Here is a 72089-nt window from a genome sequence, read left to right on the forward strand (position 1 = left end):
TTAATGCAACAGCTTTCTTGTGGGGTTGGAAAAACTCTTGAGGAGCAGTCGCAGATCACCTGGCACATGACATCAGGAGCTCTGGGTTTTCCCTCCTCCCAACTCCATGGAGGACGAATCCCTGGTCTCAGTCTTTGGTGGGAGGAGAGAGCTGAAGGGTTGGTAGTCATAGGCTTAGGAATTCCATTGCTTTTCATGCTGTAAAGTGGGTCACAATCCCTTTATTTGCTCATTTCTCTGGACATGACTTTAAATTTTTAAAATATATTTTCGGGGCGCCTGGGTGGCTCAGTCGGTTGGGCGACTGCCTTCGGCTCAGGTCATGATCCTGGAGTCCCTGGATCAAGTCCCGCATCGGGCTCCCTGCTCGGCAGGGAGTCTGCTTCGCCCTCTGACCCTCCCCCCTCTCATGTGCTTGCTCTCTCTCATTCTCGCTCTCTCAAATAAATAAATAAAATCTTAAAAAAATAAATAAATAAAAATAAAAAAATAAAATATATTTTCATTGTGGTAAAATATAGATAAGATTTGCAATCTTAATCATTTTTAAGCTTACAGTTCAGTGGCATGAAGCACATTCACGCTGTTGTGCAACCATCACACCATCCATCTCTAGAAATTTTTCGTCTTCTGAAATGGAAGCACTGTATCCATTAAAAACCAACTCCCCAGTCCCCCCTCCCCTGGAAATCACCATTCTACTTTCTGTCTCTATAAATTTGACTACTCCAGGTACCTCATATAAGTGGAATCACATAGTATTTGTCCTTTTGTGCTTGGCTTATTTCACTTGGCATGATGTCATCAGGTTTAAACTGGTTTTTTGATCTCCGCCGGAATTGTTATACCAGAGTGGTGCAGACAGAAAAAACTGGATTCAGAGAGACCCAGCTTTGAGTCCTATCTCTGCCTTTTCTGGTTGTGTGATTTTAGATGATTTACTTAATATGCTTGGGCCTCGGTTTCCCCAAGACTAAAGCAAGACTAATAATATTTATCTCGTAAAGTAGCTGGGAGGACTGTGGGACAGCAAATATAAGACCCCTGGGCCAATGCTTGACATATATTGGTAGTGAGAGCTAATTAGGTTCCTTCTCTTTCCCAGCCCAGGGAAACAGAGGCTCCACAGGATGAGATGGCCTAGGCAGGGGAGTGGCTTTAGATCAGCAGGGTCACATCCTGAGTCATGCTTCTTCCTGGGCTTGTGTTTTCTGTTTCCTGCAAGGCCGAAGTCTTGTTTCTACAAAGTGAGCTTGGACAACATTCATGTCTGCAATGCTGGCATGTGTGAAGAACTGCTTTTGCCTTTTAGAGTATTTTAAAATGAGCTATCTGCTCTGTTCTTCCCCCCGCCCCTCTCGTGTTTAAAATGCAGTGCTAACAAAATATTTTTGGCATAGTAAGCATAATATATTGAAAGATTTTTATAAAGGATTAACGTAACTTGGAATCCTATTAAGACTAAGAAAGCAGTTCTCATTAAGATTCCAAATTATGCCATGCAGTACAATTTTTATGATGATTAGGATAGGCAAAATAGCAAGATAGCAGAATTTTCTTAGCATAGTGCAAACTTGATATTATGATCATTTAAAGCCATCTGTGGTTGTTGCTCTGTTCATAAGGCCTTGGTTAATGGGAAAAGAGTGTCCTGGGTGCCCTGGGGTCATGGTTCCCAATATTGGCTACACATGAGAATCACCTAAGGGGATTTTGAAAATCTCAAATGCCCAAATAGTGCAATTACATCAGAATTCCAGGGCGGAGAGGTTGGATCCAGGAATCTGTATTGTTTTTAAGTCCCCAGATCATTCCAGTGTGCAGCCACTGTTGAGAACCCTGCTCAAGCCCCGATAGTAATGCACTTGCCTTTCCTCCAAATGTCCTTTAATAATCCTCCTCACACAGATCTTGTACATATTTTGTTAGATTTATACCTAAGTATTTAATTTGGAGGGAGGGTTAATGTAAATGGTATTGTGCTTTTAATTTCAAGTTCCACTTGTTCGTTGCTGATATATAGGAAAGTGATTAACTTTAGCGTATTAACCCTGTATCCTGCAACCTTGCTATAATTGTTTATTAGTTCCAGTAGTTTTTTGACAGTTCTTTCAGATATTCTACATGGACAATCATGTCGTCTGTGAATAAGGACAATTTTATTTCTTCCTTCCCAATCTTTATGCTCTGCCTCCCTTTTCTTGTCCTACTGCATTATTTAGGACAGCCTGTACAGTGTTGAAAAGCAGTGGTCAGTGGAGACATCCTTGCCTTGTTCCTGACCTTAGCATGAGATCATGGGTTTCTCACTAGTAAGTATGATGTTAGCTGTAGGGTTTTTGTAGATGTTCTGTATCAAGATGAGGAAGTTCACTTTTATCCCTAGTTTGCTGAGGCCAGATGTACTTTTGCAGCCACTCACGTACTGTCTCCCATAGACTGAACCAAAGCCATCACCCACTCAGTTTGCATGCATGTGTGTGTGTGTGCATGTGTGTGTGTGTGTATGTGTGACTTAGTTTGTAGATAGGCTTCATCCATTAGTAATCATACTTTCTTTCATGCTACACTCATTCATTGAGTGTCTATGTAGATACAACATTAAACAGGATAGAACACACAGAGCCTACACTGTTTTGTTTCTTTTCATTTGTATGAAATTTATTATTATTATTTTTTATTATAAAGATGCTACCAGCAATACAGAAGACAGTAAAGAATAAAAATAAAACTATCTTCTATATACCACCCAGAGGCAGTCAGTCAACAATTTTTTATTTATTTATTTTTTAAAGACTTTATTTATTTATTTGACAGAGAGAGAGCAGGAGAGCACAAGCAGGGGGAGTGGCCGAGGGAGAGGGAGAAGCAGGCCCCCCGCCGAGCAGGGAGCCCGATGCGGGGCTCGATCCCAGGACCCCGGGATCACGACCTGAGCCGAAGGCTGCTGCTTAACTGACTGAGCCACCCAGGCACCTCTAAGAGTTTTTAATAGCAAAAAGAAAAATTAAATAAAATTGGGAATAATAAAGTGGTCCAATTAAATTTTTCAATTGATTTTTTGTGGTGATAAAATATGGATAACATAAAATTTATTATTTTAAAGTGTACTATTTAATGGCATTAAGTACATTCACAATGTTGTGCAGCCATCACTACTATTCATGCCCAGAACCATTTTGTCATCCCAAATAAAACCCCGTACTCCTTAGTCACCAGCTCCTCACTGTTCCCATCTTCCCAGGTCTTGTAACTTCTATTCTACTTCTGTCTCTATGAATTCACCTATTCTAGGTACCTCATATAAGTGGGATATACAATATTTGTCTCTTAAAGTTCTTTCTTTTTAAGATTTTAATTATTTATTTGACAGCGAGAGACACAGCGAGAGAGGGAACACAAGCAGGGGGAGTGGGAGAGGGAGAAGCAGGCTTCCCGTGGAGCAGGGAGCCTGATGCGGGGCTCGATCCCAGGACCCTGGGACCATGACCCGAGCCGAAGGCAGCCGCTTAACGACTGAGCCACCCTAGGCGCCCCTGTCTGTTAACATTCTGACAAATAGCCACACAGGTATCTCTTTTATATATGTTTGCACATGCACACACACAATTTTGTATTTATTAAATTTTTCAATTCATAGGATAATGTACCTTATCACACAATAATTTTCTAGAATCTTCATGTAAACAGACATAGATCTTTAAAGTAGTTGCATAGCATTCCACCAATGTCCTCTTGACATACATTTAAGACTCCTTCACCTCATTTTATTAAACAATGCTTACAATTATTATCCTTGGATTTATATCACTTTGCACTTGACTGATTATCATTTTGGGAAAATTCGTAGAAGTGGAATTATTGGTGCAAGGCCATGAACTAAATTTTCTTACACATTGTCTTAAAAGCAGCACATTTTCCCTGGGGCCAGTGACTCTAGAATGGTAGGAAGCATTTATATTTGTTGGCTTATCTTTAAATTTTTGCATAACGGCCAATTCAGGCAAAAAGTGTCTACATGTAGCCAGGACCCAAGGGCACAAGAGTGCCTGGCTTTGGGGGTCCCCAATGGACCAGGTTGAGCCACTCACTGCTGACAAAATCCAGAGGCAGAGAATCTAGTGGTGGTGACACAAGAAAGGAATTTATCTCAATGAGGCCAACACAGGGAAGCAGTGAACTAGTGTGTCAAAGACTGTCTCCAAAGTGCTGACAATGCTTCCAGGTTTATCCAGGCAAAGGTCAGTGGGTACGTGCAGGTGGGCAGTGAATGTCAAATCATCACTGTCTTGGGGTCAATCATGGGCAGGATCTTGCTGGCTCAGGGCTGTCCTTATTGCTTGAGGGAGTCGTTTCTGTCCCCACCATGGGATGCTTTACCCGCTGGGTCTTCTGCCTGAGTTAAGAGATAAACTGGAAAGAAGAACCTAATCAATTAGAAAGTACAGACAGAGGTCAAAATGGAGATACTTGAAGTCCTCTTTCCTACAGGCACATTTTTCTTGATTCAAAGTCAAAATACTATAGTTTTGTTCGTGGAAAGAGTATACATTCTTACAAGCAGAATATATGTTTATTGAATAGAAGGATGTTGATAAAAATGGATTAGCATTTTTTTTTAGCAATAAATGTATTAATATCTAACAACATGAGGAAAGTTGGGGAATCTTCTCTATGAAATCGAAGTAAGGGCCACAGAAAGGTCATAGTGTCTGGATTTGATTACGTTTATAATAACAGTGTGAGGGCCTTGATGTTACAGTGGAAGGAGCACCAGGAAAAGTCAGACCAGCAAATTCAAGAGCCATCAGGTGTCCCTCTAAGGAGTTACATCCTACTCCCTCACTCTGAACCTCAGTGTCTTCATCTGTCAAATAAGGGATTGAGCTAGAAGGGACTGTATTAGTCCCCATAACAAAATACCCCAGATTACATGGCTTAAACAATAGGAATTTATTTTTTCACTGTTTTGGAGCCTGGAAGTCCAAGATCAAAGTGCCAGCAGGGTAGTGCCTGGTAAGAGCTCTCCCATCACGTTGCAGATGGCCATGTCCTTGCTGTGTCCTCATGTGGCCTTGCGGGTGTGTGCATGCAGAGACAGAGAGTGAGAGGAGAGAGAACAAGTTCTCTGGTGTCTCTTAGAAGAATACTACTCTAAAATCTAGGCCCCACTCTTAGGATCTCATTTAACCTTGATTACTTCCTCAGAAGCCCCATCTCCAAACACAATCACACTGGGGGTTAGGGATTCAACATAGGAATTTTGAGGGGACACAAACATTTGGTCCATAATATTTCCCCCATGCCCCTCACAAATTCATGTTTTTTCTTGCATGCAAAATATATTCATTCCACTCCAACAGCCCCTCAAATCTTAACCCATTCCAACATCAACTCTAGAATCTAAAGTCCAAATCAAGTATGGATGAGACTTGAGGTAAGATTCTCTCTAGCTGTGAACCTGTGAAACCAGACAGTTGTGTACTATGTGCTTCCGAAATACAATATGGAGCAGGCATAGGATAGGTACTCCCACTCCAAAAAAATCAGAGGGACAAAAGGGGTGACAGGTCCCAACCAAGTCCCAGATCTAACAAGACAAATCTCATTAGATCTTAAAGCTCAAGAGTTGTTCTCTTTTGGCCTGATGCCCTGTGTCCTGGATCCACTGGGGCAGGGGTCCTGCTTCGTGGCTCTAGGGGGTGGTCCTGTCCCCAGGATTCCGGCAGAGACGGAGCGGGCAGCTCAAATGACCTCTGAATTGCCTTTGGGTTATTCCTCTCCTCTCTCTATGGACAGCACACATTCACATCTGCACAGCTCAGATCCCACCACATAGAATCCCAAGAGCCCAAACTACAGCCTCCCTTCATCAGTCCCATCTCCTTCCACATCAGCTCAAACCAGCAGTGTTTCTTCTCGAATAATCTCATCATCCCTTCATCCAGGCAAAATCCAGCCACACCCTTCTCTTCAGAACAAGCTTCCTTATTTTTTGCAAGATGCGCAGGGTGAGGATTTTCCAAATTTTGAAATTCTGGTTCCTTTTTGCTTAACATTTCCTTCTTCAATTCATCATTCTCCTCCTGCGTTTTATGGTGAGCAGTCAAGAGGACCCAGGCAACCCCCTCCACATTTTGCTTAAAAAATCTCCTCAACTAAATTTCCAATTTCATCACTTACAAGCTCTATCTTCCACAAAACACTAGAACACAGCTCAGCCAAATTTTTGCCACTTTATAACAGGGACTGCCTCTCCTCCAGTGCTCAGAAACCTGTTGTCAGTAACCTATTCCTCACTTCCAGCTGAGGCCTCCCAGAATGTTTTTAAACATCCACGTTCCCAGCAATGTTCTGTTCATGGCTATTCGTTCTCTGAGAAGATGGGAACTTTCTCTCCAGCTCTCTTTTTTTTTTCTTTCTGAGCCCTCAACAAAATTGCCTTTACCATCCATATGTACCAATAGTCCCAACATGTCAATCTAGGCTTTTTCTAGCATGTGCCTCAAAACTCCTTCAGCCGGGACATGTTACCCAGTCCTAAAGCCACTTCCACACTTTTAGGTGTTTTTTTTTTATAGCAGTGCCCTACTTCTTGGTACCAAAATCTGTACTAGTCAGGATTCTCCAAAGAAATACATCCAATATTTATTTATTAACTTATTATTTATTAGTTTTTAAATGCATTTATTGTAAGGAATTGGCTCATGTGATTATAGAGGCTGACAAGTCTCAAGTTCTTTGGGGCAAATCAGCAAGCTGGAAACCCAGGAGAGAGGGCAATGTAGTTCCAGCCTGATGGCCAGCAAGCTTGAGCCCCGGGAGGAGCCAGCCTTTCAGTTTGAGTCCAAAGGCAGGAAAAAAACAGATGCGTCAGCTGAGAGGCCATCAGGTAGGAGGAGCTCCTTACTCTGCCTTTTTGTTCCATTAAGCTCTTCAACTGATTAGATAAGACCCACCCACATTGGGAGATCAATCTGATTTATACAGTCTGCCAATTCAAATGTTAATATCATCCATAATTATTCTCACAGACACAACCAGAATAATATTTGACCAAATATCTGGGCACCCCATGGCCTAGTCAAGTTGACACTTAAAGTTTATCATAACAGGTACCAAAGTGGGTCCCCTTGGGGGGGAGTTGGGAGTGGTGGTGTTGAAAGGTGATCCCATCACTTGCACTTAGAACTGAGTAATCCTCTTATTTTGGAAGTCCTTGGCCCTTCTGTCTGCCCTAAATCCTTGTGTTCTTTTAATCACTTGTTTGACCCACAGCTTTCTTGTCTCTCCTCATTACAAAGAGTAATTATATTGAGATCTTTTTCTCCTAAAAGCTGATTTTTTGTCCTTTTACAAAACACTGTAGATGTGTGTGTGCCAATTAAATGCAATTTTACAAAGAAAAGAATGTAATCTCAGTAGAAGAGAATCTATCATTGTTTTGCAATGACAGGCTTCGTGGGCTCTCTGGGCTTCATTAACTCCATGGCAAGAGAGGGCAGTGTTTTTTTTTTTTTTTTTTAGAAGTAGAACTTTTCTTGCTGACGAAATTGTAATAAATATTGATCATGCACAATGAACTAAGCTCTTGAAGGAATGATAAAAAAAATATTAGATGTTAGATCTCTGGCTCTCTGGCTTAAACTATAAATGTTTCCATTATTAATATGTGTTGAAATGAGGGATTTGCCCACATCTTAGAAGTATTGGTATATAGTCATAGGAATGGTATACGGCTGGCATATATATACCAAAATAAGCTAAGAGACATATTCAGTAATGCTGCCGGTAATAATGCTGCTAAGGGACACAGGGCAATTCTTAGGGGCTGCACCCATAAGACGACATAATAAAAATAAAGAAGAAAGATCAAGGAGATGGGTACAGACTCCTCCCCAGATGCACAGGATTATGTGGATCAGCACTGGGTCATGTGAACACACCCTCTGAAACATGTCTGGACTTCATCGCCTTCTGTCCGTCTTCACGGCTACCCCCCTATCCACGTCAGTGTTCTCTCTCCCTCCCTCTCTCTCTCTCTCTGGTGAGGCATTTCCTTCCCACTGGTCGCACTCCTTCCACTGTGCTCCCTGCAATCTGCATTTTGCAGAGAGGCTGAGTGATCATATAACCTCCCTGACTGAACCATTACAAGTAACAGTGCTGTTCAGGGGAATTACAATGCAAACCACAAATGTGAGTCACTTGTGTAACTTTATATTTTCTAGTAGCCACACTGAAAGTTACCAAGAAGTGAAATTAATTTTAGTGACATGTTTTATTTAACCCAACACAGTATATCCAAAATAAAATCATTTTCATATATAATCAATATAAAAATACTTGCTGAGATGCTTGACATTATTTTTTCCCTACCAAGTCTTTATAAGCCTGTGTGTATGGACACACGTAACACATCTCCGTGAAGAGGGGCCACATGGCAAGTGCTCTGCAGTCACCTGTGACAGCAGGTCCCTTACTAGATAAGGAGGCTCCGGAGCCTCTGGCTGTCACCCACCTGCCAGGCTCACAGCACTGAGATCTACTGGCCTCTGGTCTTCATCCTTGAACTCATCAAGTTCTTTCCCACCCTATGGCCTTCATACACAGGGATCCTTTTTCCTGGGGAGTTGCTGTCATTCACCACACCATCTAAATAGTTCCCTTCTGCTCTTTGCCCTCAGAGCACTGAATACAATTCATAATTACAAATATATATATTTTTTTAATGCCCATCTTCATGCTAAAATATGTACTTCATGAGGCCGGGGATTATTTCCATTTAGTCCAGTACTACATATTATGTGTCTCATCTGCAAGGCACATCAGAGGTACTCAACATTATTTGTTGAAAGAATGGATGGATTCCTAAGGTATAGATTCTCTAGTATTTTTCATGATGTGAGTTGCAACCTATTGGAAAGCGTGAAATCAATTTGGTGGGTTATAAGTACCATTAGGTAAAAGAAATAGAATAACCTAATATATGTGTGTCTAGGGTTATGATGTGTCATATATTTCTTACTGTGAATTGTGTTCAGAAATATCTGGATGTGCTTGCCTTAATCTGTGCTGAAATGTAAGAGGAGAGTTTCACTTCATCTGGGGACAAGCAAACCCCCAGTTCTTGGACCTGTGGGATCAGAGCTGGGTTTTTTTCTGAGCTATTCCCTTAAGCCATGGCCAACCTGTAGGAGAGAAGCTGCCAGACAGGATGGTGGTCAGCTTCCTCAGGAGGCCATTCAGCAAGGGAAGGTGTTGGCCTCCTTACTCTGAATGTGCTGGAGACCCCTGAGCAGAGCAGTGGAGTCATAAGCAGGCCTGAGTGCCTGCCCATCAGACATCTTTAGGGACCAGGATAGGTACCCCCTCATGTCTGTCCAAGGGATGGCTGCCTTGTGGAGCACAAGAGTGACCTGGTTGCTCAAATTCTCAAAGGATTAAAATCATACAGAGGCTATCTTTTTTCAATTTGATGCAATTAGGCTAAAAATCTACAACAAAAAGATAATTGTTACTTGTTTGGAAATTAAGCAATACGTTTTCTGAAAAACCCATGGGACAAAGAAGACATCAGGATTTCCAAATCCTAAAACACCTTAAATTATGATTAAATACTATATATCAAAACTTTTAGGATGCAGCCAAAGCCATGCCTGAAGGAAGATTTATAGCTTTAAAGGCTGATATTCGACAAGAATAAATGCTGAAAATCAATGAGCTAAGAGTCTATCTCAAGAAGTTTGAAAAAGAACAGGAAAATAAAGCCACGGAAAGTAGAAGTAAGGATATAATAAGGATAAAAGCCAAAAATAATGACTCAGAAAAATAAATGTACAAAAGAGGATCAAGAAAGACAAAGATTGGTTCTTTGAGAGGACTAATGAAACTCAAAGCCCCTGGCAAGTCTGTTAACGAAAAAAAGAAGGTAAAAACATTGATGTCAGGGATTATAAAGGGGATTTTTTTTCCCTGAAGATCCCACCATCCTTAAAAAGATAATAAGGACTATGACAATACATTTGAAAATGTAGGTGAAAATGTAGGTGTGTTCTGGAATCACAGCTTGGGTTCAGCAATTTTTTATGAAGACTGAGAACATAACTCGGTATCCACAAGTGTTGCTCACTTCCTGCTATGCTCTGGAACCTGGCCTTGGCAATGCTAGACTGATGTGCTTTAGAGAGATTCAATCTCGGTACAAAATTCACCCCGCAGGAAGGATGTGGTCACCTCTGACAGAATCCTCCAGAGCCCGAGATGCAGCAGGAGGACCCGCTTTGCCCCATGAGGCCCCCACAGGGACATGCACCACTCGGTGGATGGAAAGGGGGCCTCCCCGAGGGCCATAATCCCTCTTTATACCGCGCTCACATCAATAACAAAATCAGTTTAGTAAACCAGGCAAACGAGGTAGAATGAGCCAGCTCCAACCTCAGAGGCCTTTCCATGACGCACATATGCCCAGGACAAGGGCTGTAGGTGCCTTCACGCTATTTAAGGGCACATGCCCTGTTTGCCTCAGATTGCGTTAGGACACCACGAAACCAGTGCACCGCCCCCTCACGGTGGCTTCAGGCATTTCCAGGAATTGGCTCTTAAGGGCGGGGCCCCACCCAAAGCCCGCTTGCAAAGAGTGCGAACTGAATGCCATTGGGTCAAGTATCCTGCCGGGCTAGGGACCGCTCCCTATTTTACAAAACAAACAAACAAACAAAAAACCCTAACATTCCAAGCAATCTCGGCCGGCCCCCCGTGACAACAGTATGTGTCACTTTGTGCCAGGGCCGCTTCCATCGATTCCTTCTTGCGGAGGAAGCCCAGGGCGCAGAGGTGGAGGTCGGAGGCGGCCCTTTGCAGAGCCGCGGGCCCCAGCGCCCACGTCTAGCTTCAAATTGCCCTCTCCAGATTCCATGTGTTCAGAAACACAGCAGACCGTGTTCTTGCAGTGGTAATGAGCCTTTTAGTCGTGTGTGCCCAGGGAACAGCTCGATAGGAGAGATCAGTGTTCAACAATGGGACCTCACCCTGGGGGCTATTGTGGGCTGGCAGTCAGGGAGGGGACAGCAAGCTGGCAGTCAGGGAGGGGACAGCAAGCTGGCAGGGAGGGGACAGCAAGCCAGCGACTTGCTGATGGAGGGGACTATTTTCGACTATGCTTTCTTTCCCCCTAAACACAGTATTTAGATCACCTTGGCGGCCGTTAGTCTGCCTTCACAGCCCTGTACTTTTATTTTCATTTCTATAAGAGGCAAAGATATGGACGCTCCAAATGCTTTATTCTAGGGAAATCTCCTTTTTCCCCAATTGATGTAAAACAGTAATATATGGAGCACCTACTGTGTGTGAGTCCTATCAGAGTATCTGGCTGGTCATGAGGACTTCTCCCATCTGTGGAGGCAGGTGAGTTCAGAGAGTGGTGCATGGTAGAAAGATCTTTATGGTAAGAAGAGCTGGATTCAAGTCTTGACTCTGCCACCTACCATCAGTGGGGCCCTAGGCAAGTTAGGAAAGGCTCCAAGCTCAGCGTTCCTCACTCGCAAGGGCTGGATGTCACTGCTCTCGGGAGGACATACCTTGGTTCCCTTGTTTGAACCTACCGTCCCACTTGTCCCGAAATGACAATTTGGCCAGATTCCATATCTTTCCACCTACTTTTTTTTTTTTAATTTAATAACCTTCTTCTTTAGAGCATTTTTAGGTTTACAGAAAAAGTGCACAGGAAGTACAGAGAATTCCCATATACCCCACTCTCCACCCACAGTTTCCCCCTTGCATTAGAGTAGTTACATTTGTAACAGTTGATGAACCAATACTGATACATTCTTATTAGCTAACATTCCCGGTTTACATTAGGGTTCGCTCTTGGTATCGTACATTCTATGAGTTTTGATAAATATATAAACACATATATCCACCATGATAGGATCATACAGCATGGTTTCCCTGCCCTCAAGATCTGTGCTCTACCTGTTCATCCCTCCCTCCACCCTAACCCCTAGCAACCCACTCGTCTTTTCATTGTCTCTGTAGTTTTGCCTTTTTGCGAAAGTCAATTAGTTGGAATCACATAGTATGTAGCCTTTTAAATTAAATAATTAATTATTTAGCTAATTAATCAATTAATTCGAGAAAGAATGTTTGTGTGAGTGGCGGTGAGGAGGGGCAGTGGGAGAGGGGGAGAGAAAATCCCAAGCAGTCTCCATGCCCAGCACAGGGCTCGATCTCACAACCCTGAGATCATGACCTGAGCAGAAATCAAGTGTAGGATGCTCAACAGACCGAGCCACCCAGGCGCCCCAGTATGTAGCCTTTCTAGATTGACTTCTTTCACTTAGCAATATGCATTTAAATTTCCTCATTTTTTTTGTGGCTCGAGACCATCACATTCCATTGTACAGATGTATCATAGTTTTGTTCATCATTCACCTATTAAGGGACATCTCAATTGCTTTCAATTTGGGATAATTAATATAGTTGCTATTATATTCATGTGCAGGTTTTCGTGTAAACATAATTTTTCAACTTCACTGGGGAAACACCTTGAAGCATGATTGTCAGATCATACAGTAAGACTGTGTTTGGCTTTGGAAGAAATTGCTGAACTGTCTTCCAAAGTGGCTGTACCATTTTGCATTCCCACCAGCAATGAATGAGAGTTCCTGTTGCTCTACATTCTGACTAGCATTTGGTGTTGTCAGCATTCTGGATTTTGGTTATCCTAGTAGGTGTGTAGTGGTATGTTGTTGTTTTCACTTGCATTTCCCTCATGACATATGATGTTAAACATCTTTTCATATGGTTATTTGCCACCTGCATGACTTCTTTGGTGAGATGTCTATTCATGTCTCTTGCCAATTTTTAAATTGAGTTGTTTGTTTTCTTATTAAGTTTTAATAGTTCTTTGTATATTTGAGATACAGGTGGTTTGTCATATCATTCTCCAACAGTATCTTTTGCAGAGCAAAAGTTTTTCATTTTAATGAAGTCCAACTTACCAATTTTTTTTCTTTCATGGATTGTGCTTTTGGTGTTGCATCAAAAAGGTCATCCATCACCCAACCAAACATTGCCTAGATTTTCTCCTGTGATATCCTACAAAAATTTTATAGTTTTGCATTTTGCATTTAGGTCTGTGATCCACTTTGAGTTGATTTTTGTGAAGGGTGTAATTTCTGTGTCTAGAATAAGTTTTTTGTACGTGGATATCATCTACTACATCTCTCTTCCCCTCCTCTCTCACTCACTTGATGCTATGGAATCCAGTTACTTCTTTGTCCTGAATTCTAACCTCCCTGTCTGGAGCTGTATTTTAGTGTTGGACCTCACCTAAGTTTGAGAATACAAGTCCAAGTTCAAGTTTGACTGAGATCCTGATTCAAACAAACTAGAATCAAAATTGGGGTAGGTTTGGCTTGACTCAGCAGGACTGAGACGTTTCTTGCGCCTGAAGATCACCCAGCCTGGGTGGACAGGCAGAGAGGCCTGACTCTCAGAGGGTTAGCCCCTGATTTCTCACTTGCTTTGCTCTGCCCATCGTTAGCAACTTAACAGCACTTCATGGCTGTCTACTCTGTAAGATGTTGTTGCATGTGCCTCCTGCTCAAGGAGTACTGGATTTGTTGGATTTGTTCCTCCTGGCCACATCCCAGATTTCTAGAGAAAAAAAAAGAAAGGCACAGAGATCAGACATAGAGAGAATAAGTTCAGCAGAGGCAAGAAATCAGAACAATGATGACTTGGAGAAACATAATTCCTATGAGCGTCTCTAGAGCCATGGAGGGTGGGTTGAAGGAAGAGCATAGATTTTCTCTCAGACATTGCATGGGGCTAGTCTTGACTAAAATAAGGTGATACATGAGGGATAGGTAACAAAATAACAATGGTTTAAATAAATAGAGGGCAAAACCCCTTCCATTAATTTAAAGACCACTCAGAATCAAGTCATTTAAGGGCAGTGCCTACATGGCTGGTAGGACTGTAATTTGGGATCTGAAGGACAATTTGTCCTTCTGAAGGACAATCAGAGGAATCAACTCAATTGGTATAATCAGTACAGACTGGTATAATATACCACATTATCAGAGACCCAGATCTTTCTACCACAATTCTCAGCATGTGGATTTCAAGTCATGGCTAAGATAACCGCTGTAGCTCCAACCACCAAATATGTATTTCAGCCAGCTGGAAAAAAGAAGGTGGAAAAGCGTGTGTTTCTTCCTTTTAAGGAAATTTCTAGATAGTTGTAGACACCAATCCCACTTATATTTCACTGGCTACTTTAAGGTGCAGGGAAGTTTTATTTTGGGTAATCATGTCCCTAGCTAAAATTTGGGTATAATGCTAACAGAAGGAGGGGAGAAGTCCTGTGAGACAATAACACCTTGTCATAGTGTCCTAAACCATTTTTATTTTAATACTAAAACAAAAGTATAGAGAATGTCAGTTCATCTATTCTCAAAGAAAGGCTGACCCGAAGTACCAGTAATGCCAAACGAAGTCACATCTTAATAACCGCCCCCCCCCCGCCACCATGGATAGTGACCTTTTTGGTTTATTCATCAGTTTTGGTATCTTGTGCTACTGCTCACTCTAAAAGCCTTAAGTTTAAGTACTCTTTGGAAGAAATGATCACTGAGTCATGGAACAGTGACCATTCAGTTATCCTGAATGGAGGCAAGGTGGCCAGGCCTCTGTGCCCACTCTCCTCCAGAGCAGAGTTCGGTTCTCTTTAGTGGGGACCCAATGTGGAATGTCACGGACAACCTTGTCACTTACATGTGCACAAGGTTTCACAGTGCTGTGAGCCCCAAGCATTCATTTCCACCTTCTTGGATGTGGGGTTTGAGACAGCGCATGGGTAGATCTTGACCAAGAAGAGCCCACACCTTTCCTAAAATGCCATTCAGCTTTTCCTGCCTCTGGGGGTCGATCCTATGAGTGCCCACTCCTCTCTCAGCAGCCACAGACCCTTTTGCCTCAGCATATTGCTCTGCCTGCTGAATTTTTGTCCTGTGGAAATGGGCTTGTTTTCACCAAAGTGTGAATTCTGTTCCTCCAGATCAATGAGAGCCCCATCTTCTGTTTCAGAAGTTCTCGATAACAGTGAGACATCCCAGCTGGGTGTCTTGAGCAAATTGTTACTGACAAGAAAGTGCTAGAGCTTGAAATATTTACTCTTTCAAACCCATTAAAACAGATTCCAGGTTATCTCCAGAGTGACTGTCATCCCAGTATGTTTTCTTGGGTGAAATTGAAATGGGAGAAGTGACAAGCCCTGTGTGAGTGACAGGGGCTCTGGGGCGGGTCTCACCCAGGAATGTCAGCCTCCGTGGTTGCTGAGGGGGTGCTTGATTTCTTTCTGACCACAAGACCCAATCTTATCTGGTGTTCTCTACATAGAAAATAGTACTCCTTCAACAACCACCATAAGCAGCCGTGGTTCTCTGGCAAAACCAAGACATTAAAAATAGCCATGAGTGTGGACTACAGACGACCTGAGACCCTATGTGCCCTGTTTCTTATGTGATACGGTGGCAGAGTCTACCTGGAATGCATGCTCTCGAAAGGGCAATCTCAACCAGTGGCATGCACTGAAAATTGTAGGAGGGCCACACTACCTGCAAAGTTACACATGTGCACTTTGGCCTGCGTTAATTCAAACCCCACAGTTTTAGTTGAGTTTAGTCAAAGAGGACGCTTTAGAAAATATACCTGCTTAACCTCTCTGATGAAGAAACTAATTAGGATAGGCCATTCTGCCCTTCCACCAATCCTTCTTTTCCTCCTGAAGCGGTATGCTCTTCATTGGCCATTTCTAACCAAGGAGGGGGTCCTGAGCTTTGCTTCCAAGTTCAAGCAAACAGCCTCCTATTCTTCTTAGCTGAACTCACTGACCTTCAGCATCTTGGAGACTGGAGGCCCAGGGGACCCACCCAGTGGCAGTTCCAGAGGCCTACTGGACTAGTGCTGGGGCTGGTGGCTCCAGGTGGATGAACCAGGGAGCAGGGCTTCTGGGCAGCTCTAGCATATGGGAGCTTTGCCACGAGGTCTGTGTGGGCTCATGCCAAGGGCAATGTCTTATGCCTTCATGCCAGGTAATATGTGTTATTGAATAAGATTATTGGATGGGACACCTGGGTGGCTCATTCGGTTAAGCATCTGCCTTCGGTTCAGGTCATCATCCCAGGGCCCTGAGATCGAATCCTGAATCAGTCTCCCTGCTCAGTGGGGAGCCTGCTTCTCCCTCTCCCTCTGCCTGCCTCTCCCCCTGCTTGTGTTCACGTGCACACTTTCTCTCTCAAATAAATAAATAAAATCTTAAAAAAAAAAAGATTATTGGGAGTAGATGCCATTCTCAGCAGCTGCTATGAGAGCCTCCCCCCTGATGAGACCTGCTTTGGGAGGAGAAAGTTGCCATAAAATCCACAGAACTCAAGGTGGGGGCTGGGCTCCAGGCTGTTGGCACCAGCTGCTGCCTGCGACAGGGACAAGCTGGCAGAGCTGGGATGAGCAAAGAATAGAGTTCACTTCTGAAGGAGGTGCAGGAGGGGCCCATCTCGGTTGACTGCCACCCGGGGAAGGGGACGTGGGGTCCGGGAAGCCTCCTTTGTTGGGACAGGGGAGGACAGAGATTAGGTTTGGAGAAGAGGCATACCCAAGGGGCATTTGGGGAAGAGACAACACACCATCCCATGGACGCTTCCCTTGACCCTACAAATGCTGGGTGAACCAAAGTGTATCACAACATGCTTGGAGTGAGGGCTGATGATGGGACCAAGATTTATGTCACATCTGCAAAGGAACATCTTATATCTGGGTTACACTGATGCTTTAACATGCATCAAGCATTGACTGTACACTGGGGACAGTGTACCCCAGGGTTAAGAATCTGGGCTTTAGAGTCCAGCAGATTTTGGGTTCAAGTCCTAGTTCTACCACCTGTTGTCAACAGTCAATAAATACATGTTAAGTGACAGATTCTTCTCCAGGTGCAGTGTTAGGGGTCTGGGCAAACCACTGTAATTGCAATATTAACTGTGGGGTCTTTAGCAAGTTGTCATTCCCTTAGAGCTCTGTCTACAAACTGGAGATGAGCCCTACAGACATGATATCTTCATCGAAATGTTGTCATCAGGGTTAAATGAGAGAATGCATTTAAAGCATTTGTATTATATCCAACTGGAAAAGCCCTGTTTTAATTTAAGATCTAGCCTTCTTGGCCAATACTCCATTAATACTGAGAAAAAAATACTCTCAAGTTCTTTATACTTTTAAGATAGTAATTAGGTCACCAACTGGCCTCCTTTTCTCAGGCTAAATAACCCCAGTTCCTTCTATCCTTCTTCATTAACTCCATTTCCTGACCCTTTAATCACCTTCTAAACAGGATTTATTTCAATTTGTCTGCAACTATTTTCAAATACAGGGTCCCTGAGTGGGCACAATGGATGAATAGAAACATTGCCTGTATGGAGGTGAGTGAAAGGGGGGTTTCCCCCCTCCTTCCAATTTCACTTGAAGCCTTTCTCCCCATTAGACCCTCCTCTTCCTATGTTCTAGCTTGAGACCCCAGTAGCTTCCACTGGGTTGTGACCTGCAAGGTGAGCCACTCACTCAACAGAAGCATCAAATCTTAACTGTGTAATGCATCTAAAATAGAATCAAAAGTCTATGGAGAACATTTGCATGCATTTCTGGGAGGGTTATAAGTTGTTATCTGGAAGGCAGTTTGGAAATATGATATAATAATTCTTCTTCTAGAATTTTTAAAGAAAAATCAAGTGTGGGCAAGCGTGTATGTGGGGATATTCTTTGAAGTGTGTTGCAAATCATAAAAATGGAAATGGTCTGGATAGTCAATAAAAAGAAGATTGGCTAAATAAACAGCAGTATTTCCATCTGATATAATTCCATAGAGTCAGTAGAGTATGTAGTTAAAGACTATGCTACGCCTAAATATGTTCCCTGCACACCACGGGACAAAACAGCATGTTTAAAAAATTATGTTATAAAACGGAATGCAGGTAAAGCACTTAGTGCTTTGCATGGCTCTGTAAGTGTGAGCTATCATCATTTGTAACAATGTGATCGGAGGTTTTAGAGAAGCATTCATAAATAATGGAAGAAAATACATTACAACTTCAACTGGTTATCAATGGGTAGAAGAATTACAGATCTATGTGTCTTCCTTTGTGCCTTTCTGAATTTTCTGAAGTGTCTATAATGAACTAGTACTTTTGCTTTCCTGTTACAAAAAAGTCTTGCTGAAATCTGCAAAATGGTCCATCTCTATCACTTTAGAATGGTCTCCGACAAAGAGCCCTGCGCGGGGAAGTGGGAAGAGGGCCAACCCTACTCCGCGTCCTCCAGCTACGATGTGAGGTACTTCCCTTTGCGTCCCTGGGCTTTGTTGACCTGTGGAATAATGTCTGACTTTTTGGGTCGGGGAATCCATGCTTGTGCTGCCACTAGGGAGAAGTTTCATTCATAATAATAATAATAGCTCCACTTCTTGAGCCCATCCAGAGACGCTGGGTATGCCCATGCTCTCACCTGTGGCATCTTACACACAAGGACATTTAGGCTTAGAGTAACAAAATGACTTACCTGAGGCCGCACAGTCGGAAAGTGAGAGCTCCAGGCTTTGGACGGGTCTCTCCAACTGCAGGCACAACCAGCTATCTTAGTGCTAAACCAGCAAAAATCTGTAAAAGCAAAACCAGAATTCATTTTTGGGGACACATGTATCTTTTATTTATTTGCCACTTAATTCTGTGGCTCAAGCTGCACAGCGTTTGTTTCACATCTTGTACCTTCTAAAAATACTTAGTGTGCAAAAGTCCATCTACTCAGGATTCTGTAGAAATGTAATGAAATGAAATTTTGTCACCTTTTCAAGGTTTGGCTTTTCTGAAGTCTAAATTTCTATAGGCAACCTCTGCTTTCTAGAGATAGGTGATCTCCTGTCTCTGAAGGGCCCTTGTAGGTAAATCGCAAACAAACAGCGCACGCATCTATCTATTCAACATGAAGAAATACACAACTTTTCATGAAGCCAAATTTATGTATCATTCATACCTCATAGACAACTGTTCTGTTTTTAACTAAGCTGTTACAACATGAGCCAGAAAACAGCACGTTTTCAATTCAGCATGGTGCAATTGTGATACTTGACAAAGAATTACTTGTGCCATTTAAAGAATTAAAATAAGGCACATTCATTATCATGTGAGTCCCATGAAACTGGTTTTAAGACACCGTTGAAACCTTGAGGACATTGAAGGAAGAATTTCATGTATTTTCAGTATTCAACATTTCAAAGATTAGGTTTCAGAGTGTCACCATAATTTTTAAGAGGCAGTATGAAAGTTAATTACAGCATCTCCACATAATCAGCCCGTCGTTAGCATGACTGTGAAAAAGAATCCCATCGGAGCTCAGGCACAGTAACACTTCAGAAGTTAGGCTGTTTGCTTTCATTAGAAGGGGCGGCTGGTACTGTGAAGCTCCTGCTGACATCATCTGCTGGGAATAAAGTGAATTAAATGCCCTAGCAAAAGCAATATCTGAAGAATCATACCGAAAGAAGACTACTGTAAATTATCTTGCATTTTCCTCCTTCTATTACTCAAACATCAATGGTTGGGGGGAGGGAAATGCACAACTTCAAAGATAAAAGTATTCCATTAGAATTGAGAAAATGTATTCTTCATTGCCAGTGATCTGGTGAGTGAACCTGAAGGTGACTGTATTCGTGATGACGGTCACTCTTTCACCTGCTGAATGTCCAGTGCCCCCGCCCCCCGCCAGGGCAAGCAGGAACCTGACTACCCTGCTCTTATGTAGGGCTTCGATGACCGGTCCCAGCTCCCCCACCAGTCCTCGAACACAGGGATTTCATGACTGATGGCACTATTTCTTTTTTTTTTTTTTTTTTAAAGATTTTATTTATTTACTTATTAGAGAGCAAGCGAGAGAGAAACAGCATGAGAGAGAAGAGGGTCAGAGGGAGAAGCAGGCTCCCCGCTGAGCCAGGAGCCCGATGTGGGACTCGATCCCAGGACCCTGGGATCATGACCTGAGCCGAAGGCAGTCGCTCAACTGACTGAGCCACCCAGGCTGATGGCACTATTTCTAATTTTAAACTAGTCACCTGAAAACTGACCAGTTTGTTCTTTCTGAAGCCACAGTTAACAACACTAAAATGTATCCTCCCTCTCTCCCATTCCTCCTGCCCTGCCCATCTTGCAGGGCAGGGCAGGGAGGGAGAAATAATTCATATATAATGAATTATATATGTTTCTTATATTCTTGAAACTTTACTAGAATAATAAATCTTATTCATTCGTTCATTTTAAAACTACTTTTTTGAGGTATGGTTGACATACAAAAAGCTGTACATACTTAATGCATACTCAATGTGTTTGGAGATAAATATACACCTGTGAAACCATCATCACAATCTGTGCCATAAATCTATCCATTACCTCCCAAGGTCTTCCTCCCACATTCTGGCAAGACAGAAACAGGTTCCGGACCTCTGCATGTCCCTTTATAAAACTTGCCAGCCTTCGTGTGAGGAAGAATCACCATGATTAGCGTAGTTGTCGAATCGTGTGCCAATAGTTGGGGTATGCAAATATCGTACAATCTGTATTGAAAATGCAGTGACTTCTGAAATGCAACACTGCTTATTAAGCCAATAAATTGGAGAATTTTGGCCCAGAAGTGGGTGAAGCTCCAGGATGTGTAGAGCACAGGATTAGGGGACCCAGAAGAAGGGTCACAAGACTTGTTTCCAATTGGCATTTGTGAACAACCCTCTCTTTAAGGCTGGAATTTATGCTTTCAAATATTACCTTGAGGATGTGAAGAACAAGTAAGTCAATCTATGTAAAGCCCTTAAAATGGTGCCCGGAACAAAGTGCTCGGAAAGTGTTAGCCTTTATAGCAATAATTATTCTTCAAGTTATCGTGATAATTTCTAATAGTAGTAACAGCAAATTATCCAGTCATGGGAGGGAACACTAGACAAGACTTTTCACATTTCAAGCTTTTCCTTGTCAATGAACACCTGCCCCAGAATGAAGTTCTGGGTGAGGAATCACAATGCTGGTTTCTTGTTCTGGACCTGCTGCTTCCAAGCCAATGACCTTGGGATGTCATCCTAGCCTGAGCGGGAATTCCCCGTCAGTGAAGTGAGGTGCTTGCAAAGTCTTCTCCAGCTTGAGAACAAGGACTCTATGACTCCTAAGACATCTAAACACTTCAAACAAAACAAAACAAAACAAAAAACCTGTGCTATGTTTTATGTTTGAAAAGTCTGCATGTAAATTAGCTGATTTTTTAAAAAATAAATGTTTCTAAAGAACTTTTTGTTCATGCAAATGAATGTTTACAAATGCAAACTTCTGGTTGCTCAGCTCTTTTCCTGCACACTTTATGGATGTCAATAAACATAAATTTTTTTAAATCTTACATTTACAAGGTTTGCAAAGCACCTAAATGTGAGCTTTGAGTGATGATGCTGAAGTTCTTTTCAGTGCAGTTCTCAGAAATTTTTTTTTAAAGATTTTATTTATTTATTTGAGACAGAGAGAATGAGAGAGAGAGCACATGAGAGGGGGGAGGGTCAGAGGGAGAAGCAGGCTCCCTGCCGAGCAGGGAGCCCGATGCGGGACTCGATCCTGGGACTCCAGGATCATGACCTGAGCTGAAGGCAGTCACTTAACCAACTGAGCCACCCAGGCGCCCTCTCAGAAATTTTTTAAAGAATTAGTCCCTAAATGAAATGTCATTAAAAGAAATCCCGTGTAGTTAGCTCCAAATTATTTCCACTTTGCTCCTTTGAATCCATCATGTTACTCCTCTTAGAGAACTCTTTTTCTTCTTTACACTTAACGAGGTACAGCCTGCCCTTTGGGACCCATTGGCATCCAACTCTCTCCATGAAGCCTGTCTATACTCCAGAGCACGCCTTTCAGGCCTCTGCATGCCACCTCTCTCGCACTGAGCCCAGCCTACCTTCAGAGTCATCTGACCTGCTCATGCACAGGCCACTCTTGGCTCATTTGACTGGGCATTTCTTAGCAGTCACTGCCTATTTCTAAGTACCCTTGTTCCTAGCACAGTGACCCACACAAAAGCACTGTGGGTCCCTATGTGGGGGCCCACAGTGACCCACAGTGGTTTTAGGCATGTCCCTTAGCCTCTCTGTGCATCAGTTTCTTTACTTATCATGGAGGATATCAATACTAAAAATACTAAAGAAAAGTAACATCCAAGCAGGTTTGTGCCAAGCCCCATATTGAACCCTTCATATGTTGTTTCTCACCCCAGCACTGTGAGGTAGGTTCTTGTATCACGCTCACTTTATTTTTTTTTTAAGATTTTATTTATTTATTTGTCAGAGATAGAGAGAGAGAGCACAAGCAGAGGGAGTGGGAGGCAGAGGGAGAAGCAGACTCCCCGCTGAGCAAGCAGCCCGATGTGAGGACTGGATTCCAGGACCCTGAGATCATGACCCGAGCCGAAGGCAGATGCTTAACAGACTGAGCCCCCCAGGCGTCCCTATCATGCTCATTTTATAGAACCGGGACACGGAGGTTCAGAGAGGTTAAGTAACATGCCCAAAACCCTGCAATAGGAAGTGACAGAGAGGGGACATGAATCCAGGCGTCTATGTCCAGAGCCTATGCTCCTAGTCACCTTATTGACGAAGGCTATGTAACTAGTGGTTTACATTCTCTCTGCGTACAGCTAACAGTTACATCTATTTCACTCAAGGAGATAAGACGTCTATTGTCAACATCGCCTATTCAAGCCGTGGCACTCTGTCAGGTCTGCAGGTGGGCGTGGGTACTCCAACGTCGGTAAGTTTTCTTTTCCAAACCTCTTCAGCCCAGTGGGGCCTCCTGAAATAAGTCCATGAGAACCAGCTACTAATCGGATGGAAAAGTCTGGAAAGTGGAAACTATCTTCACATTAAGAGCAAGGCTGGGTAGGGTGAATTAAGCTTTGAAATACTCTATTGTAGAAAGAACTCTCAGGATGTGTCAGCTATTCCAGGACTCCAACAATGACCTTCTGCAGGGTGAAGACTTTTGAATGAGAGCAGCCTGCCTCAGGCTGCCCCACAGTCCCCCAGCGGCTCCCCTTTCCACTGTGTGGTGTCTTGTTTGCATTAAGTTCCCTGGGGCTGGGAGCGCAGCCCTTGTCCCTGGGACACCCTCGCTGTGGAATGACAACATTCAGAGGGTACAGGGGCCGCTGGGGACGTCTTGCTGCTTTTAGCAGCGGCTCCTGGGTCAGCGCTCAGAGCAGCAAGACCAGTCTTCCCTGTTACTTTAGTCATAACCTCTGGATTCATATGTTTCAGAAATATCCAGACTTTCACTCGAAGACACCCCAAATTCTCAGCGAAAATGCATCCGTCTCTGATGCATTAGTGCAACACCACACAGCACACTCTGGAATCATCTGTCAGAGGATCGCGTGCGAATGCCTGACACGGACAGAAAAGGCTGAGAGGTCCCAGTTATGCTGACACATCCATGCCATTCATATGTCACGTTGATGACGAATAAGCAAACAAAAAGCAGAATCAGACTCATAAATACAGAGAACGGATGGTTGCCGGAGGAGAGGGGGTTGAGGGGATGCACAAAATGGGTGAGGGAGGGTGGGAGACACAGGCTTCCAGCTGTGGAATGAGTAAGTCACGGGGATGAAAGGCCCGCACAAGGAATACAGTCAGGGGTGTCGTAATAATGCCGTATGGTGACAGATGGGAGCTCCGCTTGGAGACTTGTCCAGTCACTAGGTTGTGCACCTGAAACTAATGCGACATTGTGTGTCAACTATACTCAAAGAAATCTTTTTAAAAATGTTATGTTAGTATGTCAGGATTCAGTCAGCTACACCGCGTGCTTCTCAAACTCAAGAGCGCATCAGAATTATCTGGATTCCTTGTTAAAAGATCGCGGGACCTTGCACCCCGAGTTTCTGAGTCAGTGGGCTTGGGGTGAAGCCTGACACTCTGCACTTTTAACACCTTTCTGGGAGATGCTGGCTGGAGCCCACATTGGCAGGCCCACTGCCGCGCAGCAGACTCAATCCTTGCACTCTAGGAAGCTCTGTGCCTCCCGGCTTGGATTCCTAGACTTAAAGAGGTGTGTAGAGAAATGGTAGATGATATGGAAAAAAGGATCAGTGAAATAATCTAAAGGGTCTAAAATAAAATAAATCCGAAAAAAATTATTGACGTAATTGGGATAATTGTATTTGAAAAGAAGAGAACTGTATTGTTTAATCAGTATTTGCAGTAGATAAATGTTGACAGGAACTGGGGTGCTCTCTGGATCTCCAGGACCTGGGCCAAAATAACTAGGATTTGCATGCAATAAGAAAGACAGATTTGGAATGTTCAGACACTGCCAAGCGCTGAGGGAAAGTGAAGAATTTTAGTTTCCAAAGAGACTTGTACTTAGATGGTTTGGATTCAGTATACGAAATTGCACTCCATACATTTTCTTCCAATAAGGTTAAATTCTACAGTATCCAAGCAGAAATTCGCTCATAGTTTCAAAGCATCCTGGAAGGAGTAAGGATATGTAGTTGTACCAGAACCAGGTTCCCTTAGCTTGTAGCCCAGTGAACACGACGTCTATAAAAGACAAGCCATTATCCTTCCTCATGTGAATGGCTTATGGTAGCTTCACCAAGCAAAGCAAGAATCCCCTAGATTCAAAGCATGGTGTCTGGTGAGAAACACAAATCCAAGCCTTTCAGAGAATGCCCTTAAGATGTTCTTTTACCTTTTAAAGTCCTCTGCCTCTACTTGTCCATTCAAATGGTCAGCTGCAGGGAAGTCTGTGACATAGTAAATGTTTTCATTTCTCCTCCACACTTATTTCCAATTGAAAGTTTGTTCGCTTGAGGCTACCATTTGAATTTCAGTGATTAAAACATTCCCAGATTTCTTCTGTAAATATTTTATACTATAGACATATTTAAGTTATATATTAAAATCCACTTCAGGGGCGCCTGGGTGGCTCAGTTGTTAAGCGTCTGCCTTTGGCTCAGGTCCTGGGATGGAGCCCCGCGTTGGGCTCCCTGCTTCTCAGGAAGCCTACTTCTCCCTCTCCCACCCCCCCTGCTTGTATTCCCTCTTGCTGTGTCTCTCTCTGTCAAATAAATAAATAAAATCTTTAAAAAAATAAAATAAAATCCACTTCAACTGTGGACTTTGATGGGGCGCCTGGGTGGCTCAGTTGGTTAAGCATCTGCCTTCGGCTCAGGTCATGATCCTGGGGTCCTGGGATCGAGCCCCGCATCAGGCTCCCTGCTCAGTGGGGAGTCTGCTTCTCCCTCTCCCTCTGCCCCTCTCCTCCCCTCCCTCATGCTCTCTCTCTCTCTCCCTCTCAAATAAATAAATACAATCTTAAAAAAAATAACTATGGACTTTGACATGCTTCTGTTGGATAAAAAAATTTCCCACCTTCTTGGGCAGAAAGGAAGCACAGTGGATATAATTACCACTGGTAATGATAAACATTAATAGTATTTTTGATGTCGAAAATTAACAAAAGATTACAGATAAATATCAAAATGAAAATGAGATATTTTAAAAATTCTCTGATGTACTTGGCCAGGAAAAGGTTGCTTTGGGATGAGTTCAGCTGAATTGTACAACACAGAGAACAAAAGTTTCCATCTCAATTATCTCAAGATGAATTTGTGTATGTACACAAGTCACATATGTCATAGAGAAAAATGTCCTTGAAAAAATGGTGGCAAAAACAAATCTTTGTTGCTACTGTTGGGTGTGTGAGTACGCAAATCTTTGTGTGTACTCACACACACATACAGAAACACATTGCACAGATCTATAATGCTCTGAAAGAATTACCTTAAGATAATGGTAATTGGGATTTTAAAAAGTGAGAACACTAACATGGAAAAATATATTTATAGATCTTTACTAGATACTAGAGAAATTCTAGGGAAAATTCACAGTTCATGTCCATTGAACACGGACTAGTTATCTCTTAATTTCTGACAAGAATAAACACTTTTAATTTATATATGTAAAAAATATATAATATACATATATATAATACATATGCATTTAAAAGTGTTTATTCTTATCAGAGGTTAATATATATTATCTATCACAATTATTATATATGTATGCTACATATATAAATATTCATATATTATTATAAATATAGATTTTATTTTTAAGAATGGGGAGGGTGTGACAGTTATCCTTGCGACTCCAAGTATTGTCTTTAGACCATCAGCACCAGCATCAGCATCACCTGGGAGTTCGTTAGAAGTTCAGCAATGTCTCAGACCCACTGAAGCAGAATCTGCATTTTAACAAGACTCTCAGGTGGTTTTTATGCTATTTTTAAAATAAGATTTTATTTATTTATTTGAGAGAGAGAGAGAGAGAGAACACGAGGAGGGGGAGTGGCAGGCAGAAATCTGAAATCAGATTTTTTAAAAACAGGGTCAAAAGCAACCCTTTAGTATTTATAAGACCGCTGAGCAGGGAGCCCAATGCGGGGCTTGATCCCAGGACTCTGGGATCATGACCTGAGCCGAAGGCAGATGCTTAATGGACTGAGCCACCCAGGTGCCCTGATTTGTATGCTTTTTAAATAATGAAAGTTCAAGGATTCCTAGTCAAAATTACCAATATTTTTTCTGTATTGTTTGCCAGAGGACAGTAGACCTGTCTGTTGATTCAAACCATGTTTTTACTTTCTTGATGTATACAAACTACTTCTGATTGTTCTAAAATTTCTAATCACATTTCAAGGTTCCAGTCGGATATCAAAACTATTCAATAATCACTAAAATTTTTAAGGGGACAAGAAGGCAGTTTGTCCCTTTATTACACCAGGCATATAATCAAGAGAAAAACATAAACCTTGTTCAATGTAAGACCATAGTAGTCACTTATTTTTATATATTTTAAATCTGAAATGGTAAGTCACCCTAATTTCGTATGATATATATATGAAAATTATATATATATGTATATATATAAAACTGTGAAAGTCAATTATTATTTTAATAATGGATTAAACATTTCTTTTAAAAAAAGTTTGAAAAATCTCCCAGATACTTTATTGGCAATAACATCTTCATTTCTCATCTGCTCTTTTAAACTTCTTGTTTAAATCCTGCTTTAAATTCCAGAGGGATCCAAGACTGTTCCTCCTTGCCAAGTCAAGGGAGTGATTCCCCCTTCCTGAACTTAGCTCTTCAATTTAGGCTTCCAGAGAAAGTGGTGCTCTGCCTCCCTACTCCAACTCATTCCTCCCCCAGGTGGCAGGAGGGAAGATAGCCCTTTTTACCAGCAAGAAACAAAGTTATTGCTATAAAGAAGTAAAAAGTTAAAGGGACAAAGGAAACAAAATCCTGGTTAATCACAACCTGGATAATTAGCCTCGACTAAGGATTCTGCTAAGGTAACTGAACTGTCTTAGTTACAAGGGTAACTTACCATAAACTCTTTGGTAGCTAAACATTTTCATCATACAGAGTAAAAGCTTATCTGGTAAAGGACTGTTGGAGATATGAATGTTTTCCATAATGCATTTAGTGTTGTTGCAAAGTTAATGTTATTGAACATATATATGCGTTCATATATGTATACATTCATACACAGACTTAAGCATACACACACACATATATATATTTTTTAAAGATTTTATTTATTTATTTGACAGAGAGAGGCACAGCGAGAGAGGGAACACAAGCAGGGGGAGTGAGAGAGGGAGAAGCAGGCCTCCCGCCGAGCAGGGAGCCCGATGCGGGGCTTGATCCCAGGACCCTGGGATCATGACCTGAGCTGAAGGCAGACGCTTAACGACTGAGCCACCCAGGCGCCCCAAGCATACACATATATATTGAGTGAGGCACACATTTCCTAATAATTAACTTAACAGAAACAAAGAAGCTTTGTAGGAAACCACCTAAACGTCCGCAAATCTTCACCATTTAAAGTAAACAGTAAGGACATGTTATAGTTGAATTGAAAAATATCTTAGCTGAAATCAGATTTTTTAAAAATAGGGTCAAAAGCAACCCTTTAGTATTTATAAGACCATTACAAACTGGGCGCCTGGGTGGCTCAGTCGTTAAGCATCTGCCTTCGGCTCAGGTCATGATCCCAGGGTCCTGGGATCGAGTCCCACGTCGGGCTCCCTGCTCTGCGGGAAGCCTGCTTCTCCCTCTCCCACTCCCCCTGCTTGTGTTCCTGCTCTCGCTATGTCTCTCTCTGTCAAATAAATAAATAAAATCTTAAAAAAAAAAAAGACCATTACAAACTGATAATAAGTATGTAATGTGAAGTTTAAAATAATAAATGAAGGAAAAATCTGTATAACGAGTGCTCTCATCTCATTACACTAAGATATTGCAGTATGCCCCCTGGGGACCGGCCTTGGCGCCAAAACAGGGAAATGTTCAGGGAAGAAGAACATGTTAAAAACAAACTTCTTTTACCTAGAACCAGGCTGATAATCCCGCCACATGTCATTTTAAACAGGAAGCTTTGTCTTAATTGTAGAACGAAAACTTGATGACAGTGACATGTTCTAAATCATTTCCCTCAGTCCCCCTCTCCGGGGAAGGGGGCAATCACAGGCAGCCTGGAGCACGGAAGGGGACAGCATAGGCTTGGGGAAACCCAGGTTCGGATCCTGGCTCTATCCTGGAGCTCTGTGGTCTCAGACAAATTCCTTAGCCTCTCTTCGTCTTAATTTTCTTACCTGTAAAAGTGTATTCTTGTGAATCCAGCAACAAAGCAGATAAAGGGGCCTGGCACACGACATATGGTGAACAAACAGTACACGTCATTATGACTGTAGTTCCTACTATTACAGATATGCAAATGGACCACCATTTCTACAAAGATAGTATTTATTGCTTTACAAGCTCCGTATGGCCATTTCCCAGCTCATGTCAAAACCAACTTACCTTAGTCATTGCTCACAAGGAGATGCTATTAAGTTTTATGTCATTAAAAACAAACAGACCCATCATTTCCAATCTACCAACTCCATCAAATGTCCAAAAGACATTTTTTAAAGGCATCAAGTTGATTAGATTGGTCGTATGGTGATATGTATTAAAAATCCTTTCCCACTTCTGGAATATTTCAGTCCCTCTCCTGCTTCCATAAGTAACCTAGGGGAGGAGAACCAGATTCAAGTATAGGATTTATTCACACTTGTGCTACATATGAAGGGGCTTTGGGGAGATGGCATCACATGCAGGCTGCCAGGATGGTCCTGAGAGCACCACGGGCATAACATCTGGGACAAACTGATCAGGGTAATTTACTACAGATGATTCCCCCATGGACCCTGAAGTACTGGTTTCGCCACCAGCTGAATGGGCTTAGTTGATGTCCCGTCCAGAAATTCTTCCACTGGTTATATAGACACCACTATAAATCCACGGCGAATGGAGGGAAGGTATCTGAGTCCAAAACATCTGTCTGTACTAAGAGGAATGATGCTCAGACACAATGACTTTGCAATATATTTAAAATTCATTCTTCAGTGTCATTTCTTGACTAAATCTTTGCTCTCTGAAAACAGGCAATACAATTTTTATTGCATTTAAGTTGTTTTTTGGTGAAAAGAAGGAAAAGGAATTCAAAGTTAGCTTTTCATGAACAGCCACATGGTCATTCTGCTTGTGAACTTACATAATATAGCTAACATATATTACAGTCAGATACACATGTTATGTACTCACAAACTTAATCATTAAAAGAGGAGACCACCTGTTTCAAATGTACTTTGCACCACAGATGATATGAACCAGAAATATTTGGTCTACAATATTTAATTCCTATTTGTCTCAATCAAGAAAAACTATTAATACATTCTTAGATGTAGAGAGATAGGAAAGGTGATGTTTTTCATGTTTTGTGATAGCTTTACATCAATTTATTTTTCAGAATACACTAAAATAAATGTAACCTACTTTTAATAGCTGTTATTAAATTTTTTCTCTTGCTTCGTGAAAACAATCACTGTGGAGTGGAGACTGCAGTGGGGGATCTAAACAATCCTACTTCATATGCAAATCAAACAAATTTCATAATTCATTTTAGAGACACATTGAAAACCTATATTGAAAACTGACTCATTTGATTCTGGATTTACATGGCAACATTTGAAACTAGTGGTCTAGTTAACACAGGCAACCATGCAGAAAGTTACAACATTCATAGAAATACCCAAGTAATTCTTGTGAACAGTAATTGCTCAAAGTAAAGAAAGAACAAATAAGAATGGGTACATGGTTTCTGTGTTGGTAACTTATTACTGAGTTCATGTCAATAAAACCAGGTCTCTTCCAAACAGAATCATGTAAACTATTGGTGTAGGCTCAAAAGAGATTGTATTCAGTTAGGTACATGCAGCGTTGAAAATCTACCTTGACGTTAAAAAAAAAAAAAAAGTCTGGAAAAAGTCATTTCTCCTCCATTTTTCTCAATAGCTCAATTTTATTTTAAAGTCCAAGTAAAAACTCTGGGACCAGTTCACTTTTTCTAACATCATGGCCATATCACATACTTTCTTTCCCACCCACTACCAATCTTCCAAGTAAAATATAACACAAAAACCCTGCCTCCAAACAAAACAGAAAACAAAACCCCTAGCCCCCAAACAAAACAAAATAATCTTGAGCAAAGAACTCAATCATTTTTTCTAAGGTTGAAAACACTGGCAACATTATTTTCACTTCAGTCACTTTACTCATGTAAATGAATGCTTCACGAATGCTAAGTGCTCCTGTGGCTCAAGAGAGAATCCAATATAAAGAATTAAGGGACAGCATCTCAGCCATTTGGCCGGGCAGTGGAAGGGCTTGGTAAATGCAGAACTGAGTGTGCAGGATGTCCTCCTAAGGGGAACGCTGCTACACATCGCTGGGTGACCGTGCTCTCTGGGACAGACTGGAGGGGATGCAGCCGCAGCAAATGAGACAGAGGGCTTTCTGGATCTCTTGGTTTCTGAAAGCATAGATGACAGGGTTGATGATGGAGTTGTAGGTGGCGGGCAGGAGGGTGGCGTAGGTGTAGATGGAAGGGTAGGTGTAATCAGCTATCAAGGAATAGAGTGTGAAAGGCATCCAGCAAGCGGCAAAGGTCCCCAGAATGATGGCCAGGGTGGAGACCCCCTTCCGGGTGGTCACATAGTGGGAGGTGGCCAGGAAGTGATGCTGCAGGGCTATCTGATGGGCGTGCCTCATCACAATCTTGCAGATCTGGATGTAGAGCTGAAGCATGAGCGCAAACATGAAGAGGAAGGAGACCGAGAGGATGGCCGCGTTGTTCTTGGTGAGAGGTCTGACCACGCTGCAGGTGGACTCGTCTCTGAGGCAGTTCCAGCCCATGATGGGCAGCAGTCCCAGGCAGATGGAGGTCCCCCAGAGCATGATGAGCATGACATAGGTGAACGTGACTGTCCTCTCCGAGTGGTATGTCAGAGCGTAATACAGGGAGAGGTAGCGGTCAACAGTGATAGCCAGCAAGCTGCAGACAGAGGCAGAGAAAGAGGCGACAATGAGTCCGATTGTGACCAGCTTGGTGGCTTCTGACTGAAGCATGTAGGCAAAAACAAAATTGATGATGAGTCCGATGCCGGCCAGCAAGTCTGCAAGAGCCAGGCTGCCTATTAGCAGGAACATGGGTGCTCGAAGGCTGGGGTTATGGAAGATGATAAGGACCACAATGGCATTTTCACAGGAGATGAGAGTTCCTGAGGTACACAAGACAATGTCCCAAGGGTTGACAACGAGCTCAGGCTCCGGCTCTACAACAGGAACCTGGGAGGAGACGGCCGCCGAGACGTTCTCTGCAGCGCCAGCATCTAAATAATCCCGAGGCAGCCCGCTTAAATTGACCTTCAGGTCTTCATTCATTTTAACCCCCGTCCTCTTCAACGAAAAGACAGGCTTTTTAACGTTTAGACACAGCAGGGTGACAATCCAAAATCATGCAAGAAACACACAAACAGAAAGCCAGCCCCTACTCAGACACTGCCATCAAATGCCACAAGCTTCATGAATTATAAAGTGTTATGGAATAAAACAAAAGGCGAAGTCTCCGTGGTTTCAAACCCACGACCACAAATGCCGTTTGGCGCTGGGGACAACACAGGACAGGACTTGAAAACACGAGCGTGAGTGAGGCAGGCACACACGGAACCGCGGCGGTCTGTTTGCTAAAGTGCTGGGAACGCACATCTGAAAATCGCATCTTGCATGCTGGAAACGAACCACCGTTTGACATCTGAGCTGCCGCCGACAAAGCCACGCCGCAGCGACAAGTCGCGAGCCCGGGCCGCCAGCCTCGATGGAATATTTAAATCGCCTATTTCCATCGAACTGCCCCCCGCCCCAAAACAATCCCTCGCGCGCGCGCACACACTCACACACAGCCCCCAGCCAGAACAAAGAGGGGTCCCAGACGTCCCCCGTGTGCACAGGGCGGTCGGGCCAGGGTCACAAAAGGCAGGTGTGTGCCATGGGGGTGTGGAGACAGACAGACAGACACACGCCCATGCACTGCCGCCGCTCCCCCCGGGCGGAAGACGCGAGGGGACAGACAGGGCGCCGGGACAGGCGGCCCGCGGGGGCGGGGGTCATCAAGGGGGTCACCTTGGCGCGCCCAGGCCGAGGGGGGCTCCTCTGGTGCTTCCGAAGCGCGCGGGCTACTCGTGTCGCATGTCTGCGCCGGGGCCGGCGGCGGCGAGGGGCGGTGGCCGCGCCCGGGAGTGGGCGGGAGGGCGCGGGGCGCGCGCTCGGCGCCAGGTGAGCTGCGGGCGGCAGGTGAGCGGCGGGCTCCGCTCGCGTGCCCGGCTCTCCCCGCCGCGCGCCCGCCCGGCGCACACGCTCCCCGCGCGCGCGCCCCCGCCCCCGCGCCCGCCCGCCCGTGCGCGCCCGGCTGTCCGCCCGCCCGAGCCCCGGGAGGCCGGCGCGCGCCCCCACGGGTCGGGACGCACCGGCGGGCGAGGGCGGACCGCGCGCAGCGAGAGCCCCCCCAGCCCTTCTGGGAGGGAGAGAACCTGGAGGCGGAGATCTGCACCCTCGGCCTCCCAGTCTGCGGCCCCGCGTCCCACCCCAGCTGGGGGACTGGGGCTTGCCCTGGGGCGGGGACGGAGGAGCACCGCCTGGGAACCCGGTGACCTATTTCGTTCCTGAGGTCTCCCTGGGGAGTCCCAGTCTCTAGCGACCTGCTTCTCCACGCCTTTCCCTAAACTGCCACATTCCTGGCCCAAAGAATTGCTTAGGGTGGCATTCGGGATTAGCAGTAAGGATGCAGGGTGAGCGAGTTAGGGAGGCTGATCTTTAAAGCAGCAAAATGATAGGCCAGCTATTTTAGAATTGCCTTTGACCACACTGCATCCTGATCCCAAAGAGGTTCCTTTCCTTAGGTGTGTCTTAGATCTGGTTCATTATTACTGTTCCCCGGGAACATTTACTTAACTGCATATAAGGTGCGGTTATGTGAATCAACATTATCATCAAATTGCACTTATTAAGTGCTCCTTGAGCTGTGTTTTCAAATGGAAATCCTTTACTGAGTTCCTGCAGAAGCTTCCTGCAGATGCTGGCCAAAACCCATTCATTTAGGTACTGAAGTGGCAGTGTTAATTTATTTTTTCATTTTAACACATCGGTAGGTTCTAAGATTAAGAACCTGATAGCCGTCTGCTTTTATGAGCTCATGTCTCCTCTGGATACAAAACCTAGAGCACCTAGCAGATCTTAAGTTTAAAAATGATCTCCCAGCTTAAAGATGGGAGAAAAGGCATGATATTGTGGTTTTTCTTTTCAGCAGTGAAGGTTTCCTGACTGCCTTTCTCCACACTCACAGAAAGGGTCCTGCATAAATAGAGATGGTCTGCAGAACGTGGGACCCTTTCTACCCCATCATCATCCTCTGGTCATCCTGCCTCCCCCTGGTGATCACTGTCATTTCTCACCCCAGACCTGCAGATTCACCTACCCTTGACTTCCTCTTGTCCCTTTTCCTCCCTTTCTCCTATCCATGAGCTCCTGCCTCTGCAAGATCATCCTGCCTCTCCCTGCACTACAGATCAGTAGTTCTGGGGTGGGGCCCAGACTCTGCATTTGCAAGCCTCTGTCCTAGAGATCCTGCTGCTCCTGGTCCATGGACTACATTTTGAAAAGCAAGGTTCAATGGAGTTTCAAGAACCGCTTGTACCCGGTGGGGAGGCATCAGACACCTGTACCTGCCAAGAACCATGCTAATTGCTGGGAGCGCATATTCAGTAAGATGTGACCTTTCTACTCACAGGCATGTATGTGTGGTGGTCACAGATGCATAAAAAGGAGCAATAATACCAGGCAGCAAATGCTGTAATGAAGCGACATATATGTTCCTGTCAATTTCTCTGTGATGAATCAAAGCATTTTTAGAATGAAGTGTTGAAAAATAGTTGTTTGAGCATATACATAGCAGTTTTAGCACGGTACAGTTCAAACTACCTGCCAAAATTTAGGGGGCTCACATGGGCACTGCAGCTCAGGGCAGACGAATGTGCGGTGCTAGCCAGACACTTTTCTAGTCAATGACACTGAGCCAGGCCCTGCCCTCCGGAGCCAACACTAGTGGAACGTACTCCCTCTTTAATGTGCTTGGGAAAGAAGGGGGAAAAAAGAGAAGCAAGCGTTGGGAAGAGAAAAGGTAATGAAGTGGAAGTGTTTTCTTGCAGTGAAATCTTGAGTTAGAGGAAGAAACTGAGGGAACTTCCACTCTCGGCTGGGTGCGGCCAAATGGCAGCGCCGAGGGGCTGCGACAGGTGGGCACTGGCTCCCCCAGTTTGCCAAGGTCAACTATGCGTTCACAGTTCTACTCCGTTATGCCTTCCCCTCGAGTGATTACTTATAACAACAACAACAACAACAAAGAATCTAGACTTTCCTCCAAATTCTACGTTTATTTGTACATCTGTTAGGACTTTTGTTGCCAAGGGGGCAGAAGTCCAATTCAAACGAACTTAATTCCAAATGGATACTGTTCCTGGCATGTTTGGGGAAGAGCCTGGAGTGGTGTCTGCAAGACCACCTTCTCAGTTCCTCCACCACTCATCACAGGACACTGGAGCAGATGCAGGTGACGTTTATTGTCTTTTCATCCTTTATCTTTTTGTTGCTTTATATATATATATATATATATATATATAGCTTTGGCAAGAAATTGTAAACCTTAAGCACAGCCTGGCATTTTCACAACCTATACTAGCAATGACTGTTTTGTCTGAGAAAGGCTCTGTGCCCATCTTAAATGCACACATCTTTGCTAACTTCGACCCTGTACCCACATTTCCTGGCCCTTCCTTGTGATTGAGTTTATAGATTGTGGGGGATGTCCCAGATTACTGGCTGGAGCAAGTCATAAACGGAGCCAGTCCCGTATGGAGTGCATGGTGTCTATGTTGAAATGTTACTGGTCAGCTTCTTTGCTGCCTGTGTTAAAGACTGTGAGTCAATTTCTATACATTTGATTAACTGCTGCGCTAATCGGAACCAGATGAGCCGTGCTTCATTCTGCCTAGCCAAGGGTTATATCGCAGCTGAGAATAAAACAGGATTCCAAATTAAAGTTTAATTTTTATTTATTTCTCTAACTTATAGTAAATTTTTTTGCAGTATAACCTACATGTAGGAACCGCATATTTCACAAATGTACAGTTTGATGCAGGGATGCCAAATGAATATACCAATGTCATCTCTAATGATCCTGAGAAGTAGAACATTACCAGTGCCCCAAAGCTGTCCTTTTGTCCTCACCTCAGTTATTATCTCCACTAGGAAAAGGAAACCACTATTCTCAATTCTAACACCATAGACTGGATTTGCCTGTTTATGAACTCTCCAAAAATGGAATCATACAGTATGTATACTGTTGTGTCTGATTTCTTTCACTCAACATTATTTCTGTGAGATTTATTGTTTTGTTGCGTGGATTAGGAGTTGATTCTTTTTCCCTTGCTGCGTAGTATTTATCATATAATGTGCCACAGTTTTTTAATCTCTTACTGGTCGCATTGTGTTGCTGTCTGGCTTTGGCAATTGTGAAGAAAACCATGATGAACATCCTTGTACATGTCATTTAATGCACATATGTATGCATTTCTACTAGGTATGTTCCTAAGGCTGGGTCAAAGTATATTTTAATAATTAATTCTCTATTTAAACAAATCCTGACTGCTATTTAAGGACAGCGAGGGGTCTATGAAAAATCATAACACACCCCTCCTTTCCCCTTTATAAAACCCTCTAAACTTCCCATTTTAATAGCGGAGGGACATAGTTCGTGGGAATATCAAGGAGATAAAGAAAGGAAGGACACATCACATAAAAACAATATTCAGTCTGAGATTCTGTGTGAGAAAGAAGAATTCTGTTGTCAGTGCTAACATCACCTCATTTCTGAGCATATCTTTGTGTTTTTATTTTTTTATTATTTATTTTTTTTTTAAAGATTTTATTTATTCATTTTGAGAGAGAGAGAGACAGAGCACAAGCAGAGGGAGAGGGAGAAGCAGGCTTCCTGCCGAGCAGGGAACCCGATGTGTGACTCGATCCCAGGACCCTGAGATCACGACCTGAGCCGAAGACAGACGCTTAACGACTGAGCCACCCAGGCGCCCCTATTTTTGTGTTTTTAAAATTGTATGAATTAAAAAAAATAGAAGTCTGGGCGCCTGGGTGGCTCAGTTGGTTAAGCGACTGCCTTCGGCTCAGGTCATGATCCTGGAGTCCCTGGATCGAGTCCCGCATCAGGCTCCCTGCTCGGCAGGGAGTCTGCTTCTCCCTCTGACCCTCCCCCCTTTCGTGTGCTCTCTCTCTCTCTATTCTCTCTCTCAAATAAATAAATAAAATCTTTAAAAAAAATAGAAGTCTTTTTCTGATTATAAAATAATACATATTCATTACAGAAATTTTGCTGCCTGCAATTAAAATTAAAAAGTAAAATTGCCTGTACTTTCAATTCCAGGGAGAGTCACTGTGAGCTTTTTTTTGTTAATATACATTTTTAATGAATTTTTCGGAGATTTTTTTCCCCCAGAGTAACTTGAGGAATTACTTTCAGAAATATTTTATTCTCATTTTTTGTTGTATGGAGAAATAGTTTTAAATGTTCTTTGGATTTTGAGCCACTGGTTAGTCTGGCCTCTGTGTCTTACTGATGTAAGTGGCCAGGGAGGGGCAGTTGCTGTTCACTCCCAGATGCCCATCGGCCCTCCACCTCTTGCACTGACCTTCCCTGCAATGCCCCCTGCTGCCTCTCTGTCCCCCCTGGGAGCTGAACGGCAGCCCCCAAAGATAGCCATGTCCTGGCCCCTGGAACCTGTGAGTATTACCTTATATGGCAAAAGGGATTTTGTAATGTGCAAGTGATTAAGTGTCTCCAGATGGGCAGATTACTCTGGATTATCCAGGTGAGCCCTAAATATAATCACAAAGGTCCTTTTTTTTTTTTTTAAGTAGGTGCCACATCAAGTGTGGAGCCCAACACAGGGCTTGAACTCACGACCCTGAGATCAAGATCTGAGCTGAGATCAAGTGTCCGACACTTAACCCACTGAGCCACCCAGGCGCCCCACACAGTTCCTTTAGAAGGATCTTTTTTTGAAGACAGAGGAAGGGGCCCGGGATCCAAAGGGTACAGACAGCATCTGGGAGCTGGAAGGAACAATGGAATGGATCCTCTCTGGAGCCTCTAGAAGGAACATATTTCTAGGGACCCACTTTTGACTTCTTACCTCTGGAATAAATTTAGAGTGTTTTTTTATTGATACACATTATGATTAACTAAAGTCTGTTGTTTCCATTAGTGTTATACATTCTGTGGATTTTAGCAAATTCATAATGGCGTGTCTCCATCATCATAGTATCACACGGAGCAGTTTCACTGCCCTGAAAATGCCCTTTGCTGCACCCGTTCCTCCCTCCCACTTCCGCCAACCCCAGTCCACCACTGACCCTTTTACACTCTCTGTGGTTTGCCTTTTCCAGAATGTCATGTAGCTGGAACCATACCATACGGAGCCTTTCTGAACTAACTTCTTTCACTTAGTAACATGGGCACTGGTGTTGGCCACGGGGTGGGGAGGAGCCGAGTCTGCACGTCTTGGTAGACTCCTGAGACCTTCTCTCAGCCGGGACATCAGAAGCATGGAGGGGCAGGAGCCGGGGACTCTGTCCGTGCCACGGCCACCCCTGATGGGCAGGGCCAGCATTTCCTCCTGAGGTAGATGGACATGTGATGAGAGGGAGGCTGAGCTTGAGACACGTCTCTGGGGACTCGTCACATCACTAGATCACGCTTTAAGGGCATCTAAATTTTAACAATCAAGCCAGTAGAGGTTTAGGCCACTACTGTTTGGGTACAAAGAGGAAATGTTCACCTGGCACTCCATTCAGGTTGTAAACAGGAGAGAGAGTGTTCTCCTCCAGCCCTGTAACAAGGCTCACCAAGTTGGGCATCATAGTGGGGAAGAGTCACACGCCGATGACTCAATGGGGTCATGCTCCACTGGGCAGAGGTCCTGGAAAGTTATCTTCTTGGGCCTTGACACTCTGGCCATGTTTGCACAAGAACTCAAGGAGAGAAATGGAGTGATCAGGCCTGGTATTGATTTTTTGAATCACTAAGGAGCGAGCACTGTTCACACAACCTAAATGCTTTGTATTTGAGATGAAGAGTTAGATGTCTTTGCAGGCCCGCTTGACAAGATGCACTTTCTTTGCAAAGAAGCATTCCTAGGGGACCTATCACTTGATGCATCATGAATCATGTGTTCTCAGTCTCTCTCTTTTCTTGTGACCTCCATTTCATTGTATCTGATGGACTTCCCTGTGAGGTTTGGAGGAAATGTGTACTGTGAGCAAAGATACAGCCCTTTCTTCTAATGTGGTTTTAAAAATCTGGCACGCTTGGGGCGCCTGGGTGGCTCAGTCATTAAGCGTCTGCCTTCGGCTCGGGTCGTGATCCCAGAGTCCTGGGATCAAGCCCCATGTCGGGCTCCCTGCACCGCGGGGAAGCCTGCTTCTCCCTCTCCTACTCCCCCTGCTTGTACAAGTTCCCTCTCTCGCTGCGTCTCTGTCAAATAAATAAATAAAATCTTTAAAAAAAAAAATCTGGCACGCTCCTACTGGATGCGCCTTCTTTCTTTAAAAGAGGAAATGGAAGGACACTCCTCGGGTAGCTAGAAGTAGGAAAACAGTGTATTTTGCTGATGTGCTACTTTGCTTCCAATTTTTCTTTTACTATGTCAGGAGGCCCAGGCAACCAATTATAATCAATACATTTTAGCCAAAACATGATTGTTTGGCATGTCCCCCAACCTGTGGCTCTTGAAATGCTGGCTTAAAATGCTGGTGAATGAAACGGGAGAAGGGACAGGGAGAGAAGAAGGAATAACCACATCCCTCAGCTTGTGTAGAACGTACTATATCTTCCCCTCCATTTGATTCTTTCAGCAACGCAAACAGGTTGCGGATGCTAAATTTACAGCCAAACTTCTGCAAGGTGTGTACACAGGTGTGACACTGTGTGAGTAGAGGAGTTTGGGCAGTGGTCTCGGTAACAGTGAAGGAGAATTATTAGTTCCGAGTTGGTGTCTCTGCATGATGCCTACCTAGCTCAGGGTAACGTGTGGTGGGTAATTAATGCGTGCTTTGCCTGGCAACGAAATTGACTTGTCCTAACTCTTGATCATTCTATGTTGGAGGCTCACATTTCTGACTGCTTTGCAGTCAGCTGAGTTTATATCGATTATGTAAGATCAGTGGTATCCAGAAATTTGGATTCCTTGGCTTGGTAAATTTCACCAGCGGCAGCAACAACAACAGAATGGAGAGACTGACATGTGGTTTCCAAACTTTTATTTTGCCAAAGAAGTTCATTTAAGCAAGCAAACTTCTAATTGCCTTTATTATTATTTTATATTAAAAGAACATTTTTAGCACACATACACACACACACATACACAAAGATGTGTCTCAAACAATAGGAGAGTGCTTTAAATAAAATACTATCTGGTTTAATGAAAACTCCCTGCATTGTTCTGACTTTTCTTCGCAGAACACCCATTTTCCAGGTGGGTGGAAATGTCACAGCCCAGATTGGTCAGAGGATGGCTCTTGAGAACCACTGATGATTTTGTGTCTACTCAAAGGAATCCTAGAAGAGATTTAATACTTTCTGTCACATCTGTGGGGAAAATGTACAGGTAAAGGTTCCAATTATATACAGTTTTCTCTTAGGCCCTCAGGAACATTCTTCACCTCTCCAAACTCATAACCCCTGTTTATGGAACATCCACCCTGTGTCATGAGCTCTTCACTTTATGGGAATTAGAAGACTCAATCCCCGGCAGGATGTTCTATGTTGTCATCAGGGAAATGGTCAGCTGGCTGCCTCCCACGAAGGCTTCCATAGTGACATTAATTAGTCTGTGAATTTGCCCTGGTTTGGGGAAATTTACATTAACTAGACTGATGCACTCCCATTAAAGTGCCAGCTATCAGATAATAAATATTTGCTGTCTCAGGAGCCAAGTATGCGCAGACCTGCGTGACCTTGAACAAATAAACCACTCATCTATTTGTAAAATGAGAATGTTAACAGCATCTACCTCCTAGCGCTGCTGTGTGACACGGGATAAAGCACACAGTACACTTATCGCAGCCTGGCACAAAGCTAAGGGTCTGTACACAAGAGTTGTGATCACTGCTGTGGCCATTGGCTGCGTGTCATCTCCCTGTCCCCTGCGTGATTGGGGATCCAGGTGATTCCTGTTCTTTCAACCGCACTGGCCAAACACCTGCGCAGCCTCCTTGGAGTCTTCGCCCACAAACCCCCCAATCTGTCAGGAAATCCTGTTGATCCTCCCTTCAGAATAAATCCAGAATCCTTAAGTGTCAAAACTCCGAGGTAAGCAAGATGTCCTTTAGTAGGTCAAGGGATAAGTAAACTGCGTACACCCAGACACTGGAATATTATTCAGCTCTAAAAAGAAAGCTCCCAAGCCACAAAAAGACATGGGGGAAATTTAAATGCACATCACTAAGTGAAAGAAACCAGTGTGAAAAGGGTACATGCAACAATATGACATTCAGGAAAAGGCAAAATTATGGAGACAATAGAAAGATCAGCAGTTGCCGGGGGCTCGGGGGAGGGAGGGATGAATTAGGTGGAGCCCAGAGGATTTTTAGGGCAGTGAAACTACTCTGCATGACACTGCAATGGGGGACACATGCCGTTATACATTTGTCCAAGCCCATAGAATGGACAACACCAAGAGTGAACTCTAATGTATATTATGGACCTTAGGTGATAATGACGTGTCAGTGCAGGTTCATAGATGGTAACAAATGCACCACTGTGGTGAGGGATGTTGATAATGAGGAGGCTGTGTGCATGTGGGGAGAGGGGGTAGATGGGAACTTTCTGCTCAATTTTGCTGTGAACCTAAAACTGCTCTCAAAATGGTCTATTTTTAAAAAGACAAATAGAGAAATGTTGCAAGAGATGAATTCAAACAATGAATCAACTATTTAAACGGTTAAATAAAAACTGTAAAAAAGGGAGAAAAAATACCACTTCTCACCTCCTCCTCCTTCCACTGCTGTCACCTTGATCCAAATGACTGTCATCCCTCACCTGGATTATGCCAAGGGCTTCCCAGCTGGTTTCTTACCCGTGCTCTCACTCATTCAGCCTGTTCTTAATGCACCTCCGTGAGGTCATGTTTCTCCTAACCAAAGCCCTCGATGGGGCCCCTGCTCACCCAGAATGAAGTCACGTCTTCATGCTGTCCCTAACCATCCAGCCCTCCTAGCAGCCATCCTTCCTGCCAGCACCAGGCTCTTCCCCGATGCCACATGACCGGCCCCTGCCTCCCTTAGGTCTTCCCTCAGATGTCACATTTCAGTGAGGCCTCTGCCACCCGTCCACACTGTGTGTCCCCAGCATACACGCAGTGGTCCTCCTCCTGCTTTATTTCTCTCCTTTGAGCTGATCACTGCTGATAGCTCGGTGTTGTCTTTCTTTCCTTCTTGTTTATCTGCGTCCTCCCCACAATACTACCTCCTCCATTTGGTTCCTTGTCGTTTCTCCCGTGCCTAGAACGTGGCCTGGTGCGTGGGAGGGCCTTATTTCCCATGAATGGATCATGGAATTGGGAGGGGAAGTTAGGAGACTTGGATGTTGCAAGATTGGACTGAGATCCTATATCTCACTGCGGGGCAGGTCTTCCCGATGTATTTGGGACACTAAGTGTCTAATGACCAAGCGAGCCTCTCCCTGGCCATGTTGGGTGGGCCTCAGCTGACTGAAGAATGCCCCGTCAAAGTGATGTGTTCTTTCAGACATGCCCATCTATGGGATCAGGTTTGAGGTAAGTCCTGCTGTCTTCAGAGCCCTTTGTCTTTTTCAAGTGACTTTCCTTGATGCCAGAGGGGGAAAGATGGTGCTATCGGCTGGATTGTGTCCCTCCAAAATTCGTATGTTGCCCATACTTCAGAACGTGACTGTATTTGGAGACAGGGTCTTTAAAGAGATGATTAAGTTAAAGTGAGGTCATGAGGGTGGGCCTCACCCACTGGGCTCCTTATAAGAGAAGATTAGCACACAGATACACACAGAAAAAGGGAAGACCAAGTGAAGATAGCCATCTACTAGCCAAGGAGAGAGGTCTCAGAAGGAATCAGCCCCGCTGACGCCTTGATCTCAGACTTCGAGCCTTCAGAACGATGAGAAAATAAACTTCTGTTGTTTCAGCCACCAGCCTGGGGTTCTTTGTTATGACAGCTCATGCAGGCTAATACTGATGAGTATGAGCAGATGGACAGATTCTGATCGGAAGTCAAGTTTTTCCAGAGGGTTTGAAATTGGTCTAGAGCAGAGCTTTCCAAACGTTATCAAGGAACCTAACTATTCCACAAGATGCTAGTACATGCTTGGAAAGTATACCAAGTGCTGTTGATGCCCGGACATGTCCCCTTGCCCCTCAGGGCACACTAGCCAACTCCCAGCAAGCAGCACCTACATCTCTTACCTGAGTACTTTCTCTGGTCTAGAGCCCAACTTGCCACCTGCACTGCAGATGGGAAGTGCCAGGAAGTGTATGCCCTTGGAGCAGCCATCTGCAGATGACTGATGAGAACTGGGATATATGTACCCCAGCTCCCTCCTCCCTGGGTCTCAGGTAACTGAGTCGCCATAATCTCCTCAGACTGAAGAAGCCACCACAGCTGGGATGGTGGGTAAATGGCTGTGGTTGCGTTGCTCACTCAGTTTCAGGTATGCCAGGCACTCCAGCACAGAGTTTGCTCTGGGTCGCATTCTTGTTTGGAGATTTCAAAGTCAAGCTCCGCGGCTTGTTTCCTTGTAGTTTAACCATGTCTGTGGTGCATGTTTTACTCTGACTCTTGGAGGGCCTATGCTCCAGTTACTCACAGTGGGAATGCCTTAGTCAGCTGGGGCTTCCATAGCGAAATGCCACAGCCTGGGTGGCTGAAACAGAAGTTTATTTTCTCACAATTCTGGAGGCTGGAAATCCAAGTTTAAGGTTCCTACGGAGTTTGGGTTCTGATGAGAATCCTCTTTCTGGCTTACAGATGGCTGCCTTCTCACTAAGTCCTCACATGGCCTTTCTCTGGGGCATATTATGCAAGTGGAAAGAGCGAGCAAGCTCTCTGTGTCTCTTCTTACAAAGACACTAATCCTATCGGACCAGGACCCCACCCTTATGAACTCATTTAGCCTTAATTACACTACGAAGTCTCTGTCTCCAGATTCAGACACACTGGGGGGCTGGGGCTTCAAATTATGAATTTTGAGGGGATACGGACGTTCAGTCCATGATAGTAATGTGCTTTAAAAGGCCTGCTTGCTGCCTGTTTTCTCTTTCCCGTCTCACTTCTCCACCCCTACGTGTTTCCTGGGAATATATCCAAAATAAATTATTTATACTAAATCTTTGTCTCAGGGTCTGCTTCTGGAGAAACCCAAACTAAGACAGAAAAGCTGAATGCTGCATGTCCTTCTAGGAATATCCTAGCACTTGGTGGCATATTAAAGGCTGTAAGAAATCCTCCATAAAGAAACATTGCTTTGAGTTTAACCCAGAGCTCTACAAACTTTCTTCGCAGGGAAGCCTTTACTTATCCCCCTTGGAATGTTCTTGAACATTCTCAGACTTTATTTGGAAATGCTGCTGTAGGATTGGTGGAAGTTGGAAATGCAGATAGTGGATTTATTTTATGATTGTTGCTGGGTGAGCAGGGTGAGGTCTGGGTGGACCCATAGGCCACTGAAGTCTTTTAAGATAGAGGAATGTATCTGAGGGAAGAGGTCAGTGTCTGCACTGGTCAGCCCTGGCCATCAGCATTTATAATTCATTCAGGGGCTCCTGGGTGGCTCAGTTGGTTGAGCATCCACGTCTTGTTTTTCGCTCAGGTCATGATCTCACAGCTGGGGGGATCGAACCGCGCGTTGGGCTCCACGCTCAGCACGGAGTCTGCTTCAGATTCTCTCCCCCTGCCCATCCCCCTCCTCGCTCTAAAATAAATAAATAAAGTCTTCTAAAAAATAATTAATTCAAAGGCATTGGGCTAGAGGCTACGGATAGAAGACCCCCGAGGACATGACTCGCCTCACAGGGCTCACAGCAGTGAGGGAGAAAGAAGAGTGGGCAGCAATTATAGCAGAGTAACCTGCTGTGATCAGCATCATACATGCTCCGCTTGATTCCTGGGAACATTAAGCATGGCAAAGAGAAGGGGTCACATATCTGTCTTGGGCTAAGCCCCCAGATGCTTCAGAGGTGCTTAAGCTATGGTCTTCAGTCATGGGACAATGCTTTATTCATCCATTCTCAGATTTATTAGAATTTCAGTCAACTACCTCTGTGACCACTAAAAATGTCTCCTTCATTTCCCCTGAGACGAATCTGATTAAATGATGTTGAAATAATATCTTCAGTCCAACATTGAATTGTACGTAGTCATATTCCAGCTATTTAAAAGTGTTATTTATGGGCTAATATTCTTCCTATTAAAATTAAATGGCATGAAATTTGAATTAGCTCAATTGAATTCATTTCCTTCTCTAACGTATTTATCCATGACTCAGAGGAGTCCAGGCAAAGGCCATCTTGGTTTTGTTCAATAATACACAGTTAGCTCCATGCTCCCTAATTTCGACTTTGAAAGGACCCCTGGGCCTAGAGGAAGTGAAAACACCCCATCTACCACCCTGAGTCTACTTAGCTTGGAAACAGGGATAAAAATGGTACCAGTTTCATAGGGTTTGTATTTTGAGATTAAATTAATGCATGTGAAGCTCTTGGAGCAGGGCCTGGCACATGATAGGTGCTCATGAAGGGCTCGATGCTAAGATACTGTTTTCATTCCTGAGAGTTGCCTTCCATTCAGGCACAAAGAGTAAGTACCCGAGGATTGGACTGGGAGCCAAGGGACCCGATTCTTGTCCCTAACTCGAGGATAAGCTAGTCCTCATCCTTTTGTGTGAGTCTTAATTTTCCAATCCATAAGGGTAGCCATGCCTTTCCAGGTTCCAGGAGGTGCCGGGCACAGTTGACATTCTGTGGTGTGAACTGGGATGGGGATCTTGGTTTTCAACCCCAGTACACTGAAGCTCGTTTAGGCCCCCAAGATACAAGGAAAATGAGCTAGCAGATTTTCATATCATACACTTGCTTGAAGGTCTCAAAGGCAAGGTCTCTGCTGTCTTTTTGTGGTTCAGCAAAGTCCTTGAGCCACCCACATTTCTAGTAACCCTGCACTGACACACCAACCTGTCCAGGGTGGGTGTAAAGAGGTCAGGAGGTCTCACCTCCTGCTCCTGGATGAGTAGAACATTCTCACCTTCCTCCGCTGACACCCATGAGGTTCCAGACCCTTTTACAATGCCAGGTCTCAGGGATTTCAGACCTAAGGGTTATAGGCACAACAATTTACTCATAGAAATTTTCAACTGGAAGGAACCATGGCAACCACCACTTCAACTCTTTTAAGTGACAGAATAAGTGACCCAGAGCTGAGGAAAGGATTCATTCCTCATTCCCCTCTGCATTTTCTTCATTGCCCATGCCTTTGGCTTGATTATGTACTACTGAGTGCCCATCCCTCATTGCTCTTGATATAAATCTTATGGTACCTAAAGGTAGGGGGAGTTTTAAATTAACCTCAATCAGCCAGAATGACCACCACTCTAGAATTCTCTCTTAATGAGAAAGTGGGGGTTTTCACTGAGCTTTTTGAAGAATGAGTCAAATGACAACGCTAATATGACATTTAGTTTTCAAAACAAATAAATCCCTGTGCATTTTAAAGGTTTATCCATACTCAGGCAGTTCTTTGTTGAGAATCACAAATCTGGGGCAAGGGTGGGGGTTTTCAAACTGCCCTTGCAATCCATTAGTGGATCATGAAATCAGTGAGCAAAATTCCTTAGAAAATAATATCTGGATTAAGCCAATATGTACCAGAGCTCAAGAATGCTTCCCCAAGGGGCGCCTGGCTGGCTCAGCCAGTAGAACATGTGACTCTTGATCTTAAGGTCGTGCGTTCGAGCCCCACATTGGGTGCAGAGATTACCTAAATTAAATCCATTATCATCATTTTTCAGATGAAGACACACAGGTCCACATGGATTAATCGCCCTGCTCCCGCTCACCAGCTGAGCTTTAGGAAAAGGAAGAACTTGTTCTGAGCTCACAGGCCCAGGGTGTTCTCTGCTGTGGACCTGACTTTCTCCAACTCCACTAGATCATCAGAGCTGTCACCTTGGGTCCCCATGAGATTCTATCATTACTAAAAATTAGATTTTATTTAGCAAATAGTATTTATTTTTGCAGGAAAATGGACTAACCCATTTTATTTTATTTTTTTAAGGTTTCATTTATTTATTTGAGAGAGGGAGAGAGAGCGAGAGAGAGAGAGAGGGAGCATGAGCAGGGGGAGGGGCAGAGGAAGAAGCAGACTCCCCGCTGAACATGGAGCCCAACACGGGGATCATGACCTGAGAACCAAAGGCAGATACTTAACCGACTGAGCCACCCAGGCGCCCCATGGACTAACCTATTTTAAAAAGATTTATTGTGACGGTTGAAATAAAAGAGGTTTTCCATTGACTATTTTGTCAATTAGGAATGATTTTCTCTATTAGAACAATCACATCTCATTTTTCGAGGATTCTAGCCAACTATTCATTTTCACAGCTTCTTCTCCCCCTGCCCCAACCCATCCCACCCCCATTCTTCAGCATCATGTTGAGCACACATGTCAACTTGAATCCGTTTTAGAATTGCCTGGGTGGAGGGAGTATTACTATTTCTCTGCTGTTCCGGGAGAGGTCCCAATGAAGCCTGGGTGTTACAGGAACTCATGTTTTAATCTAGTTTTGGTGAAGCATTCTTATATAAGTCCACCACATTTTATTTATTGCTTCTAAATTTTTTTTTTTAATTTAGGTAATCTCTACACCCAATGCGGGGCTAGAATGCATGACCTTGAAATCAAGAGTCACATGCTCTACTGGCTGAGCCAGCCAGGCACCCCTTGGGGAAGCATTCTTGAGCTCTGGTACATATTGGCTTAATCCAGATATTACTGACCAGTTAGATGGGTCAGCCTACCCAACTTAGGTCAGCAAATTATGATGTGTTTTGACCTTTGGAGTCAAACATACCTGAGTTCACATCTCAGCTCTACCACAAACTGACTAACAACCTTGGGAAATTCTGTAATCTCATTAAGCCTCAATATTTCCATCATTCATCCAACAAATATTTCTTGAGAGCTACTATGGACCAGGCATTGTGCTAGGAGCAAGAGCAGAGCAAGGCAAGTGCCTGCTTTCATGGATTTTAAAATATATGGGGAAAGAGATTCATTGCACAAATAATAATTTAATTATAATTGTAGTGAATCCTCAAAGAAATGTTACAGGATTAGTAAAATAGAAATATTCAGTATCATAGGCTCATTCAATAAAGGAATACTAGAGAGTTAATCAATAAAAAATATTTTAAGATTCTTTAAGTCCAGGAGAACCCAACTGATTAACATTGGGAGGACAAGAGAGAAGCCACTTTGAAGAAGTGATTTTAGAGGGCATCCCTGAAGAAGGTGACAGCCAGAGGGGTGGAGGTGGGGGTTGGGGGAGAGCATTCCATGTGGAAGACAGCACATACTAAGGGCCTGAAGTCATTCATGTCACAGAGTGTAAGGTACATGCCAAGAAGGGGAGAAAGTCAGTGCAGCCTATTGACTGGAGTTAGAGGAAGCAAATGGTGAGATATGGAATCTGAGGGCTTTTAGGAACAGGCAAACAATACCTACCCAGTAAGGCTGCTGTGAAAATTAATGAGTTAAGGTATCCAATGTACCTAAACTGCTTAGAACATGAAAAACAAATAGCTATTATTAGGGGAGCATTTACTAATTTACAAAGGGTAGTTGGAAGCCCTTATTTTGGAACACGCCCAAATTTCTGTGGCCAGTGTTTCTCCCCCAGAGAATCAGAAAATAGCATCAGCATCACCTGCTTGGGTCCCGACCCCAGGAAGCACCCCTGATTCCTCTTTTCCTCTTTTCCTTATAGCTCACATTTAATCTGTAGCTCTACCTCCAACAGACATCTTCAACCACTCCACCTCGCCCACCTCCATTACTGCCGCCCTAATACCCATCCCAGACTTGGGGCGAGTTCTCTGGAAAACTGTCTAAGATGGGGGTTTGCATGCTGGACATTTATTGGAAACAACACATGCAAGGGTGGGGACAAGGAAAGGAGGCCTGGGCAGAGGGAGCCCTGAGGTTCGGTGGTACCAGAAGCCTCTGCCAATTCCATGAGGAGCTCTGGATGGCTCTGGGTTGCCCCAAATCGAGGCGAGAAAACCAGGCGTTTGCACTCTACTCTTCAGGGACCAGTCACTGGCTGCGGGCTGGCCCTTGGGGAGGCAGCTCCCCAAGAGGGGCTCAACTATGAGCCGTGGGCAGCCAGCCCTCCTTCCAGCTGGAAGGATGAATGTTCCGGCCAAAAGGGGTACGTCTACCTCCTCTAGAAGGTGAGCTCCCAGGAGAACTGGCAAGGTGCCTTGTTCGCCAATATGTCCCCAGGGTCTAGAAGAGTAGGTGCTTAATAAATATATGTTTACTGGAAGCCAATTATTAGTTTATAATTCAACCAATTATTCTGAGAAGTGGGAGTGGGATATGAGCCTCTCAAAGGATTATTGGTGGGATTTTTAAAGGAAAGAGCACAAGAGAAGACAGAAAACAGAGGATATATATATATATATATATTTTAAAGGTTTTATTTATTTGACAGAGAGAGCACAAGCAGAGGGAGAGAGAGGGAGAAGCAGGTTCCCTGCTGAGCAAGGAGCCCGATGTGGGACTCGATCCCAAGACCCTGGGGTCATGACCTGAGCCGAAGGCAGACGCTTAACCGACTGAGCCACCCAGGCGTCCCCAGAGGATATATTTTTAAGGAGAAAACTTATGTAGTTTTATTACTCTCACAGATACCATATAAAGGATTATAGAGTTACTTTAAAACAGTGATCTCCACTGTGGGTCTCAGCCCCAGAGATTCTGATTTTGTCGACTGAAGGGCAGTCCTGGGCATTCGAGTTTTAAAAATCTCCCAGGTATGGGCACCTGGGTGGCTCAGTTGGTTAAGCGACTGCCTTCGGCTCAGGTCATGATCCTGGAGTCCCTGGATCGAGTCCCGCATCGGGCTCCCTCCTCGGCAGGGAGTCTCCTTCTCCCTCTGGCCCTCCCCCCTCTCATGTGCTCTCTCTCATTCTCTCTCTCTCAAATAAATAAATAAAATCTTTAAAAAAAAAAATTAAAAAAAAAAATCTCCCAGGTGATTCTGTATGGCCAAGGTTGAGAACCAGGGCTGGAAAAGGTGAGAAGAGCTTGACAATTGCAATGACTCAGCGGAGATCCAACTGAGGAATAATCATGCGTGTTGTGAAGCCTCACTCCTCCGTGTGACCATGGAGTGGATGCAGACGCTAGAGCCAATGATATCAATAGGGCCAAGAAGTCAGGGTGCACAGACATTTGAGGGAAACTTGATCTTCATGGAATTTAGCAATTTGCCAACAGCTGTGTCCAAAGATCCCTGGCTCATTGGACATGGTGTCTGCTTTTATGTATCATAAAGAGAGTTGAGAGGAAAAAAAAATCCTAAAGAAAAAAAAATCCCAAAGAAAACCAGTTGCACCTGTTTCTATAAATGATAACTGTGTCCTACTTTTCTTAAAGCTGAGATTCACTTGGTGTCCCTTTTTCAAAGTCATTCCTGCTGTATATTCAAAATGTTTACACACAAAAGCAAATTGGACAAACCCGTTTTAAAGATTTTCTTTGTGGAGGGGATTGATCCCATTTTTTTTTCCTCTTGCTTTTTAATTTTAGGTATATCTGAACGCCTGGTTCTGTCCTTTGGGGCTAACTTGGTACTTGAAGCAGAAAGCATTTCTGCCACACAGGAGTAATCTCCGTTCGCACTAGCAATTCTTTCCTTATTGTGGGAGAAATATAGGATCTAACATGTACCATTTTATCAATTTGTAAGTGTGCGATTCAGGGGCATCGTGTGTATTCACTTTGTTGTTAGGCCGTCACCACCTGCCCACCTCCAGGACCCCTTCATCTTCCCAAACAGAAGCCCCACACCCATGAAGCAACAGCTCCCTATTATCCCTCCCCCCGGCCCCTGGCAGCCACCTTTCTACTCTGTGTTTCTGGGAATGTGACGGCTCCGGGTTCCTCCCGTGAGTGGAACCGTACAGTATTAGTCCTTTCGGGTCTGGCTTACTTAGTGCAATGTCCCCGAGGCTTGTGCATGTTGTAACATGTGTCAGATCTTCCTCCCCACCCCCTTTTCTTTGTTTCAGGAGGTCGTTCTCAGTTTTTATTTTTAATTATGGTAAGATACATATAAGTTTTACCATCTTAACCCTTTTTGAGTGTGCAGTTCACTAGTGTGAAGTATATTGACATTGCTGTGCAACGCATCTCCAAAACTTTCTCATCTTGCAAAGCTGAAACTCTCGGTCCCCATTAAACCACAGCTCCTCCTTCCCCCTCCTCCCAGCCATCATTCGACTTGCTGTCTCGGGGAATTTGATGACTTTGGATACCTCGATTAAGAGGAATCATACACTATTTGTCTTTCTATGACTAGTGTATTTCACTTAGCATCATGTCCTCAAGGTTCATTCATGTTGTAGCAGGTGTCAGAACTTCCTTCCTTTTTCAGGTTGAGTAATGTTCCATTGCGTGCATATCCCATTTTTTGTTTATCTGCTCACATCTCAGTGGACACCTGGGTTGCTTCCCCCTTTTGGTTCTTGTGAATAATGCTGCTTATTTGGTTGCACAAAGAGATTAGTAATTCCTGAGTGAATTGCATGAGACCTGGAGCTACGGTCCACCGCTGAGGCCACCGGAAAGGTGTAAGATCGGCATTTGCTGTTGGAAATATCCGATGACATCCTGCTGGATGGTGTTCTGAAGATTTTCTATCCTGGCATAAGCAGTGGACTGTACGTAACTCCAGGCTCCTTCAGAAAGTCATCTGCAACCAGAACGCAGCTCTCATGCAGCTTTATGAGATCAGTTGCTTAGGAACTGTTGGATAATCCCTCATTGATTTAACCAATAAATGAGGGATGAGGGAGCTGTAACACCTGAAATATCCTTTTTAGTGTTAGCTCATCAAACACCAGAGGCCTTATATTTTTTGGTAAGTCACTCGGGTTGTGGCTGCAAAACTGTGTTAAGACAGAAATCCGTCTTATAAGAAGCCTCCAAGCCAAGTCTCTGTGCCAGAATGTTCTCTGTGCACAAAGAGAGTTGCAGCTACAGGATTCTCAAGTGAAAACTAGTTTGGTGGTTAGACCTGAGGTACTTAAGACTGATAAGATTGGGGAAGGACAAGGGAAAAATTCCAACATCAGACCAAAGCATGAACAAAGGAAGACGTAAGCAGAAGGGAAAAAGAAGATGTAACAATTGATATTTATGGGGCAAGTCAAAACAACTGGGCATAGAAGCTCATGATGCATTCTCTACAACCCCAAAGTCCAAAAACTGTTTTTTTCCTTTCTTTCTTTCTTTCTCTCATTTGGTGGCGAAACCTGACCTAGAATGGTGTGAGGCGAATTAGGATCTTTCTTCATTATGCGTAGGGTGACTGTTCATAGTCTTTGCCACAGAAATGTTAATGAGTTTAATTATGAGGTACTGTCCTAGCCCCTGGGGCTGTGACATAAAATATGATATTTGCACTATATTACCTTCCCCCAATCTGAAACTTTCTGAAGTCTGAAACACATTCGGCCTTAAAGGTTTTGAATGAGAGGCTGTGGTTCTGTTCAGCACACCCAAGAGGCAGAGAAAAACACAGCTACCCAAAATGACTGAAAAAGAGGATCTCGGATTGCTTTGGGCCTGCTGTTTTATCTGCATGGTTCTCTCTTTGGGAAATGAAACAACCTAGTGATAATTAGATACACTCCCTTGCTTGTTTGCTGGATGAAAAGGCTTCAGATGTGTGTTATTTTCCTATCGCATGGAGTACTGAGCAAAAGTGTGGAACGGAGGGGATGATAAAGGAAACGGAGCCGAGCCACAGGTCCTTTGGTGTGTGGCCTGCAGGGACAAATTGGGGTCCCCCAGCCCCACTGCACGGGTGCAGCCGCCCGCGTGGGAGTGCACGCCTGTGTGTGAGTGTGCACACAGGCGTGCATCAGGAGCTGACAGCTCAAGGCCATGTGAGTCCTTTCCTTTTGGAATGAGAACAAAGTAGGGGCTATGGAGGTGGAGGGTGGGAGAGAGAAGGGAAGACCAGTGACTGTCTGTCTTCTGGTGAGACAAAAAAATGACGAAGGCCAACATAGCAAAAGGTAAGTGCAGAGGGCGCGCACGCCTGTCGGTTGCTCTTCATGCCCTGCTGGCAAGCATCTGAAGTCAAATTAGAGCACTGCCCAATATAGGCTTCATACACAGAGTAATCGGGCTTCAGAGCAGTTCCTTCACTGTCTACATCAATTTCAAACAACAAACCACAGCATTGCTTGTCTCAGGACCCATGCTAAAGTTTCAAAGCTGAGGAAAATGAATAACAAGAGCTCTTGATTCTAAAGGAAAGTTCTAGACTCGTCCATGCAGTTAAAATATGACTAGGTCAATCCAATAACCGCAAACCTCAGGCTTGATCAGGAGGCTGGAGTTTCCCTGAGAAGAAGTCTTTGAAAGGAACTCATGGACACAGTGCGGCCCCTGCTCCCCCTGCCCCCACTACCTCGAGCCAAGTGAGGGAGCCCCCACAGAAGGCTTCCTAGAGACTAAGCAGCTCACTTTGCTGCCAAATGCTCACTGAGCGGGGGAAACAATTCTTAGGCCTGGCCCATGCTGCTACCAGAGCAGACCATTCTTGAGAGAGCGTGACGGGTGCCCCTGGAAGTGTGGGGTGCACCTGAGGAGGGAGACTGTAACCAGCTAGGAGAGGGGAGAGAAGGCACCAATGGGAGCTGGCTGCCCCAGACAGCTGGTAGGGCAAGGAGTGTCCCCGTGGAGGGAAATCGGGCCCACATCGTCCTGAAGGATCCTGCCCAAGAGAGGTTTTGGCCAAGAGGCCGTAGGGGTATCAGAAGTGCAGGAACTAGAAGATTGGTCAAAACAGACCAGCCTGGGAGTATAGCTCATGAAAGGGAAAGCAAGGGTTTGCAAGTCTTTTAAAACAGAAGGCCTGGGGCGCCTGGGTGGCTCAGTGGGTTAAGCTCTGCCTTCGGCTCGGGTCACGGTCCCAGGGCCCTGGGATCCAGCCCCGCATCGGGCTCCCGGCTCGGCGGGGAGCCTGCTTCTCCCTCTCCCACTCAGGGATGAGCCCGATGCCCAAAAGCTCCGCTGGCTGCACACCCTGCAGTCTCCGTCACGTGTGCTGTGCTGCTCCCCACCCCCCCACCCCCGGCCAGGCCCCACCACCTCAGTGTTGCCGGGGCATGGGTGCTAGCAGGGCTGGGTCAGGAGCCAGGCCCCCAAACAGAGCCCCCCCCCGAGGCTCCTGGGATAAGGATGGTCCTGGGTAGTCTTGAAGAACCGGGAATGTCAATTGTCCAGACGGCAGAAGACCCCAGCCCAGCCTTCCCAAGGTCGGCAGTATGGGGAAGAGATCCCAGAGCATCTGGTTTTCAGGCCCATGTTCTCTGCACTGCTTGTGTGTCCCATGGTGGTGGGGTCAACTCTGTGACCGCCAAGGTGCAGAGGTCTGCGGGCACAGCTCCCGCAGGGGCACAGCCCTAAGAAGGTGTGCGCAGGCTCACTGCCTCTCTGCGCCCAGCCCCGCACCACCTGCCTTGCTCTGGCCAGCCCTGAGACCTTGGCCGCACGGTGTGGGGCATCCTGGGAAATGGTGCTGTGGCCTGGAAAGGGCTTGCTGTGCCTTGTAACTTGTGCTCCTTGACACTCAGTAAAAGCTGGTGCTGGGAGAATCTCAGATCGCCCCAGAGGATGTCAAGGCCTTCAGTGCAATGGCAAGGCGTTTTATTCTGACCCGAAGCCCATTTAATTAATTCCTTGGGGAAGCTAAGGATCCCCTTGAGTGTCGGGAGCACGTGGAAAACCTGGGCTGAACTGGCCAGCCTGAAAGGAGGACGGAGCTGGGGGTCGGTCAGGGGGCTCTTGGGTTCACGGTGATTCAGCCCCACGGTGCAATTTATACGTTCCCACCACTGGGCCCAAGTCACTGTCAGAGAGTTACGCACATGACTTGGGGGGAGGTGACAGGACTTGGAGACTCCAGGCTGGCGAATTCTCTCTGTCACCCAAGCACGTCCACACCAAGTATGAATAACCTCGGCTCCGGAATGAAGGTCTGAGTATTGACAACAAACATGAGACCAAAACCATAATATGAATTTTAAGTATCACCAGTGGGTTTTTTTTTTTTATCAGAAAGAAAATGTGTGAGCATATTTGGAAATATAGTTTTCTTGCATTATGGCAGATGCGTGGGAACTATCAGCTCTTAGGACAGGGGGTCAGCGCTCTGGCTTTCACAAACTCGCATATGCAGAGGCCAGAAAAGTAGAAATCTTGGGAATTAAAAATGCAAGAGTCAGCCATTTAAAAGCACTTCTCTGAACAGCTGGATTTTCGCGGATTTTGTGTATATTAGTATGGTTCTGTTTTTCATTTACTGTTGGTTGCATAAAACATAAAGGCTTCTTTTTCTTATGAAACCTCTAAACTAATTTTCTGAGGATAATTCTAAAAGCCTAGTTCCCAAATGTTTTGGGAAAACTGCCTACCAAGGTGGTTATTTTGTACATACTGTGGCATGTTCAATTCGAGATTCTGTAAGTAGATATTAAAGCACGTTGGACACGAGGGATACCACGAAGAGGCTCCCTGTCCTCTGAAAGCTCTTTACTTGGTGGAGGAGCTGAACATAAAGCAAATAAACAGTGATTGCAACTGAGACAAGTGCTATGAAGGAAGACATTCCAAATTTTTTTGGCAGGGAAATTCTGTTAGAATAGAAGCTTGAGGGGCACCTGCATGTCTCAGTTTGTTAAGCAGCTGCCTTTGGCTCAGGTCATGATCTCAGGATCCTGGGATCGAGCCCCACATTGGGCTCCCTGCTCAGCGGGGAGCCTGATTCTCTCTCTGCCTTCCTCTGCCCTTGCTTGTGTTCTCTCTCTCTCTCTCAAATAAATAAAATCCTTAAAAAAAAAAAAAAAAGAATAGAAGCTTGATAGCTCCATAGCCCTACATTTTGTTACCCAGTCTCCCAGTGCAGCACGATGATCCTGGTGGTAGGATGGGCTGGTGAGTGGAGGTGAGACAGAAAGTTTTCGTTGAGAAGCTCTGAACAGGAGTTCAGGACCTAGGACAGGATATGAAGTCAACTCCACACTGAGGAGGCAGGTGTGGCCTGGTCTCCGATGTGCGTTATAGGGGGGTGTTCCCTGCAGCCCTCGGGCGCTTGCGTTGTCCGTTCACTCCCACACTTTGTGCTGGCTACTGTGCTCCTTTAGGTTGCCAGGACCAAGAAAACCCTTAGGTTGCCCCAAGTGATATGTTCCATCGTGAAGGTACAAGGGAGGTGAAAGGAAATGTCAAGGCCATGCAGTGGCCTGGAGCTGGCAGGTGCCGCTCAGCACCCGGCAGGAGCCTGGTGGCCACTCTCAGGTCCGGGGTGTACGGGCACCCCAGTCGTTGGCCTCAGGGGACAGGCAGCCCCCTGCTCCCCACCTAGGCCCCCTCTCCAGTGTAACCCGGCCATGTTGACGCTGCCACTAACCAGCTCCACTCCACCTTGCAGCTCCCACGTACTCCCACGTCTCTGTGCTCTGTCCCTGCATTGCCCTCTCAGTCCCTCTGCGTCTTTTACGATCCTACATTGGTAAGAGTCTAACTCTCTGGGATCCTCTGCCCAGCTGGGGTGGCCCTCATCCTGTATACAGATTCGGTCTGGGGCAGAGCTTTTGGGCATCGGGCTCATCCCTGAGCAGTTGTCCAGGTCTCTCGGTCAAGTGCCCAGGACCCCTGCTACTGCCTGCAGCGCCTTTCTGTCAAATGGACAAAGACGCCCCTTCAGGGAAAATGCTTGTAGAAAAGACTGTCTGGGTGGACAGATTAAAAAAGGGGGCTCTTGTACCCCCAGCCAGGGTATGGCGTTTTGCCGCTGAGTGTGACCTGGATTTCAGTGCCCACTGCCCTCTGGCCAGGTGTCCTGACCAAGGCACACCTGCACGGTCACATGCAATGGCCCTCAGGTATGCATCCTCGGTCCAATCGGCCTGACTCACCTGAGGAGTGGTCAGGTGGTGCAAACCCGTCTGGGTAAGGAGCCATTCAGAAGAGAGCTGTGGGCACAGCAAGCACCTGAGTCTTCCCAGCCTGGGTTGTGGACTCTGTGACCATGGGAAGGTATCCTCCTCAAGGGAATGGAGACGGCAATGGATGGAGCCCGGCAGTACCGGACACAGTGTGACTCACTGATAAATTAATTCGTACCTCGTCTTCTTTCTTGCTGCAGTGGGAATGCAGTTTCCATTCACCAGTAATGGAAAAGGGAATCTTTCCTCTTCCCCTAGGCTTTTGGGTTTCAGAGTTGTGGGCTCCCCTGCCCTAGGGGAAGGTGACAGCTTTTTTGTGATCCAGGCAAAGTGGGGGTAGGTGGCCCCCAAGTCATCCCCTGCCCCAAATGGCACAACTCTTTATTTGAAATATCTAGGCTAATAAGGATTACATAACCCAGAAGAACAGGAGGTGTGAGGGGAAAGGGTGAAGGTGTTTAGGAGAGCAGACGGGTTCGTACGGTCCAGGGGAAGCGAGCCCTGCCCTGTGCTTTGAGCAGCGCCTGGGGTGCAGACCTGGGGTGCTGGAGGCTGCAGAGATGCCCGGGAACTCAGACTTGGCACCTTCATCCGGGGAGCCATAGTGAAGGTTCTGCATGGCCAAGCTGGGGTGGGGGGAGCTGATCCCTCCAGCAGAGCGTTCCACTTCCACAAAAGCATAGGGCGCAATGAACTGCTGACCAGCGGCTCTGCTATAGAAAAGAGACTGCATGCAGATTTGCAGGTAGTTTGTTTGGGTTTATTTTAAACACATAGAGAATGCCTTCCTCTGGCAGCAATTGTAAACTTTTATAGCAACTGAAAAGCTAGCATCCAAAAGAGCTGTAATTTACAAGCAATCTATTTTGTGCTTGTGCTTGTGCGTGTGTGTGTGTGTGGTCAAATGCTTTGGAACAAATGTTTCCAAGTGTCAGTGCCTCTTATGGTTTTGACTTTTAGACAAGGTCAGATGGCTGGCATTTTGGGTCATGCAGATCCAAATTCATTTTAGAATCAAGTGATAGACACAGCTAAGCCTTCTCTAGATGGAAACAGACGGCAAGCCATGAAAAAATTCTGACGCCTCTGCTCAATTCTTTTATGTGTGAGCACTAGAGTGACCCCAGGGATGGAGAGGGGTACTGTGACATCACATGGGGACCCATGACAATCAAATAAAATCTGGCTCCACATTGTCACTCACTCTCAATTGGTGAGTGGTCACTTGGAGCCAACTATGGTTTGATTTTTAAAAAAAGAAATGGAGCATTTCCTGCCTCCTTGGGAGTCGCGGGGCAATTCATACCTGCTATACCTGCTTCTCCACCACCAGCTCCTGGATCCACACAGCATCGTGTCTTGCCCGAATCACTTCCAGTAGCTCCCTTGCCAAGCCTGACATTCATATGCAGTGCCTTCCAGTACATTCTCCACACTGTGGCCAGAGGGAACTTTTCAAGTTCAAATGTGATCATCTCACCAGCCCTGTGCTCCAATCTATTATCCTTTTCCACGGCTTCCCATGACTCTGGGCATGAAGACCCTAACGCATAATGGGGCTTACAGGGCCCTGCATACCTGCTTCATTTTGCTCCACAACCCACCTCATTCTGGGAACTCCATCCATCACTCTCTTCCTTTCTCTTGAAAACACCACCATCCCTCCCACCTTGAGGCATTTGCACACACCATGCCTCTCCGTGAATGCCTTCCCCACCCATCTAATGCACACTTCTCCTTCAGGCCTTTGGTCCCAGCCCGCTTCCCTGAGCAGCCTTTTCCAAGCCTCCTGGACTGGGTCAGATCCTGGATTTATCATGTGAGATGTACCCCTGCTTCACGCACGTGTCACAGCCGTAAGTATACATCGGTGATATGGTGTCATTAATGTTCTTCCCCACAGACTCTAAATGCCACATGGGCAGGGACTTCCATGAATATTCAGACCTCTGTGTTTTTGCTCACTGCCATATCTTCAATGCCTTGTGCTGTGGCTAGAATAAGTAGGTCTTCTATCTTTTGTCAAATGAATGAATGAATGAGCATAGAAGCATCAGGCATTTATCAACAGATGGCCCATGAGGCACTGCCAAGAAACCTTTGGATCCTATGGTCTGGAAACAAAAAAGGCCAAATGTTCTCTAAGGACCTGTCAGGCCATAAAATACTATGACAATGAGAGAGGATTTCTAGACAAATGACCAAAGAAAGGGAACACAAAAGAAATAAGCTCTCAGCAAGGAAGACAACAGAAAACATGGCAAAAGGGTACTCTTTTCTCCCCGAGCTGTTTGTAGGGATTTCTGTCCTACCCACCGAGGTCGAAGAGTATATCTTATTTATCTTTAGATTCCTGGTGTTCAGCATCTCACATGCAGCAAGTAGTAGGTACTCAATAAATGTTTGTTGAATGGAAAGAGTAATTCATCACTTAGAAAGATATGAACACATTGACATTATTCTCCATTATTAAATCAGATTTTATATTAATAATTGATTGTGGTCATTGAATTCTTGTTTTGTGATTTCATTAACTGTTCAGCAATGTTCATGGTTTGTATTAACCTCCCGGCCTCTTTCATGTAATTGAATGTAATGGCTTGAAAGGGTTTGTGATAACATGGTTAGGAAGGTTCCATGCCCTCAATTTGATTGATTGTCCACTGTTCTGGTGCGCAGCGTGGGTGGGTTTGGACATCCTGGGGCACTAGACTCTTGATTCCCCTGCACTGCCTGGCTGCTCAGCTACTTCCTGCTCCGTTTGCTTCCCTCAGCTCAGCTCCTATCCTGGTGGAAGTCACAGATTGCAGCAACCACTAGAAACACAGAGAAGCTTTGGAAGCTACCAGTTCTGCTTTGGTGAATATATATTGATTTACAACCCGAGAGCTTTCCGCAACTCAGTTTGATCCATTCTGTTCAGAAATGTTTGTCACTACTTTCTGGATGGTTCTTTCAAAGAGTTTCAGTAAGGTTTATTTAATGGATTTGTTACCCGGAGATCCAGAGCAAAGGGTTTGAATTTATAAATATTTGGATGTTAACTTCTGGTTCCCTAAGTGAGCTCTCTCTCTCCGGGCCTTTGCTCATGCTGTTCCTTCCTCCTGGGACACTGTCTCTCTCGCTCTTCCTGCCTGGATAAGCTCAGCTCATTCTTGCATTCTCAGCTTAGACTGTCCTTCTTTCCAGAAGCCTTCTTGGACCCTCTAAGCCTGAGTGAGATGCTGCTCCTCTGAGCTCCCAGCACCTGCTTGTACCCCCGAAACAGTTTTCAACACACCATGTTTCCTTATTTCTATCCGCCGTTCCACCTAAAGCTGAGTGAAGGCAGGGACTGTATCTTAGCTACTGCCAAGTTCCCAGGACCTGACATAATGCCTGGCACACAGTAGGGACTTTAAATAGAGATTTGTTGACTACCAGATGAACAGATTCACTGACACTGGGAATAAGCTCCCTGAAATACAGAGAATGGATAGAGCCTGGCTTTTTCCCTGGGGCCAGAGATCTGGGACTAGCCTGGAGTCAGGGTTAGCCCAGAGTTCTCCCTACGTGTATAAACAAGCAGCTTAGTAAAAAGTGGCCTTTTTGATTATTGTTTCATTAGAAACGTCCTTTATAACAATTTTTAAAATATTGCCATATACCTTTTTTTTTTTTTTAAGATTTATTTATTTATTTGAGAGAGAGCAGGAGTGGGAGGGGCAGAGGGACAGGGAGAGAGAATCTCCAGCAGACTCCGTGCTGAGCATGGAGCACAATGCGGGGCTCAGTCTCACGACCCTGAGATCACAACCTGAGCTGAAACCAAGAGTTGGCCACCCAACTGATGGCACCACTCAGGCACCCCAAATTTTGCCATATACTTAATGACCAAGTAACTGCTTATTCCTGTTCATCATAATAAAAAAAACACATAAAGTCAATGATGAAAACACAGAAACCATTCAGCTATAAAATGTCATATCAATTTTGATTAATGTAACCGTATATCATGATAGCTTTTCTTACTAGTCATAACCAGATTTTTCCAAGAAGTGTCATTTGTGTGGTTGCTGTTTAATTTAAATCTATTTCTGGAGATAATTTATGTAAAACTTATTATGTTTTCAAAAAACATACACCATCCATATTCAGTGTTAAGGAAGACTTAGCAGCAGTAGTAAATCTCGTGGTGGTAGTACTCTGAGTACTCTAGTACTACTAGATCCGCTATGGGGTCTACGACAACTTTTTGGCTCATCACAGGCTGCTAATACTTTACAATTCAACTAACTTGCTTGGAGGTTAGACAAGATCGTTTTCATAATTTTAAAAAGAAAGACATTTCTATTCTTCTTCACGTAGTCTGATTGGGTCCTCACCTTCCAGGAAAATGCCTCTCCTCCTGAATTCCACCAACAGCACCAGTATGCGAACAGGTGGAGGAAAAAGTAGCTCCCGGAGAAAGCCTCGCTCGGGACCCTGGTCCTGCACTAGCATCCTTCTGCTTGTCAGGACACAGGATGCAGAGTGTTTCTAACAGTGTCCTCGCCCTTTTAACGTCAGGAGATGGTGACAGTATGCATTTGGTTTTTCCACATAAATTCTGTATTTTGGGTCATTTGTAAAAACTTTTGCAAGCCAGGACGTGCTTTGTTCACAAGCACACGAACAAGAGGTAAGCACCCTGGTGAGCAAACACACTGCCTGCTGGGGTCCAGAGGACTATCTTATACCTAGGATTTTGTCCAGCAATTCTGTCCATTTTAACTCTGAGGAGGGTTGGGAGGTTTTCACTATTACAAGTAGAGCTTCCAGGGAAACAAATTCAAAACTTGCTCTTCCGGTCTAGAGAATGTTGTTATGGCCCCATTGCCCTTAAGAAAAACTGACCTGTGAAAATCCAAATAAAAGAATGGGTTTGGACTACCAGAAATGAGCCTTTGCTTCTTCCAAAATTCTTCTGAATTTCAGGTGTATTGTGTCGAGGCTGCAGGTAATGAGCCTCATCATTCCCCGGGAGACAGGTACTGAGCACAGGCCTCCGTGCAAGGACAGGGCCAGGCACCAGGTTATCAAGATCTGGAAACTCCATCTCTGCTCTCCAGGGCAGGACATGCTCATACATACTGCAAAGAACCACAGACGGATTGGAAAATGTGAAGCTCAAATAGGGGAAGGAGGCTCCCATCACAGGAAGCCAGGGTGAGGGGGCGGGGGGGCTGGCCCTCAGCACCTCAGCTCCATCCCTGCACCAGGTTGTCCCCTGGGTGCCTTTCTTGATGCCAAACTCCTGCCTACCCTCAGATGTTAGCAAAAATGCCATTCCTCAGACATCCTTCCCGATGACAGCCCCGGACCTAAATTAGGTCCCCTTACTGGTCCCCCTAGGGTCCCCCCATCCCAGAGTTGTGCCAGATTGAGGGAACCCTGGGCAGTGTGACTGATCTTGGCATCGACCTTTCTGGAATGTGTCTTGTCTCTTTTCATTCATTCTACTATTGTTTGAGATGCTCTTATTTTCTCCCAAGGAATTCACTGCCCTGGGGTGCCTTTCACCACCCTCCCCAACCCTGGCTAACACTGCCTGTCCTTTGAGACAGACCTTTAGGCAGCCTCATCTGTCTGTGTCCCTGCCCTATGTCACCCCACCGAGCAAAATGAAGCACAATTACAGTCATCTGTGCATGTGTCTCCACCCCCCTCCTGCGAACTCCAGTATGGTAACCCAAGATCAACCACAGAGTAGGTGTTCTGCCATTATTCTTGGATGAATGACATCACTTAGTCTAAGCCCTTTGGGATCAAATGAGAGCATGAAATGTAAGGATGGGTAGTTTCTTGACCATGGCCATGGCTAGTTTGTTGCAAAATTGAGACTAGAGGGTTATTCCCATGCCTTTTCCACTGTGTCTTTTGGTAGTTAATTTCAGCATGTTTTAGTGTAACAATGTTTAAAGAGAGGCTTTAAACATTATAGAAATATAATATAAATATGAAGCAGACTTTAATAAGGATCCAAGCAAAGATTCATAATATGGATCTTTTCTGAGCCCTAAAACTAGCCCTACAGATTTGAGAACAGAATATTATTCAGGATTAGTAACTTGAGTGTGAATAAAAGAATGCAGAATGACCTCTTGGTCAAATTGTGAAGTTAGATTGTGAGAAGGGGAGTGTTCATTCAATTCTTTATTTCTTCACTAGCTGCTAGTTTTAGATTCACTGAATGTGTTATATGTCAAGCATGTGTTAGGCACACACAGTCCAAGGACAGATAATTTAAGTATGTGTGTAAGTGCTGTGAGCAATATGAGGTGCCCTGGGCACACAGAAGGGACAGTCACTATTTTTGAATAAATAAAATCAATTGGAGAATCAACTGGAGACCAGAATGCTCTTAGGGGCAAGTGGGTGTTTATGAGGCTGGGCAGGTAGGTGGAGACTAGAGCAGGAAAGGACTTAACGTCACTGATGACCCTTTGTAGCTCAGGCTGAACTCTGGTGACTTGGGGAATCTCTGTGACTCCATTCTGCTCCTCTTAAAAGCTCTAATGCTCCTCTTAAAAGCTCTAATAATCGGGGCGCCTGGGTGGCTCAGTCGTTAAGTGTCTGCCTTCGGCTCAAGTCATGATCCCAGGGTCCTGGCATCGAGCCCCGCATCGGGCTCCCTGCCCCGCAGGAAGTCTGCTTCTCCCTCTCCCACTCCCCCTGCTTGTGTTCCCTCTCTTGCTGTCAAAAAATAAATAAAATCTTTAAATAAAAAATTAAAAAATAAAAAATAAAAGCTCTAATAATGGCTCATTCCATGTGTGGGCACGTGCATGTGCATGCAGGGAGGGTGTGGGATGGGGGGCAAGAACACTAATTCTGTCCTACGACTGTTTTTCTATTCCTGGTAATTAAATGTTCTTAAGGAAAGGCTCACAAAATCATGTCACACTGCGGAAGAACAAGTAAATGGCCAAATGGTTCTAGATGCACATCCTTCATTAGCCAGCACCTGTCATGTTTGAATATAATTCAAAGGGATTGAAACGGGCCTTGCCTAAGATAGTCATTGCATAATGTTCATCCTTTTAAAACATGTCTGTGGAGTTCCCAAACATTTGCCCCTTGCTTTACATAACTTCTTCTCTTAAAAAATGCTTAGAAATTATTGTTAAGTGGAAGCTCATGACAGAAGTCACTGTAAACCCTGCACTCAGTAAGGCAGACAAGGCCGTGCCATTCCCGAATTCTGCTCTTTCCAACTGTTCTGCTTCAGGGAGAAGGTGTGTGCTCTGGGCTGGTCTTGAGTTTTATACTGTGCCTTTCATGCCTACTGTATTTTGGTTTGCTTTTATTTTCCCAGATCCAGGATGTGTGATGTAATTTATTTTAAAATCCTGAAAAGTTTAATTTTTAAATTAAAACAAAATGTTCAGACATTGATTTCATAGCTTTCCGACAAAGGTTACCTATATTCTCATGTCCCTGTGATTATATCTTCGGATAGTTTTTTTTTTTTTTTCTTAAGTTCTGAATGTGAGTGTTCTGGGTTTACCTTTCCCTTTCATAGCCAAACAAAATAACTTGCTGCCCTACCCCCGTCAACTGCAGAGAACTCCATGCCTGCCCCCATGTTCTGAGGCTTTCCTGTGCCAGAGGCATCTACATTTCGGGTGTCATCTTGCCTTTGATGACCCTGCTGAGCTGGTTTGCCCCATTTTCTCCTTCATTTTGCCCTAAAGTGTGGAAGTTGCTTGGACTCCTGCATTTAACAAAGTCCCATTAACATATGTGGTCAGTTGGTATGGCAGATTTTTATTTCAGGTTTGGAGATAATGGAAAATTATAATAAATAAACGAATTAAACAATCAAACAAATGAAACAAGAAGAAAACAACCCCAACCAGGAAACATTTTAAAGCTCAGCCACCCTGTTTGCTGGGCGCTGGCTACTCCATCCACAAGAGCCTTCTCTCGCACCTCCTAATCTGACACGTTTGCTCTTTTACTTTAGATAACTTTCCCCCTTGTCCTCCGAAAGGATCGGAGCCCCCACTCACTTCCATGTCCGGGGACAATTGAATACCCGTGCTAAGGAGTCTACACCCAATTCCAATGCATGTGGGGCATTAAAGCAATTCTCTGGCAGTAGCCAGGTGTTCTAGAAATCAACTCAATCCAGACACTATCTATCTGGAGATAGCATCAGAGCACACAGGTTAAGGGGTCAGTCCCATGAGCCTGTCATCCACTGCAGACATCAGTTGCACAAGGTTGTTACCTAAATCAAAGATTCCTGCCACCCCCTCTTGGGCTCACAGGACTCAGGAAACAAGTATACTCACTAGATTATTGGTTTATTACAAAGGATAGTAAAGGACATGAATCAACAGCCCGCTGAAGAGATCCATAGGGCAAGGTATGTGGAAAGGGGCTTGGCATTTCTATGCACTTCTTGCCTAAACAACTCCCCAAATCTTCATGTGTTCACCAACTCCAAAGCTCTCCAAACCCTGTCCTTTTGGGGTTTTATGGAGGCTTCATTACATAGGCATGAAAGATGAAATCATGGGCCATTGGCCATTGATTTGACCTCCAACCCATTTCCCTCCCCCAGAGATCAGGGGTGGGACTGAAATTTCCAACCCTCTAAACAGATGGTTGATTTTCCTGGCAACCACTCCCCATCCTCAGGGGCTGTCCGAATATCTCCATTAGCATAACAAAGACATCCTTGTCACTCTCATCACTTAAGAAATTCCAAGGGTTTTAGGAGCTCTATGCCAGAAATGGACTGGGAGAAAGACAAAACATATACTTCTTATTATAAATCACAATATCATACCTGCTGACAGCAGCAGGGGTCCTAGCAGAGAGCAGATGGAGCATGAAAGGGTTTGACCCAAGACAGTTTAGTGAAGGGGTTACTGACACGGACAAAGGGAAGTAACAAGAGATGGTGACATCCCCGGGGATTAGCAATGGTGGGAGGATGTTATCACTCCTGGGCCTGACCAATCTTGTGAGAACCCGGTGAAGGTTGGAGCCACAGAAGAGGGATCCCCATGAGGAGCTGGGGTAGCAGAGAAAGGCAGCCAACACTGGACCCTTGGGTAAGTAGGGATTGGGAGTGGGGTGGGGTGGGATATGATAAATACATCTCTCTCTCCTCTCCTCCTCTTTTCTCCTGCAGGTGCCTCCCATTGACTGAACCCACCTGAAAGCCATGGGGCAGGGGAACCTGGGTGGTGCACTCCCGGAGGTCAGCCTCCCTGGGCACAGAACAATGCAGCAAGAGGAGTACGAGTAATAACCAGCCCGTTCTTTATACGGAGAAGTTTTATCTCCCTCTTTGTTTGAGCTTCTCCCACTCAGACTGGTCCTATATTTGTGGTCTTTGAGCAACCAAAATCTTACAAGTATTTTTTCCCCTCAAACTAAAGAGCAGTTCTCTCCCTAAGAGGAATTCTGCCATTCCTCTAGAATAAGTGTCTCAAAACTCTACCAACATTAACAGTAGTTGCTCCTTCATGCTTCTTAAGGTTTAGAGCATCACCTCTTTAGAGAATCTTTTCTTTGTGTATTTTTAAATGGTCTTATTGAATGCCCCTCCCCCCCCACCTCCAACCGCCACCACACACACCCTGAGCAGCACATGGCCAGCCTGTCTTAGCTATTAACACACAACTGGTGGTGTTCCTTAGCTCACTAGTTTGTTTTATTAATATAGAGGGGGAGAACGGGGAAGATGTGATACTGGTAATCATGTTTAACAAATTATTAAATGTTAGGTTGTGGGGGCACCTGGGTGGTTCAGTTGGTTAAGCATCCGCCTTTGGCTCAGGTCATGATCCCAGGGTCCTGGGATAGAGTACTGCATCAGGCTCCTTGCTTAGCGGGGAGTCTGCTTCTCCCTCTACCTGCTGTTCCCCCAGCTTGTGCTCGCTTTCTCTCTCCCTGACACATAAATAAATGAAATCTTAAAAAATAAATAAATATTAAGTTGTGAATATTTGCTGTTTTGCTTCCTGAGGAGACTTTTCTTTCCCTACCTCCATCTCTCTGGGACAGGAAAACAAGGGATCCCCCGTAAAGGACTACTTTTTTGCCCCTTTTCCTGCTTCCATTCTTGCTAGGACCTACACCCTGCCTTACACACGCTTTGTAGAACAGATCATGTATGTCCTCCTTGTAAAGGTCAAAGAGTTAATGATTTCTTTGGAGTCTTCCAGCACAATAGATGAGATTTAAGGAGTGACTGGGCAGGGTCAACAAGAGTGTTTTCCAAGACCACTGATTCACCAGGACGCCTGGATCCAGGGCATTAGTGACTTATAGAGGATGCCCAAACACTCCTCTTTGTTCCGGATGCCTGGGAAGACACATGCACCAGATCACAATCCTCAATAAAAATCCCAGACCCCAAGCAAAGACCAGACTCTCCTTTCCTTTCTTAGTCTCCCAGATGCTCTGTCAGTATCTACTCTGTCTCTCTGACTTCAATAAACTCTACTCCCACTTCTTCTTGGTTCACGTTTGATTTCTATTTTGTGTGAAGCTAAGACCCTCTTGACTGGTCCTGCAGGACCCCCCTCTGGGTCCTTGGACCTGGCCAACCTGCATCACCTCTGGGGTCTGAACAGTTCCTGCTGCAAGCCCACCGGTGACATGTCCCCCTTGCTCTAAGAAAGATTGGTGGATATTCAAAGAGATGTGAAGGGTGGCCAACCCCTAATTATGAACCTCCTTAATCCCAGCAAAATTACAGTAAGACTTCAAACAAAACACTGGTGACAAAGGCAATTGCCTCTCTTTTTCTGTTAGAAGTAAGTACTTGCTGGTTTATCTCTTCTAATGATATTTTGGGTCTAAAGGATATACTGTGGTTGTTGGCAGCTCTGGTAATGATATGGTTTGAAGGTTTTTAAGTGTCATTATTCAGTTCCTGTGAAGAAAATAGTTAAGGTCAACTATTAAAAATAAAATAAATAGGAAAAAACATCATTATCAGAGTAGAGGTGTGGCTAATGAAAATGGCTCCTATCATAGAAGGATTTCCTCTTTCCTCCCTTCTCCTCTTAGAGTCATAGAGTTTGGCCAAGGGAGATGGACGAAGGGGTGGTTCAGGGCCTTGCTAGAGAGGAGGAGAGCAGCCTCTCCTGGAGGGAGGCCAGGACGGCCCTTCTTCCATGGGCTGACAGCACGATGCCTGCCCCAAGCTGCTTAATCTACCTTTGCCCCTTTTATTGGAGTGGGAGTGGGTGTGTGTTGGTGGTGAGGTGAGGGGCTGGTTCTCAAGGAAAATAATGTTGCAACTGAGAGACAGTTGTCCCAGGATCAATGGATTCCAAAGAAGAAAACCCACATCAGGGACTTAACCCTGGTCACCACTCTGCTGAGAGCTTCTAGTTCCTATCATTGTGACAAGCAATGTTCTAGGTTAGTTTCCTTATTGTATCAAGACAGGTGTGTTACATGTTCTAGGCAGAAGGAGCAGATATTACATCTGTGGGCTTGGTGCCTACATTCTAAGACAGAAGATGACAGAGAAAAGGCAGTAAGAATATGCCATATATAACCACCTTTCCTCTCAACATCAGCAACTTCATCTCTGGGTAAGGATACTGCCTGATCTTCCCACAGGGATGGTGAGATAAATGCTATTAAGTGCTTTCTAAAAGGGACAGGTCCTCTCTAGTGATGCTGTGGATTTTGTATGACCTGCTGTATTCATTTGACACTTTGCAAGTTATTTATCCTGTCTGGATCTAGTTTCCTCATCCGTTAAAATAGGGATGTTAACAGTACCTACTTCACAGGTTTATTGTGAAGTTTGAATGACTTAATGTATGTAAAGCACCTACAACAGTACTATCACTATTTGTATTGGTCAGAATGGTTGGGCTACTTAGCCCTTTTACTTAACACATAAGAATTTATTTCTCACTCACCCAGAGTCTGCTGGGTATCCAAGGACTCCCCAAGACAGTCCCCTTCCATGGGGTGACTCAGGGTTCCAGGCAGTTTCCATCTTGTGGCTCCTTCACCTCATGATGGAGAAAGGTGAGTGAATGTCTTCAAAGAAGGGAGACATCCCAGGCAGCATTTATCCCTGGGATCCCACTCCCTTTTCCGTGCATCTGTGAGAAATGGAAGTGTAGCCTACATGGCTGTGGGCTTGACATGATTAGACACTAAGACCTAGTAGACAGATGTCCAGGGCTCTTGCACAGAAAAGATCCTGATGTATAGATTCTGGACAGTGGGAACCTTGTTTTCAGTTCTAGGTCCAAGCAGGGGAAAAATGAGTTTCATCCCCTTCCCCGCCCCCACCCCCCCACCCCTCTGTCACCATAACAGAAAGCACCAGTCTGGAAGGGCAGCAGGCAGCCCTCAGAGGAGAAACTGCTGGGCATGGCCAAAGGATCACAGGCCCAGACATGGGGTACTTGCATGAGAGGGACCCAGGCATAAAAGCTCCAGCCTTTGGAAGCTCACATCCAGGCAAAGCAAAACCTTCCTTAAAAATCAGTTAGGAAAGGGGCACCTGGGTGGCACAATCAGTTAAGCATCCAACTCCTGGTCTCTGCTCAGGTTGTGATCTCAGGGTCATGAGATTGAGCAAGCCCTGCATCGGGCTCCACACTCAGCACGGAGTCTGCTTGGGACTCTCTATCCCTCTCCCTCTGCCTCTCCCCCACCAATGTGTGCTCGCTCTCTCTCTAAAATAAATAAATAAATCTTTTAAAAAAATCAGTTAGGAAAATCTCAATACTTCCAAATTTTACAGTAAGCAAGCATACAAGCAACTACTAAGGTTTAGTAATTAGGATGCAGAATCCGGAAGCAGGTATCTTGGCCTTAGAGCACCTAGAGACACAAAATCAGGAGTCCAGACTAGACCACAACTATTTCTCTAGCCTTAGAGATGACTGAGTATCAGAGAAGTATAACCAGAAATAGCATTTACAATTGTCTGTGTGTCACCTGTAAAATCTCCCTTAATGTCCACAACATATGAGGTATGTACTTTTTATTTTTAACTGAGGCAGACACTGGTCACCCAACTGCCCTAAGTCTGGAGCAAGTTTAGATATGATGCAAAGTTTCTACAGACTGTGGTTCAGCCAGTGTCAATGAGTCCGCTCCCTCTCTTGGTCAGGGAAGTGAGAGACCAGGCCTTCTAGACACAGCTACAACATGGGCCATGGATGGAGAGGCCCTGCAGGAGTATTTGAGTCAAGTATTGGAGTATTTTGAGTTCTGGCCTGGTGAGTTTCAGTAGTAGCTCTTCCTATCTGATGCACCAAATAATGCACAAATTATTAAACATCATTTCACAGGACGGAATTTAGTACAAATTGTAGTTGCTTCCTCTGCCCCTGAAGAGAAGCTTATGACTAATATAGCCTGAAGCAGTTTCCATTCAATTGGACCCTGAGTCCCTCACTCACTGTTCTGCACATGATCTTTCCCATGGGTGCCTGAAAGCTCTGGGTCGGTCCTGTTGACACAGGATAAATGAATGAATTCCTACCACAATGCACATGGCAAAGTCTGCTGGGGCCTAGAAGGTATTGCTTCTCCCTAAAAGTCTCTTTTTCTAACTGAGAACAATTTAGAGAGCAGTTTCGGTCTGGGGAGAAGACCATTCAATGCCCTCCCTCCCGGGCTGGAGTGGAGGGGTCTGGCCCCACAGCAGCCGGTGTTTATTGGGAGTTTCAGGCAAGTCTGGGCTTATGTGGCCATTTCTAGCGCAGGCTAGCAGGTGCCTATTTATGTGACAGAACAGGGGGTCCACTGGGACAGAGCAAACCCAAGGGAAGGAGTTCCATGCGCAAAGATGATGATAGCTACTGAGCTGTTGGGGGCTCAGTAGGGCCCCTAACCCATTTTGTTGTCCTGCCTGGCCCTATGAACCTGTTCCACTCTGAGCCTGGGAAGGGAGTGTGGGCAAAACCAGGAAGAACAGCCTTCCCCCAAATCATGGTGAATTGGGTTACCAACACAGGAAGAAGAAGTCTCCATGAACTGGTAAAGATTCCAGCCTGATTTAGTGCACTGAGGACTCCAGAACATTCTATACAGCAGCACTGGCAATCGCAGAAGGTTTGTGCTCAGGGTGAAGGCTCGGCGGGCAGCCCAGTGCTGGCCTGGTGGACATAGCAGCTTTGGCTGTGATGGGAGGTGGTTCTCCAGGTGACTTTGCAGGGGCTCTGGTTCAGCAGGAGCCACTATAGACACTCCGCAATGAGAGGAGACAAATGGTATGGGGTGCGGGGTACGGGGAGAAGCCAGGGCATGTTATTTGTATCATTTTTGTGATCGTGATTTTCACCCCAGCCCTGGGGAAACCCGCATGCTGTAGTAGTCTACATCCACAGGTTGAAGAAACAGTCTATTCTCCCCTGGCTCCAAGTAAGAGTAGACACCCTACAACACCAAGCTATGAGGGACTATTATTACACCTCTCTAGGTCACCCTTTCCAGGATAATTAAGGCAAGATCAAGACATGAGCATGCCCTGGGCAAGGCTACAATTTAGCATGCTAGAGCAGGATAATTGATCATCCCTTCCAGCCAATATTCTTTATATACATGTTCAACGTTTACTTGGGAGAGAGACTGAGCTCTGTGCGAGGGATGAGCAGAGATCCCTGCTGGCAGGAGTCTGCATCCCCTCCTTTGGGTGGGACAATTCTCCATGTTCCCAAAGGCCCCTAGGGAGGCAGTTTCACCCTGCCGAGAATCAGCAGCAGAAATTGCTGAGCAGCACAGAAACTCTGCAGGTAACAGGTCTCCCCCTCTTACAGAGCAGCCTCTTACATTTTTGAGGATGTCAAGGACATACCTTTTGGAGGTCTTGTCCCCCTCAAAAGTGACTTATGAGAACATTTCTTTTGTTCATACCTAGTATGTACTTAAGTTAAGAGCGGGTCTGGAAAGTCAAATTTTCTCTATTTCATTACATTTAGTGCAGCCTCATTGAGGCTGGCTGCCTGGCAAATCCCCCTTTAATCTGCCTCTGGGGGTATTGCTAACCTATCAGCCAGAAAGTGCTTTCTGGCTAATTTTCTGCTCACTTTAATTCTACTTACTGATTTGTGAATCCATAGCCTCACATTGAGGTTTTGGTTG

General features: G+C 44.8%; 1 protein-coding gene and 1 long non-coding RNA gene across 2 annotated transcripts in view; both read right to left on the reverse strand.

Moving 5' to 3' along the window:
• Positions 1-28971: 28971 nt before the first annotated feature.
• GPR12 (G protein-coupled receptor 12) lies at positions 28972-32672 on the reverse strand. The gene has a single exon (XM_006751322.3). The coding sequence runs from the start codon at positions 31963-31965 to the stop codon at positions 30961-30963; it is 1005 nt and encodes a 334-aa protein (XP_006751385.1). The 5' UTR covers positions 31966-32672; the 3' UTR covers positions 28972-30960.
• Positions 32673-57589: 24917 nt separating this feature from the next.
• The window catches only part of LOC145720602 (uncharacterized), a 100329-nt gene continuing 85829 nt past the window's right edge, over positions 57590-72089 (reverse strand). Inside the window, exon 6 of the long non-coding RNA XR_014143681.1 lies at positions 57590-57691. This is a non-coding gene — a long non-coding RNA (uncharacterized LOC145720602). The remainder of the gene's footprint in view (positions 57692-72089) is intronic.

Source organism: Leptonychotes weddellii, chromosome 3 (genome assembly GCF_054177405.1).
Source record: "Leptonychotes weddellii isolate Sample4059 chromosome 3, ASM5417740v2, whole genome shotgun sequence".
Lineage (NCBI taxonomy): Eukaryota > Metazoa > Chordata > Mammalia > Carnivora > Phocidae > Leptonychotes > Leptonychotes weddellii.

What these genes read in the sequence shown, in the direction of transcription:
- GPR12 (XM_006751322.3), bottom strand. Translation starts at nt 31,965, where the DNA reads ATGAATGAAGACCTGAAGGTCAATTTAAGCGGGCTGCCTCGGGATTAT.